Genomic DNA, 72,089 nt, shown 5'->3' with positions numbered 1-72,089 from the left:
CTTGATATAAAGCAAGTGGGCCATACGTGGGACCCACCTGATGTGAATGGATTGGCTATTGCACCTTACACAGCAGCAGTAGCTGCTGCTGAGACGTCATCAAGCTGCCACCATGATGTACGTGCTCCTCCAGCTATCCATGTATTTGAACGTGGTGCCACCACACGTGTGGGATGAACCCACCTTGGTATATATATTCTATATCCACCGACCGTCAATCTGATCTGGACGGTGGAACCTGCCTGATGAACGTGTGGCATTCACACCGTCCATCCACATGCACCCCAGCAGATACAGATGCTGCTGTATCGACGGCTGCAAGCTCTATGGGTCGCACTGCTCAATCACGTCAACAAGTGCAGCAGCCCACCGTGATGTGCGTGTGGATCCTCACCGTCCATTGCTTGGACGGTGGGCCACATTGGTGTATGTATTCTACCTAGTCCTCCGTCTATCTGGACGCTGGATCATATTATAATAATAATCATAATAATTATAATAATAAAAGTATTACAATAATATAATACATTATATATATGGTTGGTCCTACGTGGGACCCACCAGTTGTGGAAGCTGATTGGCTGACGTGTTTCACATCAGCCATATTGCTGGTGTAATGACGTCACCTAGTTCTGTGGGTAGCATGATATGTGTATTATTCATGCCGTCCATATGTTGAGAGGGTGGACCCACCCCACACGTGTGACACGTGTGGCAGGTGGGACCTACCTTGATTTATGTCTTATGTATTCACACGGTCCCTGGTGAGGGATGTGGATACCCACCATGATGTATTTATCCACACCGTCCAGATTGCGCCGGACGGTGTTGGACAGTGTTTGGACGGTGTTTTGGACCCCACCTCGATGTATGTTCCATATCCACACCGTCCACAATGTTTGGACTGTGTTGTACAATGTTTGGATGGTGCTGTTTTACATGGGAAATGTTTGAACAGTGTTGATCATCATTAGTGGGCCATGTGTCCCATGGAATGATAGTGTACAGTGATACACATGTTACACCTACAACCATTGAAATGAGTTTTGGTGTGATCGAAGCCCACTTGAGGCCCATTAGCGCGGCCCATTTGATGTGTATGAGGCCCATGTATAGGATCCACCTGTGATGTATATTAGGCCCATGTGTAGGGTTTACCTATTGTGTAATCGAAGCCCATGGGTTGTGGCCCATTGTGATGTATTCGAGGCCCATGGGCAAGGCCATAGTAGTGTGTTTATGGCCCATATGATGAGGCCCATTGAGATGTATTTCTAGCCCATATGATGTGGTCTATAGTGATGTGTATATAGCCCTTGTATGAGGCCCATTGCAATATATATTAGGCCTTTGTGCGAGGCCATGGGCCCACTTTATATTTGACTCTATGTGGGCCACTGCTTGGGAGCAATGTCGGTTAAATGATCACATTGACGGGCAATGATGGTTAGATGTCCTCATTGTGACCTTCCCGTGGGCCTTGTTAGGCCCATTCTCATCATTCTCTTAGTGGGTTAACCCAATTAGGTGGGCCCCATTCGCCATAAACCGATGGTTTCATGCTATTGGATTTGATGTAACCACGGCTGAGGGCCGATCTTTATATTATGGTTGATCGGTTGTTCACCTGTGGACCCCGCCTTATGTATATGATGATTGTCGTGACCGATTTGCCGATTCTGATTAGCGATCGAGACTGATTGTCATGACCGATTTGCCGACTCTGATTATTGACCGATCCGATTGTCATGACCGATTTGTTGATTCTGATTATCGATCGATCTGATTGTCGTGACCGATTTGCCGATTCTGATTAGCGATCGAGACTGATTATCGTGACCGATTTACCGATCCTGATTATCGATCGATCCCGATTGTCGCGACCGATTTACCGATTCTGATTATCGATTGATCCGATTGTCATGACCGATTTGTCGACTCTGATTGTCGATCGATCTGATTATCGTGACCGATTTACCGATTCTGATTAACGATCGATTCGATTGCCGTGACCGATTTGCCGACTCTGATTATCGGTCGATCCGATTGTCGTGACCGATTTGCCGACTCTGATTATCGATCGATCCGATTGTCGTGACCGATTTGCCGACTTTGATTATCGATTGATCTGATTGTCGTGACCGATTTGTCGATTCTGATTATCGATCGATCCGATTGTCGCGACCGATTTACCGATCCTGATTATCGATCGATCCGATTGTCGTGACCGATTTGCCGACTTTGATTATCGATTGATCTGATTGTCGTGACCGATTTGTCGATTCTGATTATCGATCGATCCGATTGTCGTGACCGATTTGCCGACTTTGATTATCGATTGATCTGATTGTCGTGACCGATTTGTCGATTCTGATTATCGATCGATCCGATTGTCGTGACCGATTTGCCGATTCTGATTAGCGATCGAGACTGATTATCGTGACCGATTTACCGATTCTGATTATTGATCGATCCGATTGTCGCGACCGATTTACCGACTCTGATTATCGATCGATCCGATTGTCGTGACCGATTTGCCGATTGTAATTATCGATCGATCCGATTGTCGTGACCGATTTGCCGATTCTAATTATCGATCGATCCGATTGTCATGACCGATTTGCCGACTCTGATTATCGACCGATCCGATTGTCATGACCGATTTGTTGATTCTGATTATCGATCGATCTGATTGTCGTGACCGATTTGCCGATTCTGATTAGCGATCGAGACTGATTATCGTGACCGATTTACCGATCCTGATTATCGATCGATCCCGATTGTCGAGGCCGAGTATCGAAGCTGATTCCGATTGTTGAGGCTGATTTCGATTATCGAGGCCGATTTCGATTGGCAAGGCCGATTGCTGAGACCTATATGATGTATATGCGACCCGTAGTTGAGGCCCATTGTGATGAATTTGAGGCCCATGGGCAAGGCCCATTGTGATGTATTCATGGCACATGGACAGGGCCCATTGTGATGTATTCGTGGCATATAGGCAAGGCCCATTGTGATATGTATTAGGCCCATGATGCATGGCTCATTTGATGTATTCGAGACCCATGTGTAGGGTCCACATGTATGTACTTGAGGCCTATGAGCAGGGCCTACCTGTTGTGTATATGTGACCCTTGAGTAAGGCGTATTGTGTTGTATATTAGGCCTTTGTGTGAGGCCGTGAGCCCATTATATGTTTGGCTCTATGTGGCCATTCCTTGGGGGCAATGTTGGTTAAATGTCTACATTGTTTGAGGTCGATTGTTGATGCCGGTTATTGAAACTGATTATGAGTATGTGACAGTATAGCATCATGATACATGCCCATACACATCATCTGCATGTTTGTTATGAGATGTGGTTGATCATTACATACGTCATTGAACATGTTGTTATGAGACTCCCTACTAGGCGGACGTTATCTCACATGAGTACACGATATGCGCAGGATTGATGCATGACTGGATTGTATAACTCAAGCATCTTGTATTGTGTGTTGTGATTATTATACCCCCTAGCGACATCAGGGTCGTAGCCTCCACAGGTATTTCGTAGATTGACAGATGGGACACTAAAAATCTGTTCTACATGGGGTGTTATAGATATCCTTGGGTGAAAATCCCTAAACCTCCGAGGCCAGGAGACGCCCCAATGTCGAGACCGAGTGGATACATGAGCGCCCGAGTGCCGAATACCAGGAGGCCGCGTCTCTCACTGTGCCGTGGTCGGTTGGGAGGGGGTGTGGCCTTACCCACCCGAGGGTAGGGGGCAATACTAGGTTGAGTTTGACCAGCTCGTGAATGGGTCCGCTATCGACGTGCCGGATAGGTATTGGCAGACTATTGGCCAGGCGGATAGTGAGGTTTCTTACGCTCACTTGGACTGTGCGGCTAGGAGAGCGACAGTGCCTTTTGGAGTGTACTAAACCCCGGTGATGATCCTAGAGATGAACTGTACTGATATGTGGATTTAGTCAGTAGGAGTTGTATACTCATTCATGCATTCATTCATTCATTCACTATCCACTCGGGTTGGTGGTGTGCAACTATTTGTTACGTGTGCTTTCGCAATGGTCAGGATTTCGGTTGGGGCGCGCGACTAACCTGAAATCAGGAGTTTACCACATTGAGTATGACTATCCAAATTTAGGTATGGGACTGGTTTGGATAGAAGCCCCTTGTGATAGACCCCATAGCCTGCGATACTACGTACTATCATCCCGACTTCACACTCCAGTATGGTCATTCCTTTCGCACCGCATATTGCATAACATTCGCGGCATACGACATTTTGGGCTATTGTGTCTCTGCATTTATATGGTTTAGATACGGCTGACGCTATTCGTGAACTCATTAGGAATTATATATTGTATTGCATCCTCGACATCTGATATTTAGCTCTTTATGACTCCTCATTTGCATAGTTGTTCTATATTGCGTATTCTGATATTGATTGACTCATGGACTTGTCTGTATTTCCGCTTACTCTGTTATCGTATGATTTATAATCTTGTTAATATTTCTGCTTACTTTGATAACTCATGATCGTATCAATATTTCTGCTTATTCCGATATTGTATGATTTATGGATTACCGGTATTTCCGGTATTGTATGATGATGTCATTAAGTCGAATCCTTAGCACTTACCTTGTGCACACACTTCCACCACTCTCTAAGCTTTCTATAAGCTTATACACGATAAATGCGTGCAGGTGGAGTTAGGTTGCAGTAGCGTGGAGCTTGGAGCGTGCAGCGGACTTCTGGAGCTTTGATTTTTGATATATGTATTTCCCTTTCAGCATTGTATTCAACTGTTTATATTAGTGGATATGTAATGATGATGTTGCCTTTATGATTTGGGTATACTTGGGGTTATACTTCATATGAGACAAATGTACGTTGAAAAATCCTCCTTGTAAGATCCCAGGATCGGAACCTGGTGTATGGACACTAGGAGCCGAGAATGGGGTACTACGGAGGCTGTCAACACCGGATTTGGCAATCGGGATTCTTGTGAGTCCGGTTTCTGAGTTTGGGGCGTGACAACTTTCCAAAACACTAAGGAACCCGGCTCGAGAACCTTAGGGCCAAATTGGGAGGGGCCCTACGTGGTAACCGGCATGAGCCGACCTAGGTCATATTGACTTGAAGACTTGGAAGGCTGACTCCTGCCACATCCATGGAATGCTGAGCACCTCAAGATCTACTACGCTTAAAAGGCTGACTTATCCCGAATATGAAATTGACTATGTACGGTCCGTTTTAGAACTAGTGCAATAAAACTTTCAAGTCTATTTTCTACCTTTGTGTCTACTAATGATCGTCTGCCGAATATCTACTAAAGGGTTTCCCATAATGTGTGGGAGGAACAACTCTTGTTAATGAGTCGACCCTCCAAGAAGAGGCTCGGCCACACGGTCGTGTCTAATCTACGGAGGACTACTTAGGGCTCCCCTTGGTACAAGGAGGAGAAAGGCACTAACTGATTGATCGATCCTTAATAAAAGGGACGAACCTTTGACGATCATAACAACTGAAGCATCGAACGATCGACCTTCCTACTTAGAAAATTTTGCATACAAACACCGTTCTAAAAGAAAACTTGGACTATATTAATGGAGCTCCAAGGATCGCATTACATTTGATCCTTGGTACAAAAAAGAGAGCAAAAAATAGAAAAAAGCCAACACTTAGGCCTCGAGGGGCTGCTCGCATCCTCGAGAGAAGCTTCAGAGTTAGAACTAGCTCTCTCGAAGGCTGAGAGGTCTAGCTTTGGATAAACTCTCTTGACCTCTTCAAGACACCTCTTGAACGCAACACGATATAAGGCATCCCTGTCTTTTAAGTACTCTTCAGAACTTAAACTCCTTGACAACAGCTACTCGAGCCGAGGAGATAGCCGCCTGGGCCTCTACTTAGGCCTCCTTAACCTTCACCTCCATACTGCGTAACAGCCCCACATTATCGGCCTTCCATCGAGCCACCCTCTCTGAAGCGTCAGTAAGCAACTTCTTCGTTGCCTCCAGCTTAGCTCTCGCCTCCAACACTTGGGCCTCCATGGCTGAGTGAAGTTGTTCGACCTTGGCTTGGGCTTGCTCGGCTTAGAAGCAGAATCGCTCAGCCTTGACTTCTTTCTGCAGCAACCCTGCCTTTGCCTCCTTTGCCTCCTCTCGCAAATGCTGGAATTTGCGATGTACGCTCAGCAGACAGGGGGTAAACTGCCAAGGAAAAAAGAAGAACATCAGAACAAGCCAAAACAGAAAACAACAAGCCTCTTGAAGACTAACCTACCCCAATGAAGGTCTTCGTAACGACCCGAGGATCACATCTGGTGGCCAGTTTAATGCGCAGGTGAACTTGGCATTAGATATATGCCGATCCACCAAAGGTAAGAGACCCTTCAGAGCCCTTCGTATCATTTTGGGTGGACGTTGGCCCTCCTCTACTTGAGGGGTGGAAGGTTCGGCAGAAGACCCGATTGTGTCCTAGGCTTCAACAGGATGAGCCTCCTCAGACGAGGTCATCCCAGTTGGACCAACCTCTTGAAGCGAGGTCATCTTAACCACCGCCTTGACAACAATGGAAACAATTTTCCAGGTTGCTACCTCATCCTCAACCTCCACGACAGAGGGAGCTGAGGAGATGACCTTCCCTTTGCTTTTGGAGGTCGTCTTCTTGTTCTTCTTCATCTTCTTCTTCTTCGGAGCTAACTCCTCAAGAAGGGGTGCCTTGCGCTTCACAATAGGCTTTGGGCCGGGTCAAGCTTCTGGCATATCTACATCGACAAGAATGGGGAAGAAGTCAGTGACAAATTTACCTGATTTTCTAAGTACTAAGGTTGTTTAGGATTTATACCTGTTAGCTCGGAATCAAGGCCCGACTTGAGCAGAAGTTTGGGCTGGAGGAGTTTTCTTCAAGATCTCTCATCAGGATCCACTGACCTTACTCCTTTGATCCAAGCAAGAGATTCAGCCCCAAGCGCTGAAGGAAACTTGGGGATGACTGCAAAAAAGAGGCACATGCAAGCAAGTTAGAATGCTAAAGCTGACTAAGTTAACAACAAAGAAAAGGAGCTACGTCCGGACAAAACTAACCTGGATCAGAGAAAGAAGTGGGGACCCAACTATGGTGCATGGTCATTCCCGACACTTCCCAACTCCTCGAATCCCAGAATCATCTGTCCATCCAATTTTTGTTGGAGGTCGGGACGTTCGTGACCATACCTCTCCTGGTCCCCCTCTAAGAAGAGAAGTAGTACCAGCCATCATGAAGAGGGCTGGACTTCACTTGGTATAAGTAGAGGAAGTCTCTTACGGTAAGGTCGGGCTGTTCAAGCTCGGACTACTATCTTTTGTAAAGGGAGCCTCAAGCCGCACTGAAGGGCAACCTGATAGATGGTAATTGCTCCCTTAAGAGGATTATTGGGAAGCTCGCCTAGTGAGGGAGCTTAGAGTACCACAAAGTCGGGTATGTGGTTTCCCGACCTAATCCTCACTAAGTCACCCTCCTTGAGGATGGATTCCACAGGACCTCTCTCCACATCCTCGCCCTCCTTGTCCAAGGATCCGACAAATCCTTCCTCCTTGGGCAGATCATCCTCTGCCCCAGACGATCGTTCTGCTGGGGACCTCTCTAGCACCTGCGACACTTGTGACACTAAGAATTCGTTGTCGCTCATCATCATCAACGGCGACGGTAGATTCGACATGGGGCAGAGATCACTCTCCCCACTATCAGCGTCGGAGGACCCCTCCCGAGAACTTAATGTTTCCGGCATGGTAAATAGCCCAAAACTGCCGAAAATTGATAAAACAGATGAAAGGAAAGAAGGGAGGGGGTGAGATGAAGAGCAGAGCTCACCGAAGGAGGAATGTTGTCGGTAGATTCAACAGAAGTGGAACGCCAGAATTCCGCTGGAAATCACCTTCGTGTTCAGGAAGCATAACAAAAATGAAAGGGAAGAGAAGCAAATGAACTGGCTCAAAGCGTTAGGGTTTCCTTATATAGGGAAGCCACATGGACGGACATTTAATGCTCCCATTAATGTGATGTCATTCGATGCCGCCCCCTCGACTACCCCGTTTGGACATGTGGTACATTCATGGTCATCGCCCGACTCCACTATCGAGGAATGACCACACATCACCTCGCCATTGGTCTGGCACTGAAACGATGGCCTAACAGGTCATGTGGCCTCAAGCCAAGCCACGACACGCCACCTCGACTATGTTGTACCATGATTGTGGATACGCCTTGATTCTCACGCTTGCCGCCTTACTCAACATTAATGATAGAACGGTCCGACCTGACTACATCCGACCTACTTTCCAGTTTTGTTATACTAACTTGAAAGTAGGGGGGCTTACTGTTATGGGGAAAAATGATTGACCTATAGATACAGGTTAGGTCACGACCTGACATGTCTCGATGGCTAAAAGAGGCAAGGAACCTGACGCCTGACTAAGGAGAAAGGTCAAGAAGACTAAGGTCGTCCCAAAGGTCAGCGCGACTAAGGTTGTCTTAAAAGTTGGCACGACTAAGGTCATTTTGAAGGTCGATACAAGCAAGGTCATCCCAAAGGTTGGCACGACCCGGAACGGATTCTCCAGGGAAGCAACGAAGAGGCTAAAGGCTACAGGAACTGGAGATCACAAGGACATTACAAGGACCTTTGGTCGGTTTAATCAGCGGATGATGTTGACTTCTTATAACTCAGTCGGCATTGTGACTTCCATTAGCTGATCTTAATTGAAGCTCGGACGACTACGCCTCGGTCTCTAGACAGCGACCGACCAATATGAAGGAATACCTATCCGATCTTTCCTCTAAGGATCACGGAAACTAACTCCCGATCAGTTCAAGATTCTAAGATCCCTGTCGAGGATCTAGAGATATCTCTTATACAATAGGAGTTCTAATCCAACACAATACGTACCTACTAAACAAGGAGGATCCCTTTACGATACATTCTCCCCTCTACTATAAATAGGGAGACCCCTAATGGTGAAAGGTACACATACAACATCTCTTCCCTTATATAATTTCTACAAAGACCCGGATTCCTGACTTTAGCATCGGAGGGTCCCCTACACTAGCCAGGGTCTTCCTTGTTTGTTCTCTCTGCATGTACTCAAGAGTCCTAGAAGGGTTAACCAGAAAACAACATCAACAATTATTATTATTATTATTATTATTATTATTATTATTATTAAATTTTCACGGGCGTTACACATATCACATGGCAACCCCGACCCTTAGCACATGACAACCTCAGCCCTTAGTACATGACAACCACGACACAGACCTTAGCAACCTTGACCCTTAACACATGACAACAACGACCCAGACCCTTAACACATGACAACCTCGACCCTTGCCACATGACAATCTAAACCCTTAACAAATGATATATATATTCATTGTCTTCCGAGGCAATATGTTATAAAATTTAAATTCTATCTCCTTCATTGTCTTCCACATGACAACCACAACCATCCATCTCCACCACAAATTCCTTCCGACAATCACTTCTCCCCACGAAAACAACCATGGCTATCGCTCTCTATTCATAACCAAAAGTGTCTTCCATCTCTAAGAAAATACTATTTTGTTAAAAAAAAAAAAAAAAATCCATTCAAAATGTTTTCCACATAAAGTTTTCCATCTCTAATAATTGCGTTTGTTAGAGTAAAAAAAAAATTCATTTTTAGGGTGGTAGAAGTTGTTAGTGGTGCTCATATGCGGAAGAAGTTGATGATGGTGATTGTACGCCAAAAAATGTAGTCGAAGGGGGTGATAGTGGGTCCTAGAAAGACATGCACCAAGAGGAAGAAGAAGAGTAGTAGGAAAACAACAAAGGACCGTATTACACTAGCCTCTAAGCAGGGGGTAATTTCATCCCTTTTAATTAATTAATTAATTATTTATTTATTTATTTTAAATAAAGGTGTTAGGAAGCTAGGTAAGGTATTTGTTTAAGCCTTCGGAATTTTGGGGCGTTTGATAATACTGCAAGGGTAGTACCGTCAAAATCCCTAATAACATTCCGGTTGAAACCTTCCTAGGGCCCACCGGGATATCTAATTGTCATCCAACCACATAGACCAGGATGAGGGGAAAACATAAATATTATCTTGATTTAAAATTTTTGGAGCAGCTAAATTTTTTTTAATAGTAGGTGTTTAATCCCCACTATGTGGTCCACTTGAATCTTGAAACTGACTCATTTTTGGGCTTGCACCCTAAAATGATATGAAAAAATAGACGGACAATATTGATAAAACCCATACATTACAATGGACCCTCGGAGCCTGTCCATTCCTAGCCAGCGACCAGAAAGGGTAATACCCAATCCGCATTGGTGTTGGTAACGTGAGGTTTGGACATGCCTCATGTTTGGCCTCACATCCTAACATGAGCCCAGGGACGTAGTGCATGTCACAAGAAAATCAAGGTGGGCCCTACAATCCTTTGGGTGCGGCATGCAGAAATTTGTTTTTTGGGAGCAATGATAAGTCAAGGGGCTTGGTTCGGGCTGAGTGAACCTCTGGCCCAACCTAACACATCTCAAAGTGGAGAGAAGGATGGAGTGTGCCTTGAAGCAGTAACGTGAGGAATGAATGAGGAGTTTTACATTCTGTATATTATAAAATTGTTCTTGTAAACCTTAATAGACTGGGCTAAGTTGACACGCTGTTGTACACAATCCAAACTTGGCCTGATTCAGAAATGGTACTGAATCTTAAGCTTGAACCTAGCCTTGGGATTTGATACCCCAGCACAAGCTCAGCCTGAAATCCCAACAAGCCAGCACGATACATTGACAACCCCCGTAAAGAGGTTCCTTATATTTTACTAACCAGTGTCCCTCCTCCCCTCATTTAGTTTGACCAAGGTCACCTGGGCAACAAAAGAAAATATCTGTGGGGCCCACCGTGAAAATCTAAATATTAGGACAGATCATAAAAAGGAGGTACATCTTAAAACTCGGGGTCGGAATGAAAAATGGATTTTGATTACAATGGCCTCGTGGTGTGGCCAAATGTAGTAAATGGCCTCCCTTTACAAAGCCTTATTTGTTTGGCTCTTTGACAGTAATTTAAAGATTTAAGGGACAAAAAGGCCTTGTGCCTTGAGCCTAGTGCCTGTCAAGCCATGATGCGGGTTGGATTTTGATTGCATATTGCATAGGCGTATGGGGTAAACTCTTTGGGTCTCACTATGGTGTTTGTGAGAATTCTACACTGTTGACATGTTTTGCCAAATCATTTTAGGACGTGCTAAAAAATGAAGTAGATTCAAAGTTCAAGTGGGCCACACAACATAAACATATCGGAGATCATACGTCCATGGCTGAAACATTCGTGGGGCTGCAGAAGCTTTGGATTAAGCCACTATTTTTATTCTTTCGGTTCATCCTAGTGTTAAGGACCTTATGAACATTTGGGCACTTTATAAATGATTTGGATTGCATATTAACATCACAGTAGAGCCCAGAAAGGTTTGAACAATAGACAACCCTTTTCCAGTATTTCTAGCCATGTGGCTCACTTGAGTTTTAAATCTGTCTAATTTTTTGTCTCATGTCTTAACATGATCTTCCAAAACATATGGACAGAGTGGATTATTTTACAAACATCATGGTGGGCCCAATGTAACTTCTAGTGGCAGGAACCTTATGTAAAAGGCTTTTTGCTTGAAATACGCATCCATGTGATGAGGCATGACACGTATTGGGTAGCAGGACCTAACTAGGGAAGGATGGTCCTGTCAAGTGCTTTGTGGGGCCCACTGTTATATATACATTTTTTTCTATGACGTCCATCCATTTTAAAAGATAATTTTTGGGCATGGGCCCAAAAAAAATGAGGCATATCAAAGGCTTAAGTGGACCACACCATTAAAAGCAATGAGATTGAAAACTTAGCATTGAAATTTCTTGGGGGCCACAACTTTTGGATCAAGCTAATATTTATGTTTTCCCTTCATTAGGTCTATGTGACCTTAAGAAGTGGTTAGATGGGAAATAGACATTACAGTGGCCCCTAGGGAGTTTTCAACAGTAGGAGTTCAATCCTCACTGTCTTGTGGTGTGGTCCACTTGAGCCTTCGGTCTACCTCCTTTTTGGGTTCACGCTCTAAATTGTTCTGTCAAGAAAGATAAATGACATGGATTCATTATATATATTACGATGACCCACAACAACCAATAACAATGGCAGCTCACTCATAACTATTTTCTTGTGGTGGCGTTCACCTTATTTGTGGATGTAACTCATTCTTTGGAAAATAACATTAGATTAAGTTCTAAATCCAATGGACGGAGTGGATTCAACACATATCCCATGGTGGGCCCCATAACCCCTAACACATGACAACCATCACCTAGACCCTTGACACATGACAACCATGACCCAAACTCTTAATAAATGACAACCTAGACTCTTAAAACATGACAACTAAGACTCAGACCCGTAATACATGACAACATCGACCCTTAACGTATAATAACCATAACCCAGACCCTTAACACATGACAACCCAAAACCTTAACACATGACAACCATAACTCAAACCCTTAATACATGAGAGCCTCGACCCATAACACACGATAACCTAGACTCAAATCCTTAACACATGACAACCTCGACCATTAACAGACAATAACCTAGACCATTAACACGTGATAACCATGACCCAAACTCTTAACACATGATAACCTTGACCTTAGTTGACATTTGTTAAAGGTCGAGGTTGACATAACTGCTTATCTAAGGCAATACATTATAAAATCTAGATTCTATATCTTTCATTGTCTTTCACATAACAACCACAACCATCCATTTTCACCTCACATCCTTTCCGACAATTACTTCTCCCCATGACAACAACCACGTTCATCCTTCCCTATCCATAACCAAAAGTGGCATCCACCTCTAAGAAAATACTATTCTTCAAAAAAAAAAAAAATCTATTCAAAATATCTTCAAAGTATTAGTGGCTTACATATCTAAGACATATGGTCATAAGAGAAAAAACAACACTCATTTTTAGGGTTGTAGAAGTTATTGGCGGTGCCCATACACTAGAGGAGTTGATGGCGATGACTGTACGCAGGAAAATGTAGTCGAAGGGGGTGGTGGTAGTTCCCTGGAAGACATGTTCGGAAAGGAAGAAGAGGAGTCATAGGCAAACAACAATGGGTCCTCTAATGGCTTCCGACCCTAACTAAAGGGTCTTCGGACCACGTCTTTGGGGCCCATCGTGGGGTACATCTTGAATTCATGCCATCCATTGAAGTCAAAATTCGACAAAAGGCCATAGTCTGAAGAATGACCCACATTTGCTGACCATGTGAACCACACCACAGGGAAACAGTTAGCAATGAATGAATACCACCATCATTTGTTGAGTCTTATGAGCTATAAAGAGCTTGTAAAAATAAGGTCATTGCCTTCCCAAACAAATGGTGGGCCACAAAACGATGAATGAATTGGATCGACCTTACAGGGGGCTTGATCATAAAGTGGTGGTCATAACAATATGGCTCGGGATTGAAGCTATAGAACTTTCACTACACCAAAATCGTGGATTTGGAACGACTAGAGCTTTGGTTTTAAAACGGTTCAGAGCCGTACCCAATTTGAAAATGGTTATAAACCGTACCTAAATTTATAACCCTATAGAATGTTTTAATGACCGACATTGTTGTTCTCACTGTTTTGTTGGTGTGTCCCACTTGTGTTTTGGATCTTCCTGAATTTTTGAATTGTGTTCTATTATTATATTTAAAAACAGATGGGTGGAGTGGATTTGATTAAGAACATCTCAGTGGACCCCACACATCCCTGCGGCACAAAGATATTTCTGCCTGAGGATCACTGACATTTTTCTCCCATTCTCTCTCGTTGCGCCCAAAGTTCCCCAAACAACTCCCGAAACCTACGTTTCTCTCTCTCTCTCTCTCTCTCTCTCTCTCTCTCTCTCTCTCGATCTTGATCTCGATCTCGATCTCCCTCTCTCTCTCTAGATCTCTCCCTCTCCCTCTCTTTGTCCGACTCTTGATAGACCGTTGAAACCCTGTCGCATCTCTGGTCACTGAAACCAGCTGTTGAAACCCTACCGCATCTCCGGTCATTGAAACTAGCCACTGAAACCCTGCTGCATCTCCGGTCATCAACAACAATAGACCGTTGTTGAGCTCCCACCATTGTTGAGCTCCTACTTGTTGCCAATTTGAAGAGGTGCTGGCCATCACTACAAGGTATTGAATTTGTTTTTTTTTTTTTTCCCCTTTATTTGAGCCCAGCTAGTATTAGTTTCCTGGCACAATATAAGTTTGTGTTCATGTTTTTGATTTGGAAAATGGCATTCGCAGGTGCTCCTAGGAGCATTCTCATACTAGGTCGGTGATTATGTGAAGAGGGTTGCAAATGCTATTTATTATCACGAATTATGCATGATTGGACAAATTTATGATTGAAATGATTGCCTGAAATATCAATCTAGATGTCGTATTTAAATCAATGCATGTACTAATTTAGAGGTATTATAAAAACAAGTAAGATGCCTGATTGAAAGTGTTGCCTGTATAACAGTCTAAGGTCCTGTTTGGCAGAGGCCTAAAAATGAGTTCATCTCATTTTAGTTGACAGTAATTGTGTATTAGAGATCTTGATTTCTAATATGCAATTATTGTTAATTAAAATGAGATGACTTATTTTTAGCGTCTACCAAACAGGGAATGACAGGTTGAAATCGTTGCCTAAATAACTATCTAGATGAGGAAATCACTGCCAATACCAATGTAGAGGTATCTATAAAAAGAGGAACAGATGGTTGACTGAAATCACAGCCTGAGATAATAATAATGTTTATTTATATCACCATTTATGTTTAATAATTTAGCTGGCTAAGAATCTTCTTCGGTTTCTCTTCTCTGCCACCAAAATCTTTGTTATCCAAGTGCCATTATGAGGCACCTAGACTAGCCAATTTCTCAAAAGAACATAGTATATTGGTACAGTTAATTCTACTTCTTTATTCTTTTCTCATGTGATTTATTGAATTAGTATTTACTTTTTAAAAGACTTAATATCAATAAGCTTAAGATGTTAAGATATTTAATTTTATAATATAATTTTGTTTGTCGTTGACTTGTATGTTTTTTTGCGAAATGCAGTGCTGGTTGAGGGTACTGTAGAAGGGTAAATGCCAAATTGGAAGCTTTGCAGCAAGGCTCTAGAGTCAAGAGATTTAAAAATTAGTAGAACCAAGATTGGGCTTTTGGAACTTGATTTTTAATCAACCTATGTAATGAACTATTACATAGCTCCTTTGGGAGTGTTGTGCACTCACTGCCAATCCTAAGCCTGGATAAAGGAGGGTTCTGTCAGGTTGGCAGCCAATGTGAAACTTTTGCCATAACTTTCATCATGAATCCTGACAATATGACATTCCAAACTCATGCTAGGGTTGGCTCCAAGCATATTTTCAAGATGATTAACTTCACTCCTATGCTCAGGTGGATTTTAGGCCATGTTGTTGGGCCATAATCAGTGTAAAGATGGATAATTTTACTTGCTAGAGTTTTGATGCATCTATATGACAACGCGAACAGTAGGGGATGTTTTTGCACTGGTTGGATTTCTTTTTTATTACACAGCTAATGGTATTATGTTTTCCTTGTTTCTGGAGTTTAGATTACTGAGTGCGATGAAGGGGCATTACTTATGAAGGTTCTTCATTGACATTGACTTTCCAATTTCATTGTACATTGGTTTTAACATGGAAAGAGGGTTAAATGCTTTAAGGGTAAGTTTAAATACTAGTTATTTATCAGTTTGATACATCCATTCTAACATTGTTCGTGCATGAAAGACATGGGCTAAGTACCCTGTTAAACTGCATGGATAGGCCTTTCACAGTGTGCTATGGTGCAGATACAACCAAGGTGGGCCCACATGATGATTGAACCAGAATTTCTTTATTGCAATTTTTTTTTTTGAAGATCAACAGAAATATTATTACTTCCAAAAGGGCTAAAGGGTGAAAGAACAAAACAAGCAAAGCTCAAAGAAAATAAAAGACCTACAGGTGGGCCACCTACAACTCAAGTTTAGAAACGAAAAAAACAAAAACAAACAAAACAAAACAAAAAACCCACATCTCTCACTAAAAAATAAAAATAAAAAAGATCCGCATCATAGGCTCTTTCTACTCTGAAGGGCTTCACCTACATGATTATGAGTCTTTAATTAACAAGATTTATTACTCATGCATATATTCTTAGAAATATATATTTATGATATAGCATTGTCTCCCATTGAAAATTTCAATGGGCCACCCTATAGAAAATTTAAGGCAATGGATCTATATATATTTACATATTGAATGTAGACACACTTGCACTTTCCCTGCTTTAATTTTTTTTTTTTTTTAAAAAAAAATTTCCCACCTTTTAGAGGCCCAAGAGCATCCAACTAAGGTAATTTTAATAGCACTAGTTAGAGTGCTTTTTGAAGGTGCACTTGCCTAACATGTATTAGATGGGACCTCACTATCTGGATTCCATGCATCTAAATTCAGGCAAATATGATTAATGGGTGTTGAGGAACAATTTCTCATTTGTCTTAGCCATTGATATATCTTGTCTTGTTGTCACTACCTGAGCATCATATTTCCAAATGCCAGATGCACTGATTCAGCATTCAGCATGCAAGTCAAACCAAATCAATGCAAATCATGTGCTCTCACGTAAATGCATCTTCAACTAAAATCTGCACTGATTCAGCTTTCCAACTAGAAGATTAGGGTACATTTAATGGAAAGTTGAAATGAGAATTAATCAAAGTTTCTCATCGATTAACTGATCTGATTTTTCTGTATGACCTATATCCTGGCTGTGTCAACTCTTTGGGTGGTTATATTTGTCTCAATGTATGTCCCATTCATAATATCTATTAATGCATGAGTGTCAACCATCACACTCTAGCAGAGTATCAAACTTGCCATCCCACGAGCAGATCTGATCTCACACACATGTGCCTCATTTCTATGTATGAGGTGAGGGCACTCCACTAATTGAAACCTTTCTTATAAGTGCACTTGAAACCCCAATCAAAGCACACTCTTTTTTCTTTTTCTTTCTATTTTTTTATTTATTTGTTTATAAATCAGGATAGCTCTTGTAAGTCACAATAGGCAGGTCCAATATTCAGAAAGAACTTTGGTGTGTACCTATTTTCATAGAGTTTTCTGATTTAGTTTTTTTTTTGTTTCATATTCAGAATTGTATTTGTTTTGTATTGTGAATCACATCATATGGCTTTCTTGCAGCTCTGCCAATGAAACACTAAGCACTTTGAATTTTGATAATTTATGAAATTTATGGTGAAATTTTCACGAAGTTTGAAGGATTTTTGAAACTTTGCTCTGATACCTATGTTTGCAGTTTCTCCAAAATTATGGCATTAATATCTGCACAAGGGAGCATAAATTTGAACTAACCTGATTAAGGCAAATCAAAGCTGAAATTTGAGATTAGGTCTTACCAAGAAATTGTTGTGAGATCAAAAGTCCAACATGAAGAAATCAAGGAAGAGGTAATATCAGAACCTTGTAAGCTAAGTAATGTCATTATGTTGTAACCAATGCTCAAGAACTTTGTGATTGATTCAGGAGATTGGTTTCCTTGGTTTGGCCAGCATATGATTGCCAAGTTGAGAATCCGGTCAAATTTCAGAGTACAAAAAAAAAAAAAAAAAAAAAGCTTTCCAGTGTACATTTTAAAAAATATCAGTGAAAAATGGTCTTTACCTTTAAAAAATATATACATACATACTTGTTTCTCCGAACTTTTTTATACTTTTATTTTTGTCAATTTTGATAACAATGGTTGTAACTGGTCTGGTCTGGGCTTGGCTTTCCATTTGATTTTATAATTTATGGGTCTCTAGTTATCTTAGATATCAAAGGCCATGATAGACTTGGGCCTCAGGTGCAAAAATTTGGGTGTTGGGTATGGGCTTCCACTAGTCCATAGTTGAAGTGGTCCAAAATGGCAATAAAGCACATTTTGAACAGCCTTAAATCCTTTTCTTTTTTCTAATTCTGAGCATGCCTGCAGTCTGATGACTGCTATGGCATATGTCTATTGAAATGTTTACCTGCATCCATATCTCGCATTCTTCTATTTCCATTTGTTGATCTGGGGCAATATAAGTCCTATAACTCAAAATCAGCTTTTCTTTAAATTATCAAGTTAGCTTTTATCTTGTTTATTTCATGCAGTACTGGAACTGAGCTTACACTAGGTGTCCTGCATTAGCTGATAGATGGTGTGTTTATGCTTCACAGGAATCCATATGGTCATGAGGAACTTGCTGTTTGTGAGGACATTGGTCAGGTAATTTTCTATAGAAATTGCATGAAATTTTGAGAGGCTTTTGAGATCTTATCATGGTTCCATGGTATCTGTTTATTCTAGAGGAATTTCAATCTTTGCTGAAATCATCTGCAAATTGTCGTGGTCTTGTATCAAGCTAGAGCAGAGAGGTCTTTTACTCGCTATTGCATTTATGCACATTCTGTTGGTTGCAATCTGTTTTTAATTTGCTTTAAAGGCAGAGAAGTTCAAGATACACTTTTGGATGCATCCACAACTTGTTACCAGTTTCCATTGAATAGATGTTGTAATGCTCGAAGGCTTCTTTTCTTTTTTTTTTTTTTTTTTTTTGTTATTTATTGTAGGTGCTTGACAAACATGGAGTGACTCTTTCATGCAAATGTTTTGCAACAGAAGATGGTGGAAAACTTGAGCTTCGTAAGGCAAGTATTACACCTTCCTCTAATCAATTTTGACCGTCTATTTTCATGCTAGTTGTCCGAAATGTGGGATATATTACAGGAGAAAAATGATGCCTGAATTCTGAACTTTGGCATGCATGCACCGGCCCTCTTGTGTCTTTGCCTGCTGTTGGAAGCCGTGTGGTTTATTTCCCACAAGGTCATAGCGCGTATTTCATGTATTGGATTGTGGGTAAGAATTACTGCCATGCATGTATTTCATGTTCAATTCATCAATTCTTCACCCTCAACTTCTCTTGAAAGAGTTTGCACTGAATTATAATCATTAATTTGATGTCTGGCTGTGTAGGTTCTCAAAGAAAGTGATTCTTGGCTGGAAGCAACTAATGAATATCTTTGTGGGGAGCTTCATGAATACCACATCAAATGTCCTCCGCTTGAGAAATGGGTGGAACCATCACTTGAGAAATCACAGGCTTAAATGTCCTCCGCTTGAGCATGCAAATCACACACATTCCAGCTCAAGTTGAAAGAAGCGATGTGGGTCCATATCTGTTCAGAGTCAGTGTGGCACAAACTGAGTACATGAATGAGAAAAGGCAGAGGATCATAGTCATGAGCCAGGCGCCCAGGCCCCAGTTGATTTATCTTATGTTAGAAATGATAGTGTATCAAATGGTTCATTTATCTTATGGGCCACAATGTTAGAAATGAATGATAGCAGAAACTTACCCATTAGATGAGTAGTCTAGCATGGTATGTGCACCATGGAACCTTCAGATGGACATTTGTGTAATATATCTTCTTCAAATGACCAAATGCATGAAGTCTTCTGTTCTTCTTACCTTTGTGGTTAAAAACTATATTTTTGAGGTTTTTAGATGAGGTTTTATGACTTGGTGACCAAGGAGGATGAGATGCTTAAGCAAGTTTCTTTCCCTTCTTCACGCTACCGTCTAGGAAACTATAGGAGTTTTGCCACATTGGAGAGCTACAATGGAATCATATTATGAGAAGATCCTGTAAGTTTCAACATTTCTCGATGTGTATTGGACTATTGATGTGCTTAACTTGTAAAGAGTGGGATCAATGATTTATGCTTCTTTTCTAGATCTAACTTTTTAGATTTTTGAGAAAAAATGGTTTTTCTTTCTTTGTTTGTTTCTGTGTAATACTAATAACAATTCAAGGGGATTGCATATTATGGCAATAATGGATTTCTCTCTCTTCCACAGGACTCTGGGGAAAAGGTTAATCTCTTTGATTGCTTTGGCTTTGAACTTGGATGAAAGCTTCTTTGAGCAAGTGGGTGCACCCATGGGATTTGTCCGTCTTCTACACTATCCAGGTCTGCTAGCATATTCAGACAACAAAAATATAGTAACTGTCATGTGAATTGCTGAATCTTATGCAATGTCAAAGAATTGGCAGTCTGTGTATAATCATTTTCACAAGAAGATACTAATAGGTTGGTGATAGGGTTGCATCTGATATTTTGGTTTTGTTATTCTACAGATCTGTAGGGAAAAGGATAAGGTACCTCATGCCAACGGGTAAGTTTGTTCATATACAAGTTAGTTATCTAAATAAAATTTATAATTTTAAATCTCAACCTCGTGTGTACATATTTTTTTTCTTCTATGCAATGATAAAACGTCCACAAATTGTAAGGAAATTTTCCATTGACTTTTCTATAGATGCCGATCAAGTTAGATCCACATTGTTTCATGGAGGTTAGATAAGCATGAATGTGAGTATAAGTTAGCCCATCTACACCACCTTCCTAGCTAGTGGGCATGAGATCCAAGATGTTGATCAGGTGGCATACAGTGTAGAGATATCTGGCATAAAAACCAGGCTTGTACAATTATCATGTGGACCATCCTTATTTTGACTCAAGGAACTTAGAAGATCAGACAATTGATGAACGTCTTGGATCTTGCACCCATATGCCATGTTGACAGATGCTCCGCAAGGCTGTCTTAGTCATACTAATTAACTCCATAAAAATTCATGCATTTCCATGATGATAGGCTTGGGGATTCAACTACTTTTGTTAATTCAGACCATTTATAAAATCCATGAAATGTAATGCATGATAAGATATGCAATAAACAGATAAATCCTATGGCTGGGATTACCTTTGACCAATGTTATTTATCTTCAATTTCAATTTCTTTTGTGTAAAACAGGCACAACAGCACTTTGATGAGTTTGATACTAATTACGAAGAAGAAGTGGAGGTTGTTGATGAGTTTGACAGCGACTTTGATGAAGATGTGAGTATTTTTTACATTTTTTTTTTCCTTCATTCATCCATGAGTAGTTCACATTTCAAGTACTGACTGGGCCTTCATGCTGGAACAAAAGAAGAAATCTATAGGACCCATCATGGGCTGGGCCATGCTCCAATATCCACCCTATCAAGTGATAGTGACATCCAATGAATATGGAGAATTATAACCAGCACAATTTGATGGTGCTAAATTGGCTCATCCGATGGGGAAGATTTTGGGTACATTCCATCCCCCATGGGAACTGGCATTTGAATGCTTTAGATCACCAAAAGATAGGCCTCACATGTATAGTTTGTTGGGCTGTGAAAATAACCAATTGAAAACTTTCTATTTCATCTTTGTTCTTTCATACTTCACAGTAGCTCTTGTTATGATCAGGAACCTGAGCCAGATGATGAGGAGGATGTTGATGAGAGGTTTGATTTCTTCCAACTGAAGTGGATTATTGAGAAATTCAACTTTATGCAGATAATGAGAGCTCGACTATTCCTGTAGGACACGGACTAAGAAGTGGCGAATATTTCCTAGATGCAAATCATGGACGGTCAACATTTATGGTAAAGCCTTTTCTAGTATAATCAATATGGACCAACTATTCTCCTAGCCATTCATCATGTGGTAAGGATAATCTGATAACTATGATTCTTGACAGAGATTTCCATCTAAGGTGGAACACATACTGGGAAATGGTACTATGAGGTCGACCTCACGGGAGCTTCCCATGAGGTTGAGCTGTGTGGGCTCCACCGTGATATGTATCGAACATCCAGACCATGCATTTAGTGGGCCCCTCTAGGTTAATGGATATCCCAAAAATCATCTGTATCCGGAACTCAAGTGGTCCACACCATCTGAAACAGTGTGAAATCATGCTTAAAACATCTAAAAGCACTTGTTGGGGCGCTCCTAATTTTTGGGCCAGGGAGCAGACAACATGAGGCCCCAACAAGTGAATGGCTGGGATTTGCACACATGGCATGTGGGAGAGATCACCATCAGGTAGGACCATCATCCATTCATGATTCATGTCTACCCATGGTCATGTAAAAACCACAATGGTCCACCAAACCCAAGGCAGGTGATGGTCATCAGATCCACATGATCGACTATTTAAGAGGGAGTTACAGTTTGTGTGATTCCTTTAAAGTCTTAAATGTAAGACCTCACATGGTCTGCTATTTAGGAGGCAGTTGCAGTTTGTGTTATTTCCTTTAAAGTCTGACTTGAAATGAATGTGTGATAACTGCAGTTACTGCTTGTGATTCAAACACAATCTCAATCCACATGTTTCTCGATTCAGCTGTTTGATGAAGGATACATTTAAGGAGCTTCAAAGGATCAATTTACATGAAGACACTTTTAGGGTTGAAACTGGTGCTCCTGTCTATTTGGCTGCTGTTCTTGAGTGGTAGCTGAGGTTTTGGAGCTGGCTGGGAATGCTGCTAGAGACAATAAGAAGTCCCGCATCATTATTGCTGTTTGTTGGTTTTGGTGTTGGGATGGTCTTTGCTGCTTTCTTTTCTTTTTTGATATTTTGTAAATAGTGTAATCCTACTGTTGAGGTGTAAATGTATGCGCTTCAACAAAAGAATGCAATAGATGTTATCATCAGATCTCCATCAATGAAGTTTCTTTAGGTTTTTAAAAATGAAATAAGGGTTTAAAATTGTTCCTAAAATTTCGTTTCTAAAATTTGACCGACATTAAGAAGGGTTTAAAACCATTTCTAAAATTTCGTTCCTAAAATCTGACCGTTGGCACTAGAATGGTTTAAAAACCGTTCCTAAAATTCCGTCCCCAAAATTTGGAACGGTACCCAAATCGGTTCCGAGCTGCAACTAATTTTTTGCGACGCCTCATTTAGGAACGGTTTAATAAACCGTTCCTAAATGACGATTTTGGTATACTAATCACCACTGTTCAAAGGTCTGTACAAGTACAAAGTTCAAGCAATTACATTTTCATCAAATAATGGTCATTTTCAGAAGGTCAAACAAGTATGGCTTTATAAAGGGAGGCCATTTTCGATGTTTAGCCATACCACAAGTCCATGTTGATCAAAATTCTCATGAAAAAAGGGGCACCCATCATTATAACCTTCCCAAGGCTGAGGCAATGCTTCCATGATATCTAAGGGGTTCATGAGGTGAGTACATATGGGATGGAGGTTAACAACAAATGTCGACCTGATCTAAGACTTTAGGGTGTCCTAGGAAGCTTCCAATGATGTGCATCGTATCCCCACTATAGATTGTTCTGTGGGCCTTTTGAGTTTTCGATGTGCCTGATTTGTGTGCTCAAATCCTAACATGATCGGGTGAAACTGATGGATGGTATGGATGTCACACGCGTCATGGTGGAGAGGTGTATGCTTCATGTGCCCCAAGGGCCTGTTGCATTACTTCCTTTTCCCAGGAATATTTGGAAGAGATTCCTCATTTCATCTGTGAAAAGGATATCCCTGGGCACACCATGGCCCAATCTCTGTGGAGCATAGGAAGTTTTCAATAGTGGGCGTTCAATCACTATTTTCTATGGTGTGGTATACGCAAGTTTTTCATCTGCATCATTTTTAAGCTCATGCTCTAAAATCAGTTGGCAAAATGGATACACGGCATAGATAAAACACATATCATGGTAGGGCTCACAACAATTTGGCAAAATGGATAGACGGCATAGATAAAACACATATCACGGTAGGGCCCACAGAGCTTGGGACATCGTGCCACATGGATATTCTTGTACAGGCAATTTGCTTCCAGAATATTCGGGTACAGTCACTCTGTCAAGGAAAGTTATTCGATACTCTGGCACGACATGACGCTTGATGCGCAGGGAATTAGAAATCCTACTTGCCGGTTACATTAGGTCAAATTAAAGAGACTAGAGTGTGAATCCACCCTCGCAAAGTTGCAAGCCCTAAACTACATTCTGATTCATGGACACTAGTGTGTTGAAATAGTAGTATCCTAAATTTAACTGTCCAGCAATCCGGTGATCAAATGAGCGTATTATTTATTTATGATCCATGGAAAGTGGGATCCATAACTTGGACAGTTTAACTTGAATGTCTTACAAAGGAATGAGCGGAAAATACAAATATCAACCTGATATAGAACTTCCTTGGCCCAAAAGAGGTTCAATAGTGGCCTTTCAATCTCCACCATTTTTCAGTATCGTGGCTCACTTAAGAGTTTTGAATTTGCTAGAGTTTTTTGAGGTATCCTAACCTCGGCTGGTCCAACTGATGAATGGAGTGGGTATAATGAAGACATCACGATGGATCCCATAGAGTTGTAGGTGTGTGGGTTATAGGGGATGTAGATTGCATAGTGACCTTGACACCATAGACCTTTGTGGTGACCCAACATGGGTGGATTTAACTGGGCCATGTAACCACGAACCTCTATATAACTGTGATGCAGGGAAGGATGTGTTGAGGTTGAGCACCCTCTTCCTTAGGGAGATAACTATTCTGAATTAACTTCTCTAGACTCCTCACAGAGATGCCTTGAATCCACAAGGAAAATAATAAAAATAGAATAATTTCTAAAAGTTCGTAATAAATTGATTGATGAAGAAAAATGAGCTTACAAACTTTTAAATAATAACATAAACCCTAAGAAAAAGTTTCAGACTCATATTATAACTAAAACTTTGAGAAATCATGACTTACTATAAATAGTAAATTTACTATTTATAAATGGTTGTGGTTTCCACTAGACCTCATGGTTTTCGGCCAAAATAAGTAAGTGTCCTATTTGGCTCAACCATGCTATCCTCATAATTATTCCAAGAACTTTTCATGTTAGATGCAACTTCTAAAGCCCCACGAATGAAGAGTTATACTAAAATTAAAACTTATTATAAATAGTAAAAACAAAATTAAAACAAGAATTCGGTCATCGATCTGATCATATTTCACAAATTCAGTATGTGTAACCCAACATAGTAGGATTGGATGACTAAAGTAGCTCGTCCTACCCCAAAATCATATAAGGTATGTCTGATAGCTCATTCTGATTTGTGATATACGTCCAATTTAAGTTTTCACGGTTCGGATCATTTGTCTCTGATCGGGCCTTTTCTGGTCCATCTTGGCCATGAAATTATCCGCAACCTACTCTACATCAAACTGGGCCATATACTATCATTGTAGATGGAGCCCAATGAGAACCACTCGGACATAACAATTGTCAAATACGCTTTGCATGGCCTATCCCATTTTTGACAGTCAGTCAAACCCCACCATGTTAAGTCACCATGGAGGTTCATGGTGGGTGGAAGGGTTGCATTCAATCCACATCCAGTTACAATGATTCTCATAAGAAGCTCTTGCAACCTTGTACGCTTGACAAAAGAGGTGGGTATAAGGGTTGTTCTTTAAGCCCCTTGCTAGGTTCCCACCCTTTCTATCTACTATTGGCCTTAAATCAAAACTATAAAAAGCATTAGGTGATACATCCGTCTCTAATAAATATAACATTGATTAATGGTCCTATCTTTTCTATCATTAGCCTTAAATCAAAACTAAAAAAAGTGTCAAGTGATTATCTCTCTCTAATGAATATAAAATTGATTCATGGTTGACATTTTTACCTAATAATTAATTCTTGAGAGACTTTAAAATGGAAAGAATGTCTGATGTGTTATCCCTTTTGTTATGGAAAAAATGGGCCGGTCCATAAGAAAAGGTCGGACCAGCAACCAGCATGACCCAATGGGCCGATGGCAAGAAAAAGAGCCAAACCATCCGACGCATAAGTACAACCACAGGTCGACACGACCACAGGTTGACACGACCCTCAACGGATTCTCTGGAGGAATAGCTTAGTAAGGCTATTAAGCCCTGTGAAGGCGGAGAACCTAAGGGCTACTGAAGTTTGTGATCACAAGGACATTATAAGCATGCCTTGTCAGTTTTATCATCGGAATAGCGCCTACCTTCTGATAGCTCGGCTAGAGTGTCTCTGAGGCACCCTTACCTCTATAGTTCGACATTACCCACTACGCCAAAATGCGAATTTATGACGGACCGTCGTAAAACCAAATAAACGACGGATTTCATCCGTCGCTGGTCATTTTTTTTCGACGGATAAAATCCGTCGTTTAATCTGCGATAGATAAGGTCCGTCGCATAGTAGCAACGGATAAGATCCATCACAAAAAATTAAAAAATCCGTCGCTAAAATTCGAAAAGTGCCGTCATTAAAAATATTAGCGACGGATAAGGTCCGTCGCTAATACGAGCGATGGACCAATTCGTAACGCCATTAACAATTTTAGCGACGGATTTGATCCGTCGCTAAAATATCTGTGAATTAAAAAATATATTGCTAGATTTATTTTTTTATTTCGAATCTTACTCCTGATGGTCATTCAAAAAAAATTCACACGTTTGTTTAATAAGAATCCTATTCAAAAAATTATGATGAATCTTGTTCCGCCATTTACTATAGCAAGGAAAATGATAATTACAAAATATGCTATAGAACAAAGTCCAAAGGAAGAGAATTACCTATTGGATGAAAAAAATGATTAGGAAGAGTCCCGTGACTTTAGTCAAGTCAATTTGTTGAGTTTATGGCCTGGTTTTAGGTAGACTCGATGAGTTGTAGAACTATGGATGATGATCTGCCTATTGGATGCACCCTCTTCGACACGAGATCAGTCCCTTAAAATATGAACTCACGTTGAGCGATTGTGAAAACAATTAATTAACCAACTGATTTTCTGAGTGCATGAAGAAATCAAAAAGGGAAATATGATCTCATAATGTCACAAAGAGTTGGAGATTAGCATGTATGTGCTATTTTTCTACATCCAACACCAAATTTATCCCTATTTGATTATGTGCTATTTCTCCCACCAAAAACTTATTCTAGCATTTTAACACCATTTTATCGCCATTTAAAACTCATTCAGATGCAAGTTATTATAGATCCCAATGGCATTAAACAATTTATTTAAAAAACATGAAGTAATAACATCAACAATTAAGTAACATGTAAGATATACTCACCATGGAAGAATTCAATTGTTCTTGTAACAAACCATTATGAGCCCTCAAGTTGCTTAGATTTCCACATTATGTTCTTTTCCTTCTGCAACTTGGAAATGTTCTCGGCAGCCAACACTGCATCCGATTGAAGATTGCTGCTATATTGCTGCAAACTCAATGTTATATTCTTGCGAATTCTTGCGACCACTTGTTAACATCCTGAAGAGATGCCATCTACAGAATCCAACAATACCCAGTTGGGGATTTCAATTGAGATTCATCCAAAATGAAAATTGAAATAAAATGAAATTAACAAATTAATTAAACTAAACATTCGCATGCCCTGTTGATTGGAGGTCAATGGCTCTTAATGGGCTTTAGCAAATTCCTGACAAAGAAGCATGCAACTTTTCATAAGCAACTCTTGCCTCAATCTCTTTCCTATGAGAATTCAATCACTACCTTTCTAAATGCATAAAAGGAAAGACACAAATATAAACAATACTTAATATAAAATATTTACGGAGAACTGTGGTTTTCTCAAATTCTCACCAATTTATGGGCTTTCCTTTTTGTAAGTTTCATCATGCAAAGAATCACATTTCCCCCGAAGTCCGTAATCATTTCAATTAAATCTTTTTTCCTTTTGCTTCATTTTTGCCTCTAAGAAGATACAGATTTCAGGTTGCTATCTACTTCATTGGCCGACTAAAGAAGAGTTGGCTAAAGGCCTTTTTAAGTTGTCTAAGTAACGTTATAGTTCACCTACTCTATAATGCAAAGCAAATCTTTTTCTAAATGCATAAAAGGAAAGACAAATTTCAATCACTTGTGAATCACGTTTCCCCCAAAGTCCGTAATCATTTCAATTAATTCTTTTTCCTTTTGCTTCATTTTTGCCTCTAAGAAAATACATGATTTCAGGTTGCTATCTACTACATTGGCCAATTAAAGAAGAATGGACTACTATTTGACTCTAATATTGGCTAAAGGCCTTTTTAAGTTGTCTAGGTAATGTTATGGTTCACCTACTCTATAATGCAAAGCAAATCTTTTTCTTTCTTTATTTGTTTCTTCTTCTTCTTTTCTTTTAGATGGTTACAGGTGCGACTGAAAGACATTGGAATTATTTGTTACAGGTATAGGTCAGGTCGTAAAGGGCTAGGATGTTGGCATTGCTGGTAGCTGCCTGGAAGATAGAGAATTTGCTGCCAAAGTTGTGGGGTGCAAGATTTCTTCTAGCTACATTGTTGAGCTCACACCCTAACATGAGTGAGCAAAATGGATTGATGCGTTGGATTTCTCAAAAACATCATGATAGGCTTTAGGTTGGTTTCAATAGGTCCTCACTTCTGTTGGTGTGGTCCACTTGAGCTTTGGATCAACCTCATTTTAGGCTCATGCCCTAAAATGAGTTGGCAAAATGGATGGATTGCATGGATAAATCATATACATTACATGGCCCCACGGAGTCGCAGCAAGGTTGGTAAATAGTTATCCAATAGCATCACCCATGCATGCATGCATGCATTACTACTACCTCTGTGTAAGTGTGGAGATTGAATGTCAGCCCTTGAAACACTTGGGCCCACCGTAATGTTTCTAATAATTCCACTCCATCCATCATTTGGGTGGCATCATTTTAGGTGTTTGGCCCAAAAATGAGGCAAATTCAATATTTAAGTGTGCCACACGGTTTGTATTGAACTCTAATTGTTCAACTTCAATCATTTGTGGGGCCCATCGCGATGTATCTAAGAAATTCACTATGTCTATCAGTTTTGCCAACTCATGTTATGGGATGAACCCAAAAATGAGACAGATCCAAAACTCAAGTGGGCCACACAGCAGGAAAAAGTGTAGATTAAGGGTCAAGGGTCACAGTCCAAACATTTGGCATCATCGTGATGTTTTTGAACAATCCATCATGTCCATCTATTTTGCCACCTTAGGTTGAGACATGATCTAAAAAATGAGGTAGATCCAAAACTAAAGTAGGCTACACAACTAGAAGCAATGGGAATTGAATGCCATAATTATCAAACAAGTTTTTTTACTTTAGATTTCAAATTCAGGCTTCAGATTTCAGATTCAGGCTTCAGATTTCAGATTCAGTCTTTTAGATTTCAGATTCAGGCTTCAGATTTCAGATTCGGTCTTTAGAATTCAGATTCAGGCTTCGGATATCAGATTCAGGCTTCGGATATCAGATTCAGTCTTTAGACTACAGCCATAATTATCAAACAAGTTTTTTTTTTTTTTTACTTCAGATTTTAGATTCAAGCTTCAGATTTCAAATTCGGTCTTTAGAATTCGGATTCAGGCTTCAGATTTCAAATTCGGTCTTTAGAATTCAGATTCAGGCTTCAGATTTCAAATTCGGTCTTTAGACTTTAGCAATAATTATCAAACAAGTTTTTTTACTTCAGATTTCAGATTCAGGCTTTAGATTTCAGATTCAGGCTTCAGATTTCAGATTTGGTATTTAGATGGTTGTTGATTGATCCATGAGAGTTTATACACACCATCCAGCCATTTGTACCAGCTCACTTCAGGGTACGGCCTCAAAATCAAGACTTTTAAATTTCAGGTGGATCATAACACAGAAAATGATGGGTTTTCCACAGTAAACCTTTTTGTGGGGCCCACTGTGACGTCTATCTGTCATCTCTGTCCACTAGGTCACTTGGACTTGGACGTAGGGTCAGGGTTTTAACGATCCTAATTTTTGTGACCCACTTAAGACTTCGACTAAATAAATTAATAATTTGATTTTACTCTTACTAATAAAACCAAACACTTAGCCTTTTTAGTAAGAGCATTCCTGAGGGATAGGTCTTAAGATTGACTCTTAACATTGCGTAAATTTTGTTTTGCCGAATGCACAAAAAAAATTGGTGAAATATTTTAGAATTAGTATTCTTTCTCTATTCAAATGGAAGATTTAAAGAGAATTCTACCCAAATATCCTTCAAAAAGCTAATTCCGGGACCCCGACCCACCAAAAATCCAACTACAGGTAATGGCTTGATTAGACTCTTGCCAATCCGCCTAATCGCCCTCCACATATAAGATCCAACCAGATAAAAAATTTAGCCATATACAAAAAATATCGGACCTAGTATTATCTACTACATACTAGTAACAGACAACCAATATTGGGGCACCATACCATAAGCTACAAAAATTTCATGTCTCCCTAAACAAGGTATCCTCCATTGATAACACACACACACACACACAGATATATATATATATTAGAAGTTCTTTATTTTCATTTACATCCGCAAATACATTCATCATCCATCCAACTATTAACAACATTTACAAAAAATAAAAGATATCCAACCAACTCTTAATAATAATTTGCAACTTAACCTACTGGGAACCGTCATGCACCGTAATGTCTTTAGGGCAGAGTGGGTTCTGAGGAGTTACAAGTTCACCCTGACGACAACATATAAATGAAGCGATAAAGATATAAATGATTCAAGATTAATTTAAGGTTTTGAGAACTTACATCCACCTCACTCTTATTGCCAAGTAGTCCTGATGAAAATGCATTCACACTACAAGAAGGGGGGGAAAAAAAAAGACTTTGTGGCTGCACCGATACGGTCTAGTATAAACAGCTGCCTACGTACCCAATGTTCAGAAGATTAGGATCAAGCCACTGCGTAGTTCTTAATATTTAAATCAGAACATTTTATGCATAAGCAGAGAAAAAATCAAAACAAATCATAGCATTATCAGTGTTTTAGCTGACCGAATTCAGTATATCGCCCTACATATCGCCTTTGAATCTTGAACCATCCACCCCAATCTTCATGGAGAGGTTGATGTAATTACTAAAATATCTATAATATGAAAAGAAAAAAAGGTAGACATGAATACGTATCATCTATCACAGATCATGTAATTTCTAGCAGCAGAAGTTAACTGAAACTGAAAACCAGAGAACACTGAGCACGAGCACATATCATCTGTCACAGATCATGTAATTTCTAGCAGCAGTAGTTAACTGAAACTGAAAACCAGAGAACACTGAGCACGAGCACGAGCACGAGCACGTATCATCTGTCACAGATCATGTGATTTCTACTAGCAGAAGTTAACTGAAACTGAAAATTATTGAATTCATGTCAGTACCTGCAACATTTGAACCCATAGAGGAAACCATTTAGCATCTAAGACTTCCATATGATGGATTGATAAAAACAAAATACATGTTCACAAATTTTAAAAGAAAATTGAAAAGAAATCTATGAAAATGACTTATGGTACCATACCCTCCAGACAAGGTACCACAACTTATGGTACCATACCCTCCATCCTGCCAACGCGCTACTAGTGTAGGCCATCAGCACCATCAAAGCAGTAGGCCTGACCATGTAGATAACCTAACACAAAAGTCAATCTACATAATTGGGCCTTTGATGTCATGCCCAAACCTGCCCCTTAACATAATATACAAGCCTACTCACGTCTCACACTGCAAAACCTAGGCCCAGGCCTGAGCCCAACCCAATGATTAAGCAGGCTCACAGCAACTTGCAAGTCTAACATGTATCAGTCCAAGATCTGAAACCCAACACACCAACCTAACCCATTGTCATCCCTAAATCCAATAGAACACAAAAACAAATTAAATAAATAATCACAATATGAACCCCTCACCTAAAGTATAACAGAGGTTGTGGTGTTCGGATGTATCGTCAAAAGGCAGATGCTATGCAATGTTCTCTTAAGGATCATCTCATACTCCCTTTCTGCTGCCTAAACAAAGGTTCCTGATTATCTTTATCAGCGAAACTATTTCAATGACAAGAAGCATAATCAAATCAAAGGATAATACATCAAACCTAAATTTGAAACAAAAGTGGTTCCTGATTGGATTTTTGAGACGCATGTAGAGTCAGCCTGTGTATCAAAAAGTATCAAGTGAACCCTGTGATATATTTATTATCAAGTACTCTATTTCAGTTCCTGTAGCAGAGATAAGCAATCCAGACTGTTCATCAATCAGGACCTTATCATTGGACTGCATCCCAAAAGTCATATCAGTTGATGATCCTAACCACCAATAAAGGATTATTTGTTTATGCTTACAAATATGCACCTAGAAAAAGGTCCAACCATGGTCGACGTAAGGTGGGAAAATATATTCCAACTAGCAGTTAGGATCATCCGGTTGGGCACATCCACAAGGGGGTCCAACAGGTGGACTGTCATATGTGTGCAACATGCAGAGAGATAGACACCTTGATAGCTTAGGTATGTTTGTTTGGAACTGGATTTTTTCACTGTATGTTTCACATTTTATAGGAAAAAATAATAACAAATACCCACTTACAAACCATCCCCTTGCCAAGACAATAAGATGCATGAATTCAACTATAATCCAACAACTAATGCTCTGTTGTTAAGTAATTACAGCAGGTGGTGTATCAAACCCCACTGATTTGAAGAGAAACTAAAGCCATGTAAAACCATAAATCTGCATGACTGAAGGATAATGAGAATGTAAAGTCTGAGCCGCAAACCTTTTGAACCTAATGATAAGAAAATAGTGATTAACACAAAGGCAATAAACTACGTACACGTCCTCAAAAGTAAAGGAACTTGATCGAGCTATTTTCTTGAAGCTAATAATCCTGAACACTTTTTTTTCTTTAAAATTTGTCATGAAAATGTGTTCTTGAACTTGGAACCAAAAACCATACAAATCCTTATTCCCACAGCTAATATAGATGAATATAATTAAATCTAGCATCTGGGTATTGAGCATTATAGAAGTTATCATTAAGCAAATTGAAAAACCTAGGCAGATTTATCACCTTTTTTTACCAATTAGCCGATGCATCATAGAGTTTGGAATGTGGTACTCACCAATCTGCCCCATTTTTGGCTTCCAAATAACCTCAATTGAAGCCTTCTCAGGGTTTTCATTTTTTCTTGTTCCAGCTTTAGGCCGATACACTGCCGCCAATACTATAGTATCCCCTAAATCATCAAGAAAAAGTTCAACCACATCTCAAAAAAAGTAAAAAATAAAAAAAAATTATAGGGCAGGTCCAGTAAGAACAAATTAAACTAAGTCCCACAACTGTTTCGAGAAGTGCCTCTTGGTTATGACTGGTGTAAAGAAGAGCAACATATATAAAAATCCACAAAATGAATAAACATACGAGTAACAAAAACCAATCAAAAGAAAGTGGAAAGTTAGCCTTTGGAGAATAAATTAAAACTGAATCCCATAAATTAGAAAATACTAAAGTAAAATGTGTGACAAAAGAAAGGGGAAAAAAAAGATCAACAAAAATAGTCAGAACCAAGTATGTGTTTAGCTGAGCAACAAAGCCTATTAAAATCAACCACATAAAGTGGTGATTATGGCAACCTTGATGGAGTTGGAGCCTGTCTCATTTGTAGAGAGTAGAGACTAAATGATGCATACACGAATTGAAGATCATGGACATCCATGTGCATAGTTGTTATGCTTTAAGATGGTCATTGGGTGTAGGGTTATCAACAAGCACCTGGATGTGTGGATACCCTATCTGATTTAAATGGATCTAAACCAAATGTTTAGACCCATTTAAAGAAGGAGATTAGGTTCAGGTCCACCATCCTGGGCCTGGTTAAAAGTTGGGTCAGGCTGGATGACTAAATGAGCACTCAGTTAGTTTTAACTAGGGCAGGGCACGTTGGAGCTCACTGGGTAGTGTTCCCAGTTGATCCAAATAGCAATATTATATATGTTAATATGCATTACTTCAACAATTGAATGAGGTCTGCTAAGTTCATATGTGTTTATAAGAGAGCCCATCCACACACACCCAAGTGTCAATGTGGCACATATGTCATCCACTCCATCCATCAGGTGGATCTAATCGTTTAGATGCCCTTATCTAATAGAACCTGATTGGGACAAACCCAAACCCTACTTGAACCCAAGGTCCTAAGACATGATGAGTACCTAAACCCGATTGGATACATGTTAGGAGTAGGACCTCAATATAGTACCAGGACTCACCCAACCTGTTTACAGCTGTAGTCGGGTGTACTAGATTGTGGCTAGTAGCATAGGGTATAGTCTATTTTAAAATAGGAAACCCAACACAGTAATCCTATTTCAGCATTCAGTAAAACCTGTTAACATCCTTTTCTATATATAACCCAAGAAGCTCTGCCACTCATGAGATTGAGAGCATTCCTAGTGGCCCATGTGCCAACTTGCCATGTTTGCATGCGATATCGAGGCCATTCATCCCGGTCAGATGCATCTTTGAATACATTAGATTCGACATTTAAAAACACGAAAAAAAGAAAACAAAGAAAAAAGAAAAAAAGAAATCCCCAACTAGTTAAGGATTAGACAAGACAAATCCCTAATGTGGAATTCGATAATACAAATCCCTAAAAAGGGATTCGACAATGCAAATCCCCAACTAGGGATTTGACAATACACATCCCTAATTAGGGATTTGTATAATAAATCCCTAATTAGGGATTCGACAATGCAAAAAGCAACAACGAGAAGGGAAAAACCATACATCATACCTGAGAATCCGGGATTTATGAGCAGCAGAAGGCCAAACTGCAGCAGAGGGCCGAGGAGAGAGAGAGAGAGAGAGAGAGAGAGAGAGAGAGAGAGAGAGAGAGAGGAGGGGCTATGATTTTGAGCGAGAGAAAGATAGGGAGAGGGAGAGGGAGAGGGAGAGGGAGAGCAAGGAAGAGAGAGAGGAGGGAGAGAGATTGACAGGAAGAGAGAAGAAGGAGAGATCCGTAGGAAGGGAGAGAGAGAGGAGAGCGTCTGAGAGGGGTTGCAACAGGGACTGGTTAGGGCCGGCGCCCTAACCAGTCCTCAAAATGCTTGCAAGAGGGACGTCACCAAGTTATGTGGGCCCCACTATGATGTATGTTTTGTATCCACACCATCCATACATTTTGAGAGATCATTTTAGGGCATGATACAAAGAATGAGGCGGAACCAAGGCTGGAGTGGACCCCACCACAGAAAACAGTGGAGAGAGTGACGCCCACCGTTTAAACCTTCCGAAGGCCCACCATCATGTTTATTTGAGATCCAACCTGTTCATGTGTTAAAGAAGACATGAAAGAAGGGAAAACACAAATATCAGCTTGATCAAAAACTTTCGTGGCCCTTAAAACTTTTTAATGGTGGGCGTCACTCTCCCCACTATTTTCTGTGGTGGGGTCCACTTGAGCTTTGGATCTGACTCATTCTTTGGATGATGCCCTAATATGATCTCTCCAAATGAATGGATGGTGTAGATACAAGACATACATCATGGTGGGGCCCACAGAAGTTAGTGACGTCACTTCAGTGGCGAGTCTCGCTGCTCAACCTGTCAGTATCTAATCTGCACCCTTGAGAGAGGGGCCTGGGTGACGTGTTCAAGTTCTGTGGGTCATATCATGAGGTATGTGTTATATCCAAACCGTCCATCCACATGGCGAGCTCGTTGTAAGGCTTGAGACAAAAAATAAGACAGATCTAACTATCAACTGGACCACACGATCAAAAGCATGTAGGGGATTGAGCGTCTACCATTGAAACCCTTTTGGGGGTCACAAAAGTTTTGGATCAATATGAAATTTGTTTTTCCTCTTCATCCAGGTCTTTGTGACCTTATGAACAGATTGGATGGAAAATATACCTTATGGTGGGCCCTGCGAATTTTTTAACGGTGAAAATCATCACCCATGCTGGTATTTGTGGTGTGGTCCATTTAATCTTTGGATATGATTCATTTTTTGGATAATTCTCTAAAATGATCTCGAAAAATGGATGAACGGTGTGGGTTGATCCCAAATTTTTGGTAAATCCAAAGCTCAAGTGGATGGTGCCACACGAAACAGTGTGGAATAATGATTTCCACCATTGATACCTTCCTTGGGCCCACAGTGATGTTTATTTGCCATCCAACCTGTTCATAACATCAAAAAGAAATGGATGAAAAGAAAACACAAACATCAGCTCGATCCAAAACTTTTGTGGCCTTCAAGAATTTTTTAATGATGGAGGTTCAATCACATTATTTCTTGTGGTGTGGTCCACTTAAGCTTTGGATATGCTTCCTTTTTGTTCTCTAGACCTAAAATTATCTGTTAACATGGATGAAATGAGTGTATAAATTAAATAAATAATAGTGGACCCCACAAAGTTTACTCGGTATGCTAAGGGTACTAAGTAACTCACCTAAACGTAGTGGAGAGGGATTTCCTTAAAATATTCATAATCATATATTGAGTCTGCCTAAATGTGATTCACATTTCCAACCCACTCATTATGTGTGTCCTACTTGGATGAGGGGTCAGACCAAGTTTTAACGGCATCCAAAACTGATGTGGGCCCCACCAAGTGCTTTTATATTTTTTAGGATGTCTTCACAAGGTTTTAGATGGTATGGCCCACTTGAGTTTCGTATACGGATGATTTTTGAGATATCTCATAACTTAAAGGGGACACATCAAATGCACGGTGTTGATGTTCGACACACATCATGATGGGGCCCATAAAACTTACTAACAACAATTCTTAAGTTCTTGCGAGGTCAATAAGTTGGGTCACAATTTTGACCAAAATATATGGCCCATTTTATATGTCTGGTCTATTCACTATATTTTACTAATCAATACTCCCAATTTGACTAGTTACTCGCCCAGATCAAGCTACAAATGATAAAGATATGGGGCATACAAGATTGATCATCAATTTGAGTGAAATTTGATTTAAACAATTGAAGTTATTTACTCTTCAGTCTGAACTAATTAGATTGTCCGAAAATGGTTAAAGGTTCAATTAGTGGATGTGCCTAATAATTTATTAAAAATATTTATAATTTATTAAAAAATATTTTTTTTTCACAGATAAATTTCAATTTCCATTTAAAAATAACATTTTTTTTTCAAAATGTATATTTTTTTACTCTTAATTTTTCTTTGAAAACTTTTAACAAAATATCATTTTTATTATAAAATATTTCAAAAAAAATTAAAATACAAATTCTGAATTTTATTTTTAAAATCTCAAAAAATTTCTCAAATTTTAATTTTTTTTTCCCAAAAATTCCAAAATGCCGATTTTTTTTTTCTTCAAAAGCATCATTTTATTTTCAACATTTCAATTTTCTTTTTTCAAATGATATATATTTTTTTTCAAAATCTCATAGTTTTTATAAATAACTTTTTCTTTTAATTTCAAATTTTGAACATTTTCATTTATTTTTCAAAATCACAAAAATTTTCAAGTTCTTTATTTTTCATTTCAAAATGTTTGTTTTTGTTGAAGTATCAATTTTTAAATATCATTTTATTTTAAAATTTTCAATTCTTTCTAACTTCTCTAATTTTTTTTTTTAAAGCAATTTTTTCGAACTTGTCACTTTTTATAGAACTTGTCAATTTTATTTTATTTTTCAAAATACATTCTCATTTTCTTTTTCAAAATATTTTCATTTTCAACATTGTGAAAATTTTCTCAATTTTAAAAATCTTTTTAATTTTCTTTTTCAGGATATTATTTTTTATTCGAAATCAAAATCTTTTTTTTTCTTCAAAATTATCAACTTTATTCAATATTCTTTTTTGTTCCCACAAAATAGATTTTTATTAAATCACGATTTTTATTTTTTCAAAATCTATTTTTTTCTCAAACATTGTTAAATTTCCACCATATTCTAAAAAAAATGAAAAAAAATTAATGTTTTTAGCAAAAGTCCTTTTACAACGGATCATGATCCGCTACAAAAGCAACTGAAAAGCGTCGCCAATTAGTATTTTGGGTGGGAATTTGCAACTGATCATATTCCGTCGCAAAATCAAAATTTGTGAAGGATTTAGTTCGTTGCCAATGTATGACGGGCCAAAATCCGTCGTAAATCAGATTTTAACGACAGATTTTGGTCTGTCGCGAAATTCCGCAACGTTTGGACTACGGATTTTTGAAAAAGACGGGCCTTGCGACGGACTTTTTCCATTAGAGACAGATTAAATCCGTCGTTAAACCAAGATATTTTTGGTCCGTCGCAAAAATACGTCGCAAATTTGTGATTTTGGCGTAGTGACCTATATGTCGAACAAGGTTATCGGCTCCCTATTGACGCCCGACCTTATATAGGGAAACTACCTAAAGTTCTCTCCGAGAATCCTGGGAACCAAGGATCTTGGGAAGATCTCCGACACATTAGGAGTTCTAATCCAATTACAACACATACCTTTTAAACAGAAAAGATCATTAAACGGTGTGATCTTCCCTCTACTATAAATAGAGAGTCCTCTAATGGTGAAAAGGTACACACTGATAATCTTTTCTACTTAGATTGTTTCTGTAAGATCCGTATCCTAGCCTGTACCGTTCCGTAGGCTTCCGCGGTCCTCCCGGTCGAATTTCGACGACACGCGATTTGTTATCAGCGTTTGTGAGCGATCATGAGTTGTGTCCCATATATCAGAGTCGGCTCAACTCAAAACTTATACCCTTGCGACCGCGTCGTCACCGCGGTTCTAATGCCACGTCTCGTGCGTCAAAGCGACACTTAGATCAGAAGCTGTGGTCTGCGCATTATAATGGCTGTGGACCTCACATTGTGGGACTACCTACCCCTATGACACCATTCTCTAGGTGTCATGTCCTTAAACAAGTAATAATGGCTCATCCTCTTAATCAACACCACCCCTTACCTGGAATTTATGATGGCCTTACATCATTATGACAAGCCATAACTTCTCTCTCTCTCTCTTATCTCTCTCTCCCTCTCTCTTTCTTCCTCATTCTCCATTTGCAAGAACCATGGACGTCCAACCCATCCCAAAGTTCCAACCATCTTCCACCTTAGATCCTCACCAATCCAACCTTTATATCATCATCTCCACCGTTGAGGAAGCTTCGTAAGGGCGTTAGAGCATAATGGTAGAAGTTGAAGGGGAAGATCTTGAGGTGGGTGTTTCTCTCTCTCCTTCCTTTATTTGTGGCCCATTTAATGATTGTATGTGGTATCCAAACCGTCCATCAAATGAACCCCATGGCCGTGCAAGCCATGTGGGCCCTACCGTATGGTGAGAAGAAAACACAAATATTGGATTGATCCAAATCAAGTGGGCCGTCCATGTGGGACCCACGTTGATGAGATAATTCAAGTCGTCCAGTAAAGCTTGAACAGACAGGCGTTTGCATGTGAGAAATAAAACAAAAAAAATATCAACTTTATTTGAGATTTTTAGGTGGGCCACTCATGCAGGCCCCACCTTGATGTATGGATTTAATCCACATCGTCTATTCCATTCCTCGAATTATTTTAGGGGTTGAGCCGAAAGATGAAGACAATCTGACTATCTGGCGGGCCATAGCATAGAAAATAACGTTGTTACCGTTGGAATCTACCCTGATGTTTCTATACATCGAAATATGCTCAATATTTGGCTTGTTTGATCTGTTATGGGCTGTAAAATCTAATGGGTGGGGTGGATTCTTCTGATGCGGGCCCCACCTAAGAAAAACTCAGAAAAACCAAAATTTATAAAAATATGTTAGTGTGGGGCTTCCTTCTGCTGACGTCCCGCGTCCAGAGGACGCTGAAGTGTCCGTTGCTAGACGTAGGTGGGATGGTGGTCCCCACTATAGACCCCACCGTGATGTGTGTTGAACATCCACACCGTGCACCTGATGGGTCCCCTTTAATTAGTGGGTCACCCCAAAAATCAGCCATGAATGGGACTCAGGTGGTCCACATTTCAAAACAGTAGGGGTTGAACGCCTACCCTTGAAACCTTTTTTTTTGGGTCCCAAAAGTTTTAGATGCTTATGATATTTGTTTTTTCACCTTTATCAAGGTCTGTGTGACCCTATCAACGGATGGGATGGAAACTAAACGTTATGGTGGGACCCACACCATAACGTATATGTTATGTACAGACCGTTCATCTGATGGACGAGCAGCAGCAAGGTGCTGCTGTGCTTGGACGTCAACATGTGGGCCTCACCACAAGGTATTGTTATATCATAACCGTCCATCCACTAGACGTGGCCCCACCTGACGCAGGTGTATTATCCAAACCGTCCCTCAGGATGGTGGACCCTGATGAAGCATGTGTTATATCCTTCACCGTCAAGACATATCTGGACGGTGTTGAACTGATTAGGATGGGGCTATAATGGGCCACCCAATAAATGTATATATTTTATATCTAAATCGCCCACCCATTAGACGTGGACCCCACCATGGTAGCGTCCGTCCATCTTAGTTTGAATAGCTGAAAACCAATCTTCGCGATCTTTTACAATTCTGCCACCTAGGCATGGGTTGCTGCAGCCCCATGGGACACCTTGGACGGTCCAGATCATGAAAAGTGATGATGGGTGGGGCCCACTGTCAAAACCCAGTAGTAAGCACGTCCATCACTGGACGTTTTGCGCTAGAAAGGAATTGTTTGGATGCTTTGTTCAAAAAAATAGGTGGGGCCCACTTCTGATGATATTCTCGGGGATCTACTCCGTTCATCATTTTCTCAGTAACGTGTCAGCCCATGAGTCAAAGTATGAAGTAAATCCGAACTCTATGTGGGCCACACAATCCACCTGTGATGAGGTACTACCCACCATTGAAGCAACCCTCTATTATCCTTTACGTGCATGCATATGAAATTTTGCTTATTTATAAATTTGCCACTCTCCCTTCTAGAATAGTCTGTCGTTCGTTCCTCCCTACTACACCGTCCAAAAGAAGTGAAATTTGGCAAATATCCACCGTTTTTCGTGCTCTTTCCATCGGTTCAGTTTGTGTCCTGATCGCCCAAGGATGTCTAAGATACTTTCTTAATGGTTATTGTCTGATCTTGCCCATCGGGTCACTTATACACTGATCCAAGAGATGAATTTTGACGTGTATGGCTAATTTGTGGTCATCTAGCCATATATAAAGTTTCAAGCTGAACGGATGGTGGAAACCCTATGATCAAGCATTCTGGCTGACTTTTAGGCCACTTGAGCTTTAATTTCTCGAAATTTTCGGATCACTGGCATATAAATCTGTCGATCTTGGTCCCCTGGGGTCCGTCCCTTGCCTTGGTGAATTATGAGCGTTAAATCCATGCTTTTAGCACCCTTTTGTAGTCCATGCTCCAAATACACCTTGCATCACAAACATGATTAAAGCAAGGCGTTAAACGGTATCATGTACGTAAAATCAGGTAATAATTGGGATCTAATATGCAATATTCGACCCTCATCAGTAGCGTGTGGGGCCCACCTTGTATTGATGTAGGTGCACACCTAGCCGTCCATCTATTGTGCTACTGTGCAATGACCACCATGATGTATTTATTCATCAACACCGTCTAGATGATCTAGACGGTGCTGGACGTGTTTGGACGGTGATGAGGACTCCACCATGATGTATGTATTTTATGTTCACGTCGTCCTTCTACCGGTCCCACCTTGATGGATGTGATTCATCCACACTGCCCGACCATGTGATAGGACCCACCTGTAATGTATATTTGAGGCCCACTTATTGTATATTTGAGGCCCACTTATTGTTTTATGAGACCCATTGGTGCGGCCCATTGATGCAGCCCAACTTGATATGATGAGGCCCATGTACAGAGCTCACCTGTTATGTATATTAGGCCTATGTGTAGGGTCCGTCTGCTATGTATTTGTGGCCCTTTTTGGCATGACCCATTGAGTTATATTCTAGGTCCATATGATGCGGCACACTTGATGTATATTGGCCCATTGGTGCGGACCATGTGATGCAGCCCATTTGATGTATATGAGGCCCATATAGTGTGGCCCATTTGATGTATATGAGACCCATGTGTTGTGGCCCACTGAGATATATTTTCGGCCCATATGTCGTGGGTCATTGTGATGTATTCGAGACCCATGCGATACGGCCATCATGATGTGTATTAAGCCCATGAGATGCGACCCACCGTGACATGTATTAGGCCCAGGAGATGCGGCCCACCGTGGCGTGTAATAGGACCATGTGATGTGGCCCATAGTGATGTATATGTAACCCTTATATGAGGCCCAAAGTGATATATGTTGGCCCATATGACGAGGCCGATGTGATGTAAATGGGGCCCATCGTGATTGTATGTGAGGCCATGGGCCCACAAAATGTTTGGCCTTATGTAGGTCACTCCTTAGGAGCAATGTTGGTTAGATGTCCACATTGATGGACAATGACGGTTAGATGTCCTCATTGTGACCTTCCCTTAGGCCTTCTTAGGCCATTCTCTTCGTGGGTTAACCCAAATAAGTGGGCCCCATTCGCCTTATACGGATGGCTCCGTGCTATCGGATTTGATATAACCACGGTTGAGAGCCGATCTTTACATTATGGTTGATTGGTTGTCCATTTATATACCCCGCCTTGCTTATATATGCTGGTTGTCGGTGCCGATTATCGATGCTAATCGTCGGTGCTGATCATCGATGTTGATTATTTGTACCAAGTATCGAGGTCGATTCTGAGTGTCGATTCCGATGGTTGAGGCCGATTTCAATTGTCAAGGCTGATTGTCGAGACCTATATGATGTATATATGACCCGTAGTTAAGGCTCATTGTGATATGCATTCGGCCTGTATTTGAGGCTCGTTGTAATGCATATTCAGCACTTGAGTGAGGCCATGGTGTTGTATATTTAGCCCTTGTGTGAGGCCATGAGTCCACTATATGTTAGACTCTATGTGGACTATTCCTTGGGAGCAATGTTGTTTAAATGTCCACATTGTCGAGACTAATTGTCGATATCAGTTATTGATACTGATTATGAGTATGTGACAGCATAGCATCATGATGCATGTCCATACGCATCATCTGCATGTTTGTTATGAGATATAGTTGACCATTGCATACGTCATTAGGTAGGTTGTTATGAGACTCCTTGGTAGGTGGGGGTTATCTCACATGAGCGCACGACATGCACAGGATTGATGCATGACTGTATTGTATGACTCATGCATCTTACATTGTGTTGTGATTACTGTACGCCCTAGCGACATTAGGGCCGTAGCCTCCACAGGCATGTCGTGGATGGCCAGATGAGACATTGGAAATTTGTTCTAGCATCGGGTTGCCATAGATGACCCTGGGTGAAAATTTTTAAATCCTCTTGGTACCAGAAGACGCCCCAACGTCGAGATCGAGTGGATGTATATGAGCGCATGAGGGCCGAATACCAGGAGGCCACGTCTCCCACTGTATCGTGGTCAGTTGGGAGGGAGTGTGACCTTACTCGCCCGAGTGAGGGGGCAATATTTAGGTTGAGTTTAACCAGCTTGAGGAATGGGTCCGTGTTGAGGGTCAAATATTGCATATCAGACCTCGGTTATTACCTAGATTACGAACATGATACTATTTAATGGCCCATTTTAATCGTGTTTTCGATGCAGGATGTATTTACGTGCTTGAACTGAAAATGGGTATTAAAAACATGGTTTTAGCACTCAAGATTCACTAAGGCAAGGGACGGACTCCAGGGGACCAAGATCGACGGATTTACATGTTAGAGATCCGAGAAAATCGAGAAACTGAAGCTCAAGTGGCCCGAAATTGGTCTAAAATGAGAGATCATAGGGTTCCCACTATCTGCTCGGCTCGAAACTTCATATATGGCCTGAAGACCCTAAATAAACCGTACACGTCAAATTTCAGTAGTTGGATCCCTATGGAAGTGGTCCAACGGTCAGATCAGCCCATGATATGAGGCCCACCTGATATTCAGATATGCTTCAAACTCGAGACCTATCCATTAAATGAGATAAGAAAAGGGACGAACGGATTAGATTTCCCACAAACATCAAGGTAGACCCCACGTCACGTGGCGTGTGTACACATCGGGTGTACACCCGCTGTGCACCAGACCAACCAAATGGGTCAAAGTCGGTTTGACCGACCTTATTTCTTAAAACGAAAATTTCTGTTTGCTCTGTTCGCAACAGGGAAATCCGGGCGAAGCTCGGTGGGCCACTACTATCATACCATTCAATGATCCAATCCGTTCATTGAAACTAGGGGGTCAAACCAACCGTACAGTGATCGACGGCCTGAGTATCTCGAATGTTGCACGTGCATGAAGTAGCAAACGCTGATCGGATGGCAGAAGCATGGATTCCCTGGGCCACTTCAACGGACAACCAAAACCATCCCTTCCCAGCTTAATTTTCGAGACAAAAAAATGATCGGACTGGATTTCCAATCCAGCAACGATCAGGGATCCCATGTCTAACACAAATTAGGTCGGTTGCATGTGTTGCGCAGAAGGCCTCGCGTCTGCTGAAACTGGACGTTTCGTGTCCGTTCTACGACCATGGCTAGGATCGGCCTAATGATCCTGGCCGTCCAAACCCTTCATATGGGGCAACCGATCACCCTTAAGGAGACTGAACGGGGCAGATCACGCGATCAGTTCCCCGTTCCTACTTCCACTGGTTGCTGCGCAAGAAAGCTTTCAGATTTGTTGTTGTGCACGCCATCTCCATCGCCTCTTTATGCGGACTCTCACTGACCGACCGGTTGCTGCTATAAAGATAAAAAGAGTGGAGAGCAGGGGGGATATCTTGGTTTGGGCTTGAACGTGAATACAAGAGGAGATGAGACAGAGGGAGTAGAGTTTGTAATTTTCCTGTTTTCCTTATGCTTTTAGAGATTGCTAGCCTCATCATGTCGGGCTAAACCTCTTAGTTAGGACTAAGAGGTGAAGCTTGTGGCGTGATGGGAGATCTCTGTGGTTAGATTCATATTATGAACTGATGTTTGATTCTAGTTTGATATTAAAGAAATACCTTTAGTTTTTAATGGTTTGTTGTGACTGAAATTATAATAGATCTGCGATGGCTTGAGTATTTCCTTTTCCTTTTGATGAGTATGATGTCAGGAAGCCCAGTTGTTCACCATCGTCTCTTGGGCATGGTCGGATGACGGTACCCTTCCTAACCTTCATACATCTTATGATTGGTTGTTAATTAGTTTAATTCTGTTGTTTGCTTTATCTCTTGGGCATGGTTTGGTGATGGAATCCATTCTAATTCATACGCCTTTCATCTCTTGAAAACTAGATCAAAGGAAGTTCAGTTTGATTTTCATGGTTACACCCTCCAACTGGATAAGGATGGGACTCTAAGTCCAGTTGAGTTATTAAAGCAGGCATAAGATCTCCCTGATCTCTACAAGTGGATCCTTTGAATCCCTAGTTTTCTTTCTCTGAATTTATCTAAATTTTAGATAAATATTTCACCATTACTCCTCAAATTTATTTGATTTAGATTTCATCTTAGTCTAGTTCTAGTTCTACTTAGTTTCAGATAACGTACAAGTTTTCGTCCCTTGGGATTCGACCTCGGTCTCACCGAGTTTATTACTACATCACAACCCTATACTTGGGGAGTAAACATTAAGTAGGACCTAAATTTGTCCAAATCGAACACTACAGTTAAGAGGTCTCTTCCACTTATCCAGTTGTGCGCTCGGATAGGGACGGCAAGCTGGCGCAGAGTGTAATAGACCCCGGTGATGATCCCAGAGAGGAATTGTACTGATATATGGACTTATTGAGTAGGAGTTGCATACTCATTCATTCATTCATTCACTATCCACTCGGGCTGGTGGTGCGCAACTATTTGTTACGTGTACCTTCGCAATGGCCAGGATTTCGGTTGGGGCGCGCAACTAACCTGAGATCAGGAGTTTACCACATTGAGTCTAACTATCCAAATTTAGGTACGAGACTGGTTTGGATAGAAGTCTCTTGTGATGGACCCCATAGTCTGCGATACTACGTACTATCATCCCGACTTCACACTCTGGCATGTTCATTCCATTCACATCGCATATGGCATTTTGGATTACTGCGTTTCTGCATTTATATGGTCTAGATATGGCTGACGCTATTCGTGAACTCATCGGGAATTGTATATTGCATTGCATCCTCGGCATATGATATTTGGCTTTTTATGACTCCTTATTTGCATAACTATTATATATTGCTTACTCTGTTATCTTATGATTTATGATCTTGTCAGTATTTCTGTTTACTCTGATAATTTCTGCTTTTGTCAGTATTTCTGCTTACTCTAATAATTCATGATCTTGTCAGTCTTTCTGCTTATTCCGATAATGTACGATTTATGGATTACCAATATTTTCGGTATTGTACGATGATGACATTATATTGAATACTTAATACTTACCTTGTGCACACACTTACACCACACTCTAAGCTTTTTATAAGCTTATGCACGATAGATGCATGCAGATGATGATAGGTTGCAGCAGTGTTGAGCTTGTAGCGTGCAGCGGTCTTCTGGAGCTTGACTTTCGATTTATGTATTTCCTTTTCAGTATTGTATTCAAATATTTATATTAGTGGATATGTGATGATGATGTTGTCTTTGTAATTTGGGTATACTTGTGATTATGCTTATTACGAGTTAAATGTACATTAAAAAAAAAAATCCTCCTTGTATGATCCTAGGATCGGAATCTGGCGTATGGACGCTAGGAACCGAGAATGAAGTACTACGGAAGCTGTCGGCATTGGATTTAGCGATCGAGATTCCTCTAAATCCGATTTCCGAGTTTGGGGCGTGACAGTTTCTACAAAGACCCGGATCCTAACTTTGGCATTGGAGGGTCCCTATTTTAGCCTGGGTCTTTCTTGTTTGTTTCCTATGCAGGTACGCAGCGGTTTAGGAGAGGTCGGTTAGAAAACTGCATCAACACCTTTAATTGATAGCATTTCCATAATTTGCTTCTGGGCAAGAGTAGTCTACATCATTTACCCTCATTGTGTATAGCCAAGCTGTCAAAAAAACAATATGTGGAGACTGCTGTGGGTATTTTGTATAACATCCACACCGTCTAATACATGTTTGCATGTATGTTAGAAAACGAAGCACCTAAAGCATAACTGGGCTACAGTACCAGAAGAAATAAGGATGGGATTCTAATCTCTTAAACTATTCTCACGCACTTCTCTCTCATTGCATGTAGCCAGCAATGTATCCTTGCGCATGAAGTTCCTACGTAAGGATGCTAGGTGGGGCCCACTGCAATGTATGTGGGAAATCCATTCCGTCTATCAGGTTTGCGAGCTCATTTTAGGATGTGGGACTAAAAATTAGGTGGTTAAAAAACTCAAGTGAGTCACATGAGAGGAAAAATTGGGAAAAGAAATTTCCAATGTTGAAACTTTCCTGACCTCCACCTTGATTTTTATATGATATCCAAATGGTTGGCAAGGTCATTCCCAGTGGGATGAAGTGAAAAAACAAAAAAAAAAAATTAAAAAAATTAAAATTAAAAATAAAAAAAATAAAAAATCACTTGATACAAAACATTTATGGCTATGAAATGTTTCAATGGTGCTCACCAATGTCCACTGTTTCCTCTAGTGTGGCCCATTTGAGTGTTTGATATGCCTCACTTTCAGCCCCACGTCCTAAAATGATTTTGAAAAACAGATGGACCGGATGAATTTCTCACAAGTATCGTGGTGGGCTTCACCCAACATCTTACGCGAATTCCGTGTCCCCTATTGGACGGAAGCGGATTGGCTAGTGTACCTCACACCGGCTATATAGCTACTGTATTAAAGTCAGCAAGTTCTGAAAGTCTGATCATAAGGTATGTGTTATATCAAAACTGTCCATCCATTTTGTGAGCTTATCTTAACGCTTGAGATGAAAAATAAGATAGACATAACTATCCAGTGGACCACACTGCAAAAACCAGTGGGGGATTGAAGGTCTACCATTGAAACCCTTTTTGGGGCCACAGTTTTGGATCAATATGAAAAAAATTTCCCCACTTCATTTACATAATTTTGACCTTATAAATAAATTGGATGTAAAATAAACGCTATGGTAGACCTAAAAAAATTTTAACAATGAAGATCATTATCTATGCCGCTATTTATAGTGTGGCTCAAATGATCCTTTCATATGATTCATTTTTTAGATACTAATCTAAAATGATCTCTAAAAAATGGATGAACGGTGAAGAAATAATAAATACATCACCGTGGAGCCCATGTAGCTTTGATCTCCTTTGAACTGTTAGCACAACCTGGGGCTCGAGGAGCGTCAGCGCTCATCTTTGCACGACATATACATATAGACATATACATATAGCAGGTATAAGGTACACCAGCCAATCCGCTTCCCTACTGCACTTATCATACCCAGGTGCATTTAATGGCACGGATTAACTATTAAGTACTGACAGGTTAACTAGGGAGACTAGCTACTGAAATGATGTCACCAAGTTCCATAGCCCCACCATGATGTATGTTTTGTATCCATACCTTTCATTCATTTGGAGAGATCATTTTAGGGCAATATCCAAAGAACAAGTTAATTCCAAAGCCCGTGAACCCTAACATAAAAAATAGCAAGGGCAGTTACACTCACCATTAAAAACTTTTAAAGGCCACAAAAGTTTTAGACCAAGCTGATATTTGTGTTTTCTCTTATTTCATGTCTTTTCTACCTTTTGAACCGGTTGGATTTTAAATAAACATTATGATGCGGCTTAGGATAGTTTTAAATGGGAATCACTCTCCCTACTGTTTTCTTTGGTGGGATCCAATATAGGTTTTTATTTGCCACATTCTCTGGTTCATACTCTAAAATGATATTTAAAAATAGATAGATGGTGTAAGTATAACACATACATCATAGTGGGGCCCACAAAACCAGGTGACGTCACTTCAGTAGCCGGCTCGCTACTCAACCTGACAGTATCTAATCCGCGTCCAAAAATGAAGGCCGGGGTCGCCATCGTTTTGGGCAACACAACATTTAACATAGGTCCACCAAATGAATCGCATCTCCTCACCTCCCTTTGGAAACGTGACAACCACCGTAAAAGATTCAATTGCTCTTTTGTTGGATGTTTCGAATTGTGTACCATTTGGTAGCACTTTATTGTGCACGTGGCTAGCGGACACTTCTTTTTGACTTTTATGCGTCAAGTTGCCAGATTTTTAAAGAAAACTCAAGACTATATCTACAGAGAAGACAAACAACCATATACTACCGATGCATAGTTACCATCATCAATATGTACGGTATAAAAACCCTTTACTAAGATGCTTTCTGACGGTGATTCCTCAGACACTACATCCTCATCTCAATCTAATATATAATACAGTTGTACGAAGTCCATATCTTTTGTTTGGTTGAAATTATATAGCTTTACAAGACATACAATTAGTTTCCTAGTTGTATATGATAAATAAAATAGATTTCAACACTACAAATATTGAAGAAACTGATCATTATTCAAAATACAGTGAATTTTTTCTATTTCAACAATATTCCCTGTCATCTTCTTATGATACGAGAGCTTCTTTAAAGAGACTCACGTCGACTAACTTTTCACCCCCTACAACCCCTTTCATAATGACAACTTCATCCATTAGTAATCTTTCACCCCTTACGACTCCTTTATCAACCAATAATCTTCCTCCACCCTTCAAACTACTCACATTCATCACCTTATTTTTGTTAACCTTGACTGCCATAACTATCTCTTATAATGCACCTAGTTTGTCCCTTTACTTAAAAAGGGTAATCTTGAAGGATTAGTTGATAGTTACTCTCTTGCTCCCTCGCATCCTCCCGGTAAGAAGGATGATGAAGGATCAAGCACTCTTAACCATGCGTATGTTGCTGGGAAAAATAGACTAAGTTTTGCTTAGTTGGCCTTTTTCTTTCCTTTTCTAAAATGACTTTGGCCCAAGTAGTCGCCTCGACTCTTCACACTCCATTTATCTTATGCTTGAGAAGTAATATGCATCTCGTTCTCATGCACAAATATGCAAATCAGATTTACAAACAATATTGCAAATGAAACTTATTGTTAAGACTCAAATATTGCAATATTTATCCTTTCATATGCATTGCTTTCCCGTGCATTCAAGTGTTAAAATGATCTAATTATAAATATTTTCTACATGGAGGACTATTTTGAATCCAAAGTTGAATTCATGTTTAAAAGTGATAATTTGAAGCCCCAAAGAAGTCAAGACAAAGAATTGAAGAAATTGAGATAAAAGATGAAGACTTTGTAAGTGCTAATGTTTTAAACACACAAGAAGTTATCAAATTTTGTAAACAAAATGTATAGGGTATGAAATTTCAGCATACTTCAGCTCTCTTCAATATTTCAATACTAGAGTGCGACTCAACATCTCAAGATTAGAAGGCTCGGAAGGATTTGAGGAGAAGAATCATTTGTATACTAACCTATAGATAAAGAAGACCTTATGAAAGACCCTAGGTTAAAATGCATCTTAGTGTTTTTCTAAACTTTAACTTATGACAATTTTTCTTGATAAATCACGGGTGTTCGGCCAGCCGAACCATCTCAGGCCAGCCCAAGATCAGCCTAAGTCATGTTTCCAGCAACAAAAGTCTTTTTTTCTTATGAAACTTCGGCTAGCCCAACCTTGCCATCGACCAACCGAACCAGCTCGAGTTAGCTTGAAAGTGACCCAAGTCAAGTTTACACAATGCAAAATTTCTAATTTCTCAGATTTTTGGACCAACTGAACCCTATCTCCAGCTAGCTGAAGGTATCACTGGCCAACCGAAGTTTAACTCAGGTCAGCATAAGTTTGGATCAAATCAAATTCTATGAAATCTAATAGCCATTGGAACAATATCGAGGAACTTCAGCCAGCCGAAGAGATTCTTAGGCTGACCAAAGATCCGTATCTGTGGCTATAAATAGAAATCATTTCCCACTATTTCAAAGCACGAAAAAGAGAGAAAACTTCTAAAAATAAAAGAGAAATGTTCACAACCCCATGTGTAGGGTTGCGATGTAGTAATAATCTTGGTAAGACCGAGGTCGAATCCATAAGGACTAATCTCGTATGTTTCTGAAAGTAACTAGAAATAGAACTAGAAAAAGATCTAAAACTAAATTTGAATATTAGGACAGAGTAATTGTGAAGGATGTAATTAAAATTTATAAATTTAAAGGTGGGAACTAGGGTGCCAAGGATCCACTTATAGCTATTGGGAAGCTACCTTACTTGATTCAAGAGATCCAATTGGAATCAGAGTCCTATCATATCCAATTAGAAAGAGAGATGATCAAAGCTCTGAACTTCTCATTGATCTTGCCTCACTGGAAGAGAATTGTGGAAATTAGAAGCGATTCCATCAGCCAACCATGCCTAAGAGATTATGAAAAACAACAGGATTTACCAATCCGACAATCTCAAATAGGAAAAGAAGATATTTGAAGCTATCGTTGACTCTACTATAATTTGAGTCACAATAAACCATTAAAAACTGAAAATATTTCTTAAAATCAACTAGAAATCAATGAAGTTCAATATAAACATGAATAAAGTAAAGTAAACATCCCGATCACATTACAAGCTTCACCTCTTAGCCCTAGCTAAGAGGTTTAGCCAACCATAGAAATGATTAAACTAAAAACTCATAAATAAAACATAAAAACAACTAAGGAATAAGAAGAAAGACTCTTGGTGGTAGATCTCCACCCTTTTGTTCTACTCCTTAAACCCTAGAAGATGCCTAAAAAAGTCATAGAGACTCCTATTTATAGTTATAAAGCTCTACCTTACGCACCGACTTGGAATTTTCATAAACTGACTTGAATTACGCAATTCACAGCTTTTCTGCGTTACGCTTTGGTCGGACCGAAGTCGAATCTGAAGTCGAGTCCGAATTTGGAAAGGATTTTGTTTTAGGAGTTGACCAATTTCGGTCAGACTGAGCTGGGTTTGGTCGGACCGAACTTAAGTCGTTGGTCAGACCAAATTAATCTTTGGTCAAACTGAATTAACTTCAAAATTCATCATTCTTCGTTGGAACTTTTTGTGCACTTTCGGTCGCACCAAACTGGGTATTGGTCAGACCGAATTGTCCATCAGTTGAACCAAATTAGCTTCTGAATTCTATCGTTTGTCGTTGGACTATTTTGTGTAAGTTCGGTCGGACCGAACATGGGTTCGGTTGGACCGAACCTATCTGTTTTCTGCTACGGATTCTGCAATCTTTCAAGTCCTTTATTTAGCTTTTGTACTTGGTTTTCTTGAATGTTTGACATGTGAATTCTTCATTATTGGTCTTTTAAGATCTAACCTTTAACTTGGTGATTCTTGAACATTAAATCCATGCTTTTAGCATTCTTTTCAAACTAAGCTCTCAAATTCACCTTGCAACACAATCATGCATAAAATATACTATTAAGCATTATCATGATCATAAAACCAAGATATAAATAGAGGAGAATATGCAATATTTGACACTCAACACACTCCCTAACCAACATTTTTCTAGTACCAAGCAAAAACATGCGTAAAGTGAACCTCAATTCTCAATGTTTAAACCTTTTTTTTAAAAAAATCTTTTGTGCAATCGAGTATGAATGGGTAGAATTAAGATGAGAAAGTGAGATTTTGAAAACTTAGAGTTGAATCAAATAAGCAGTCAATCAAATCACTTCTTTATCAATTTCTTGAGAGCATAAGTTCCTATAACATGTTTTTCAATGTGCTCAGTGAAAATCAAGTTACTTCCCATGAGAATACTATCATTTCATCATGTTATTTATGTTCATCATATCAAGAGTAGTTAAAAACTCGTGTACTAATTCCGAACTTATCCCCTTCTCTTTCTTTTTCCAGTTTTTAATTTTATATCGATGGTCTCATTTCATTCAATCTTTTTTTTATATCAGATTGTACATTGTTTCCATTCTTTTCCATTCTTTTTCAGTATTCATGACCTTTTTATCTATCTCAATGTTTTTTAACTGGTTCTTTTCATTTTTTATGGTGGATAAAATTCTATAGACTGAATTCTCAAGATCTATCAATGATTCACATGCTAACAAATAAAAATTCTATCATAATTCACAGAAAGCAAACTGAATGTGTCTTGTGATTTAGCTCCACATGATATTAAAAAATTCCTCTTAATCAATTGAGTACAAGAACTTAGGTCATAATATACTTAGTTGATCAAACTCTAACAATTCAAAGTTCAATCTCAATCTTATCACTACCAAAAAATAGGGCAAAGGCTACGAATAAAAGCCATAGCTAAAGACCTATGGCTACGATTTTAGTCCGTAGCACAACCATCGCCATTGATAACGTAGCCATAGGTCTAAAACCTATAGCTACGGATTTAATCCGTAGCCATAGAAGTAATGGCTACGGATTAAATCCGTAGCCATATCTTCCGTAACTCTAAAGTATATACAACTACGGATTATATCTGTAGCGAAAAGTCGAGCGAGAACCGTAGCAATAGCTGAAATTAGCAATAGCTACGGTTTCCAGATAAAGGGCTACGGTTAATAGCCGCTGCTACTACCTATTTTTTAAGAACTAATAATAATATTAATAATAATGGCATCTCTTACCATTGCAATACATGCCCTGATAGATCAACTCATATAAGCTAATACATATAAATACATCATGGTTAAATCATTCATTCATTCATTCAATCAATCAAATACAATCATTCATTCATTTAATCAAATACAATCATTCATTTCAATCCATTCACAAAAGTACAATGACAACATAATAGTTACATGTCTATTTAAAGTTCTCATTGACAGTAAGATCCAATGCCTTCTCGCAGCTAAATAGCTTCTCAACAATCGCAAGCGAGAACTCCATGGATGTGCCTTTACTGGTTATCAAATTTCCATCAACTAACACATATTCTCAGCTTTGCTTTGATCCGAAAGCTTACTACACATGGTTGAAAATTAATTTCATCATACAAACAATGTAGTCATATGAAAAAGTTATGCTTCTTCACCTTCATCCTGCTAAAAAGATATGCGATGATCAGTTGGCAGATGCAAACACTTGTGCTGCAGAGATACTTCAGTTGCGGACCTGCAGATACATGCTGAATGTTAATTATATGTGAATATTTTCCACAGAGCCTATAGTTCAAGGAGAGTTTTTCAGGAGAAGCTTTGTTGTGCATGTGTCCTAAAGCATGTTCAGAAATATATATATATATATATATCACATTCATTTTTTTCAGCACCCTTTCATAGCAACATTTCCATATCTCATATGTCAGGTTTCATCAAATGGTATTTCCCATGACCTTCATCAGATGCTAAACCAAAAGAGAGAATACAAGCAAGAGATTACTACCTGGCTAGGAATAACTTCTCCATTGATCCCACTAATGTTAATTCCAGCATAAAGGCATGCTTTGTAGTGAGAATCAACAATGTCCCGTCCAAATGCCTTGTTAGTTCCTGCACCACAATAGTATGGCCCCTGCACAAACTGACACACACAACCTCAGCTCTGGTAACATGAGAGATATATAGATAGCAAAGATACACATTGGATGAGATCCTCTTTTTTTTTTTATTTTTTAAACTATGGTTTGTGAAGTCAGTGACATTTGGGACCATTTATGCAGATCGTGTTTCTCAGAAAACAAGAGACATGATGCTATTAAAGAACAAAAAATGAACCACATCTGATTGAAATGCATTCTCCTATCTCCAATAAAATCCAATTAACAGAATAAGATGTAACTGTGTAGCCAAACCAACAGATAAGACAAACATACCACCCCAGGCTAGAAAAGCATGAGCCTGTAAAAAGTAAAATGACAAATACACCTGCCTGTACCTATTTTCCATGCAAAGTAGCTAATTGCTCTAGTACCTTATCATGGCATCTTCCACTAATTATTGCCATTGGGAAATAGTTTGTAACATCCTGCACGACTTCACACATCTGTCAATAAGTTGCAACTAATTATGATGTGAAGAAAGCCTTTCAGCCCAACTTCAGCATAGAAAACTACCAAATGTAAGCTTTCTGAAAATGGCAGTCACATATGTGTTAAAAGAAGAACAATAGCAAAATGTAGTTTGAGCAATATCCAAGTGTGGAATTCTTGTTGCACTGTGAAGTGCACCATATTTAGAATGCCTAATTGCACATGAAAATTTGCAGCCAAGTTCCCAAGGGGACACATGGCAGACAAGCACACGATTTGGACTGCCCATCATGTGCACTCCACTATTTGTGTACAATAGCATTCCTCTATAATAAGATGTTTGCAAAGAGACCCGGCTACAATTTCAACAATTTATTCTAACAAGCTGAAGGCATGGTGCTTGTGTCAAAGCACAAAAAGGAAAAGTACATACAGTTAAAGGATTAGGGTCCAAAATCCTTTTGATTAGGTTTGTTACTAAAGGTGAATTTTAGTACATACAATTTTACCACCTTCTATATACAACTTTGTAACCTCTCCACTCAACGAAATTACAAAGCTTTGGGCCTCGGTTAAGAATCACTCCATTGAGTTCCCGGATTACCTTCGGAATACAATTAGTTCAGAAAGCAGGCAGTTATGTGAAGCTGGATGAAAAGCAGTGAAACAAACATTGAACTTTAGTTCCTGAAAATTTAAGTTCTTGTTCCCATCAAGCAAGCTTTACAAAAGGTGAATTTTCAATTTTCTAGACACTTGCTCTCCCTGCTGCTGCTTGGAATGAAGATTGATTTATTTTTTTCTTCACAAAGAAGGCTAGACAGATGCTTAATGCATGAACAAAACAGCAACCACAACCACAACCACAAAATTTTAAAACAATTCCCAGACAAGATGTAGCAGTTCAGATGAAGATGGGAAGATTTATAAAAGGCAGATTCCAAATTTCTAAAGAATTATTAGAAGAACCTTAAACACATCCCTAAATCTCTAAAATAACAGCAGTGTATTGTTCTATTTTTTTAAGCACAATTCGTTCTTCACAGAGAAGGCCCAATAGATCCTTAATGCATGAATGCAACCGCAACCGCAACCGCAACGTTTTAAGATGATTCCAAGATAAGAAGTACAGTTCTAAAGGAGATGAGAAGGAAATTATTAGTCAAATGTATTTGAACTTAGGAAGATAGAAAAAAAAAAAAAAAAACTCTGTTGTTTCAACAAAAGCCAAGTCATCACCATCATCGTCATCATATCCTTGCCCAAGCTATTCAAGTCAACTTAACAAATCCTGTTTCACCAATCATTCCTAGCTAAGGCCATTTCTCAGTAACTAAACAAGCCTTCACATCCCTTCCCACCACCTCAAAATCCGCGTTGTTAGGTCTTCCTCTCATCCTCTTTTTAGACCCTTCAAAAATTAGGGTTCTTTTCCTTATTGTGCTCATCATTGGACTTTGTTGTACATGATGAACCATCTGACTGCATCCTCCATTTTATCTCCTAAGCAAAAACTTTCAGGATACATCAGATTACCTCTTCCTTAATTCTATTCTATCCTTCATATTCTTCCCACACTTCCACCTGGTACATGCTTGCCTTTTGACAGCCCAAAACTCAGTTAATAAAGTATTGTTGGTAACATAGTTTGCTCATAACATCTTTCCTCAAGTTCCAAAGGCATGTGACAAAAAAAATAAATAAATCTAATATCATAGAAGGGCAATGTGTATAAAATCAGACTAAAAAACAAGTATCATGTTGAAGTTCGAAAAGGACCTTTGCTCACCAGATGTTTGATTAACTCTGTTAGAAGCTTCTGACATTTTGGACAATAAACAAACCGTACTTTAATGGTTTTGCTTGCCATGTTTCTTAAAACACACTCCAAGTATGAAGCTCCTCCAGAGTGAAGTCATCCTAGTGCATTTAAAAATGGGGGCAGAATTATTAGTTTTGTAATCCAAACCCAATGCCATAAAGTTCTTATGGAGGCTTACATTTTCATCAAAATAAGACCAAGTTAATAAAACAAAAAGGAGAAACTAGAATGTAATCAGAGCTTCTTAAAGGGTTTCATCTTAAGAAATTTGAAACAGGCCTATTATGAAAAGAGAGATTGCATTTCTCCATTTCAAATGGATGGAATTCCTCAAAGGCCCATTTACGAAAAGAACAGTTATCTATGGATGTTACCATATTTTCTTGGCATAGCTTTTGCAAGTTTCCTTGTTTTGTTGTAGTAAGGAATATATATTCTCCTTTGAGCCCTAACAATAACAACACAAGCCCCATGAAAATTCTAGAAAGAAAATAGAAATCAAAGAAATAATGCTCATAATAGAGCTCCAAACTTTTCACCTGCATCTGTCAATGCATATATAGGATAAAGGTCTACAACCTGATTGCTATCAACACTGCTAGGCATCTAGGCAGCATTATTTTTCTACAAAAAAGAAAATCAATGAAAAACATATATACCCAAGAGCATGGCATCCACTATTAAAACCAGTATGAGAAAGTAGACCCATTAGCTTGATTTTTCTCTCAACCAGGAAAAACTGGCATATACATAACAGGATGAAGCCAGACAATAAAAAATACCAATTTAAAATGCTACTAGCAAAGCAGAATGTAAAATGTACCGATCACTTTCATAGAGAATGACAACATTTGCAGTGGCAAGGTTGATATCCAGAGCCTATGAATCAGCCTGATCCAAATCTTAAATGGGCCACAAGACCGTGCATTGAGATGAACATCCACCGTTGATTAGGTGGGGGGGACCCACTGTGCTGTTTATATAAAACACCACCAAACTTGTGAAATTCAAAGTGTTGAAGATTCAAGTATAATTTTGCATGTTTAGTTATGTAAAGTAGCTTGAACCATTCACTTTGTTGTGATGGTTTTAACAACTTTCATCATTATGAAGTTTTTAATTTGAAGTTCTCGGATTTTAAAATGATTGAATTGCACTCTAGGCTGTCAAATTCCTCTCAGGAATTTCATCAAACACCCCACGTTCATACCCAATCTCTTCAAATTTTGCATAGAAATTCAACAGCCTGGTCTGCACGAATGGGCTTGAGTCGAGCCTGTTGAGGAAAACATGCGAATGGATTTGTAGGCCTTCTTCGAGTTTTTTAAAGACCCATGTTATTTGCCTGATCTAGTTTCTTAGTTAAAAAAAAAAAAGGGAGAAGCCTAAATACTCCATAGAAACCACCACTAGAAATGTGAAATATCCATAGAAACCTCCTCTAAAAGCAGAAAATGTGAAACCTAAGCAAAAAATATAAACAACACACCCAAATCTACTGATTTAAAAAGAACCTCCAATAAATAGGCTCAGAACTCCCAAGCAAGAAGCAAAATCGTAAGAAAATAAACAAAACTCATGTTAGATTTCCCAAAACAGAATGAAATCCTCTCCTCAAATCATCACAAACAAAGATCAAAGAAATTAGGGCTCAAAAAGATAAAATAACAAAAGAGAGTGAAAATTACTTTTTGAGATCTGCTACAAAGATACAGATAGAGAGAGAGAGAGAGAGATGCTTCACTTCTCAGTGCAGATGCCGCACCAGATCCAGCATTTTAGAGGAAAATGGATGGACAATGGCAACCACAAAACCAAACAAAATCGAGGATAGAGAAACTTTCAAGCTCGGGAATGGGGTTTTTTTTCCAAGGAGTGGAGGGAAATGAATCGTTTCGTAAGAGGGGGAAAGGAAGAGGCAGTACGGTTTTCACATTTTTACCTGTTACGGTCTTGCTACGGTTTTAGATCATAGGTAAAAGCCCTCTGGACCGTAGATATTGCACTATCCTTTATAGCCCCTCCACGTACACACGTTTGACGGCTTTTGGACGGACGGTCTTGTCAAGGGCTTTGTGGGGTCCATCGTGATGCATTTGATATATCCACTCCATCCATTAATTTTGTAATTTTTTTTATAGGGAATGACCCTAAAATCTAGGCAAATCGAAAGTCCAATTGAACCACACCATCAATCAATGGTAGGTATTAATCTCCACTATTTCCTGCAGTGTGGTCCACTTGAGCGTTCGATCTACTTCCTTTTTTGGGCTCTTGCCCTATCATTCTCTTTCAAAATGAATAGGCATATTAGATGAAGCACATACATTTTAATGAGCCTCGTAGGGTTGTATAAATGTGTGGAGGGATTACCTTTTAGCTACGGTTTGGGCAGTTTTAGCTACGGATTTAAACCGTAGCAATATAGCTATGGTCTATATCCGTAGCTAAAAACCAGCATAGTCCGTAGCCTTTGATCATTTTTTTGGTGGTGTATCATACTTAAAGCATTCTTAAGTGCACAAACTATCGCCTTTCAACTAGTTTTTTAATTTGAGAGATTGAAAATTACTCAAAATTTTGGCTCAAAGACTAAGAAAATACTAATTATTTTACCTAATCCACACCTCCCAATCTAAAATCTACATTGTCCTCAATGTAAAAGATGTAAGCATTCAAAATAAATGAGACAACAAAAAGAATGGAGAAGTGTAGGAAAGGTAGTACCTAAAGAAGGTGAATTGTAACTCTTCCAAAGTTCTCAATGTGAAGATGGGTTAGTGTTGAGAGTCAACTATTACATATTATCCTCTATTTATATCTTGGTTTTATGTACATGATAATGCTTAATGTTCTATTTTACTCATGTTTGTGTTGCAAGGTGAATTTAAGAGCTTGGATTGAAAATGGTGCTAAAAGCATGGATTTGATGCTTAAGAATCACCAAGGTAAGGGATGGATCTTAGGAGATTAAGATTGAAGAATTCACGTGCTAAAGATCTAAGAAAACCAAGTGAGGAATGAAGAGAATCAAAGATTTGAAGTGAAGAAAATGAATCCTGAAATTGTTTTAAAAAATTATATTCTGAAACTCTGGGTCATTCTGTGAAATTGCGCAGAGTGAAGTCTATTTTGGAAAACTGTGCAAAGTGAAGTCTATTTTAGCAAACTGCATAAATTTGAGGCGGTTTCTAGAGTTTTTCAATTAGGTGCGAAAGTTGGAGTTCCACAACTATAAATATGACTCTCTATGATGTTCTTAGGCATCTTCTAGGGTTTAAGGAGTGGAGCAAAAGGGTGGAGAAGTCGTCGCCAAGAGTTTTTCTTCTTCTTCCTTAGTTGTTTTCATGTTTTTCTTAAGAGACTTTGGTCCAATCATGTCTATGGTTGGCTAAACATCTTAGCTAGGGTTAAGAGCTTGTAGCGTGATGGGATGTTTTTATTGCTTTCATTCATGTTTATGTTGAACTTACTTTGATTCTAGTTTGATATTTAAGGAATACTTTCTGTTTTTAATGATTTATTGTAACTTAAATTACAGTATATCTGTAATAGCTTTGAGTATCTTCTTTTCTTATTTTAAGATTATGGGATTGGTAAATCTTGTTGTTTATCATCGTCTCATGGGCATGGTTTGGCGATGGAATCCCTGCTAATTATCATAATTCTCCTCTTTTGAGAATTAGGTCAAAGGAAGTTTAAATTTGATCTTAATTGTTATATCCTCTATTTAGATAGGATAGGACTCTAATTCCAATTGTGTTATTTGAATCAAGTAAGGAATCACCCTAATTGCTACAAGTGGATCCTTGGAAACCCTAATTCCCACCTTTGAATTCTTAAGTTTCTAATTACACACTTCACTATTACTCCCTTTAATTCTAGATTTAAATTCATATCTTTTTTTAGTTCTAATTCTAGTTGCTTTCAGAATACACACAAGATTAGTCCATGTGGATTCGACCTTGGTCTCATCGAGATTATTACTGCATCACGACCCTACACTTGGGGTTGTGAACAAGTTTTTGGGGCCATTGCCGAGGACTAATGGTTACGTTTTTCTGAGATTAACTAGTTTTAGAATTAGTTTAAGATTATGGTTTTTTTACTTTCTATTTTTAGCTTAGGGTTTTTCCTGAATTATTTTAGAAATTAACTTAGCTTTCTATTCGTAGGTTTAGAAACTTTCCTTTTCTATTTTTAGAAACTATTTTACTTTCTAATTTTATGATAAAAACTTTCCTAATTTGTTTTTAGAAACTATTTTTTTAAGAAACTTTCTTAATCTGTTTTTAAAAACTAAATTCACTTTCCATTTTCTTTTTTAGACACTCACTTATCTTTTTATTTTTAGAAACTTTCTATTTCTCTTTTTAGAAACTAATTCACTTTCCTTTTTCTTTTGCAGGATCCTAATATAGAAACTTTTAATTTGGTAGCTTTTTTCTAATTCTCTCTCTTTCTATTTCTAGATTTCTATTTTCCTTTTTCTTTTTAGGTTTAGGTTAAATTCTGAAATTAAGGGCTGAGAGTGTTTCATGCCCAAGTGGGTCCGTGACAATACTCGATGTCTCTTGAGTGAAGGAGGATTGGTTGAGGGGTTATCTATCCAACACAGGATTAGACGCCAGTTGAGATCCATAGAGTTAACCAAAGTTACGACTGCAAATCAACTGGCCAATCAACCTCCAAATCCACCCTAACCTAAGGTGGAGGAAATCCAGGATGAGAATGAGGTGCATCGAGCACCCTTGCCTCGTACTTTATGAGACTATTTACAATCAATGGGGGTGAGCACTCCTTCTTATATGATTTTTTTAGAAAATATAGGAAACATAAACATCAAGTGAAGAGTGATTCAACTCCTTCCAAAGTTCCTTGGGCTTAAATCTGAAAATTTATATTTACACTTGAAAGAGTTTGATGAGATCGTAGCCACTTTATACTTTCCTAACATGTCTGAGGACATAATCCGGCTGAAACTCTTCCCTTTCTCCCTGAAAGAAAAGGCTAAGACATGGTTACATTCACTACGTCCATGATCTATTAGCAGATGGAATGACATGACAAGGGAATTCAAAAAGAAATTCTTCCCATATCATAAAACAAACACCATTAGAAGGTCGATCATGAACTTCGCCCAAAGGGAAGATGAAATATTCTTTCAATGTTGGGAGTTGTTCAAGGATCTTGTTAATTTATGCCCACAACACGGTTTTGAAATGTGGCACATAACAAATTTCTTCCATGAAGGACTGACATCTTCCATGCGCTAATTTGTCGAGACAATGTCTAATGGGGAATTCCTAAACAAAGATGTTAATGAAGTGTGGGATTACTTTGATAAACTTGCTGAAACCGCATAATCATGGGACATCTCCCCAAGAACAAGCATCACGTCTAAGCCTACTTAATCAAAGGAGAGAGGTGGAATATATTTTTTAAAAGAGGAAGATGATATCAATGCTAAAGTGGCCAGTCTTACAAGGAAACTCGAGGCCATGGAACTTGGGAAGGATAAAGATAAGGAAGTTGTCTACAGGTATTTGTGCTTGTAACATTCATACAACTGAAAATTGCCCAACGATACTTGCGTTTCAAGAAATATTGAATGAGTAATCAAATACCGTAAACAACTACCAAAGGCCTTTCAAGGGACTCACTTCGAACACATACAACTCTAGCTAGAGAAATCATCCGAATTTCAGTTGGAGGAATGGACAATCTGTTACACCTCAAGGAATCCCTAATCAATTGTTAAATCAATGAAAACCTCAAGAGGAATTGGTTCAAAATCCTCAAGAGCTCATCCAGTGAAGTACTCTTCAAGCCTTACAAGAACTCACAAAGGCTATACAAAAGATAGACTCACATGTTACGATTGTGGAGAAAGGGATGCTTCTAGCCTAACCTATCCCCAATCCTAAACTGCAATACGGAGTTAGTGAACCAAGCTCTTTAAATCCAATGGAACAAGCTAAGTCTATTACCACTCTTAGGAGTGGGAAGATAATTGACAAATCTATTCTGATAAGGGCTGAGAAGCCTAAGGACTCAGATGTAGATGACACTGATAGACCTAGCAAGGCTCCACATGAGGTAAAACCCGAACTTCAAAGTAAATTGATTGCTCCATTTCCCCAACAATTGATATCACTAAAATCTCTCTCTAACTCTCAGGATATTCTAAAGGTGCTTAAGTGAAGGTCAACATTCCTTTACTGGATGCCGTAAAATAGATACCTTCATTGCCAAATTTCTAAAAGATTTATGTATGACCAAAAGATGGCAAAACATTCAAAAGAAAATCTTTTTAATAGAAAAAGTGAGTGCCATCCTAAAGCAAGATGTGCCACAGAAGTACAAAAATCCTGGTAACCCAACCATCGCCTGTGTAATTGGGAATTACTGGATTGAGCATGCACTTCTTGACGTAGGAGTGAGCGTAAATCTGATCCCATACTCGGTCTACGAACAACTGGGTCTAGGTGAATTAAAACCCACCCGGACCACATTACAACTGGCTGATCGCTTAATTCGTGTGCCCAGAGGGATAATTGAGGATGTGTTTATCTAGGTTGATAAATTCTATTATCCAGTAAATTTTATTGTCCTAAATATTCAACCCATCGTGGATATGAGCACTCAAATTCCTGTCATCCTTGGTCACCTATTCCTTGCTACATCAAATGTAATCATCAATTGTAGGAATGGAGTCATGAATTTGTCTTTTGGGAAAATAACATTGGAGCTCAATATCTTTTGCAATACGAGTAAACAAGCAGAGGCTGATGATGATGCCCATGATGTTAACTTGACTGATTCTTTCGTGGAAGATAGAACTCTGATGACCTTATCCTCTGACCTTCTAGAGATGTGCTTGACCCACTCCCATGATTTAGATGATGATATGATTAGGGAGACGGGTGTCATGCTTGATACTATGTCGGTACTTGAAGTTAATTGGTGGAGGCCACAATTTGAAAAATTACCCCAAATAGATATATTACTTTTACCGTCAAACCTCAAGGCACCGAAGTTTGACTTAAAACCTTTGCCCTCTTATTTGAAATATGTCTATTTAGGTCAAGATGAGACATACCCAGTGGTGATTTCTTCTCACCTTGAGCAAGAACAAGAGAGTGTGCTTATTTCTACTCTCCTTGAGCACAAAGGAGCCCTTGGATGGTCGATTGCGGACCTCAAGGGAATTAACCCTTTAATTTGTACTCACCACATATATCTAAAGATAATGCAAAGACCTCCTGGTAACCACAACATAAATTAAATCCAAACATGAAGGAAGTGGTTAAGGCCGAGGTTCTTAAGCTATTGAATGTGGGTATCATATACCCTATATGCCATGCCCCAAACTCGGAAACCAGACTCACAAAATTCTCGATTACCGAATCCGGCCCTGACAGTCTCCGTAGTATCCCATCATCGGCTCCCGACATGCATATGCCAAATTTTGATCCTGGGATCCTACAAGGAGGATTTTCAATACGATTTTTTTTTTTGCAAGGGAGCATAACCAAGTCACAGAAACATCATCACCACATATCCACTAATAAAATCATTCAAGTACAATGCTGAAAGGGAAATACACATGAAACAAAAACTCTAAAGCTCTAGCACACGCTCCTGTCTCAATGCTGCTGCGACCTAATGTCACCTACATGTAACGATTGTGCATAAGCTTACAAGAAGCTTAAAGGGTGGTGTGTGTGTGTGTGAAATGCACGTGCCAAGCATATAAATATCAAAGTAAGTGAAAATACTGGCAAGTCCATAAACACCATCAGCCTTATCCAGGCTATGATATGCAAAGACATAATAAGCCAATGTCATATACTGAGGAAGTAATGTAGATCGGTTATGCAATGTGGAGACATAGTAAGCCAAATGTTATACACTGAGGATGCAATGCAATATGAAAATCCTGACGAGTTCATGAATATGTAGGACAAAGTTCTGCCATCAATGTGTGCACAGTAGCCTGCTAACCACTGGTAGCTCGCCCAGGCCCGCTAGGCCCCACCCACATCAGCCTTCTCCCACGTGTGCCCGCCCACATGTGACAAAAGTGACGGGGCATCACAATATGTCAAATGCAGAGGATGCAATGCAGTATGCAATGCAAAAGAAATGACAAAGGTGGAGTGTGTAATTCGGATGATAGTACGTGGTATCGCAAGCTGTGGGGTTCATCACAAGGGACTTCTATCCAAACCAGTCCCACACCTAGATTTGGATAGCTAGACTCAATGTGGTAAAGTCCTGATCTCAGGTTAGTCGCGCGCCCAACCAAAATCCTAGCCATTGCAAAGGTACACATAATGATTTGGTTGCGCACCACCAGCCGGATTGGATAATGAATAAATGAATGAATGAGTCAAATGCTGAGTACGCAACTCTTGCTCCACGTATAACCACCACAACGCTTCTAATGTGGGACAAGGTTCCACCCCACTATATGCACAATAGCCTACCAGCACAATAGCCTACCAACCACTAGTAGCTCGCCCAAGCTCTTAGACCCCGTCCACATTAGCATCCACCCACGTGCGCCCATCCAAGTGTGCAACAGTGACGGTGCATCACAATATCAGTATCGTACATCTCTTGGATATCACCGGGGTCTACTACACTTCACACCAGATTTTCCCCCCATCGCATACAACCAAGTGAGTGGAAGAGACTTCATTATCCGCCTGGCAAGTAGTTTGCCAATATTTACTTGGCTTGTCGATAGCGGACCCATTTCTGAGCTTGTCAAATTCAACCTGTCATGCCTCAAATCCAGGGATGGATAGCTCCGTGATGCCCCGAATCCGGCACTCGACTTCCATACACCAAGTCCCGAGTTCGGCGCACCACAAGGAAGATTTTTTATTGAATTTTTTTTGTTGTATATACATATAATAATACCTGAGCATGAAGATCCATTATCAAAATATCAAGAAACACTCTCCATTATAAATCCTGATGGTTACAAGTACAATGCTTTCCAAAAGGTACATGACGTCAACATTGCCAAATCGAAAAATAGATACAATGCATTAAGAAAGCTAAGTCTTCCAAGCTACTCCTGCCCTGAAAAAAATGGGAAATAGGAAGCTTAGGCAAAAAGCCTAGTGAGTACACATGTGTGTGCAGTGTGTCCTACATGCAAGCAAGACAAATATGCCACAAGGAAATCATGTATGGTGAAAGGCCTGTAGCACATAAGGTATGATGCCAATGCCAATGCAATGCATATGCATCATAGTAATACTCCGAGTTAATACTACCAGCATCACCAAGTCATATTTTCATTTCTCCTATACCACAGCCATAACCGTATTACACACATCCGTAATTATATCATCATCATCATATTATCATGCCATATCATAACTGTATATCTCGGGAAGCACCATGGTCAACACCCATGCACCAAACACTAGTAATCGACCTCGCATACCCGCCCTGTGGTGGACTTCCACCAACTGTATATCATGGGAAACATCGTGGTCGACACCTATGCACCAGACACCAGCAATCGACCTTGCATACCCACTGTTCCCTGTTACACTAACTCTTAAACTGTAATCGCTCAATACTTCATATGGAGAATAACTCAGATTCGATGTTAAATGATCAAGAGGCCAAGAACTAGCTTCCATCACATCAGATATAGTCTAGTGGTCCCGCATCTGCCTCACCTATGAGGATAATGTAAGGGTTGTATTTATGTCGCATGACACCGAATTGAGGGCCACTCCATTATCAAGTTGTATAATTCAACCCAAATCATGATTCTCATGACTAAGAAAATCTGCCCGTACCACTCGATTGTTCATGGTTTAGGTGACTATGGCTATGCCCATAAGCGCATGGTCATGTCATTGGGTGGTCACTAATGCCACCTGATTTCATGTAGTTGGTTGGCCTTGTGTGAATTTCGGGATCATACGGTTAGCGACTACATATACTCCACAATTGCATATGATTAGGTGGCCATATATACGTCACATGCCCACATGATTAAGGGGCCAAACATGTATATCACATCCTCACACCACTAAAGTCTACATATTTGTTATAATTGAACACGTTTATGGGTTTAAACACATGTTATACGATACTACTACTTAGGGCCGCACTGTAACCAAAGTTTCAACTGGTGAAGGGTTGTGCACTCATTATAAAATTAGGCAATCTTAGGCAACAACATAATATAACCTATATCACATACCAAGTGGTGAAGGGCTATACACACAACACAATTTCACATGATTCAAAATAGCATACATTTAACACATGGGGATCACAAACTCTTGCCGAAGAGGGCCAATAGTTGGCCCAAATAAGGCTACTACTGATGGGCCCACATGACATTCACTCAAAATGGACCTTAACATTCTTGGGCCCACACATTAATGGAATTCACATGGGTTCTATGCGGTGGAGCTCATGGGGTTATGCATTCATCATAGTTATATCAATTGTAGGTTGTCCACGCATTACATGGTCACATGATTGTACACCATCAATATATAGAAATTTTAACAAAGATCCGGACCATTCACATGTCAATCCAATTTGCGTAATTAATGGGCCACCAATCCATGGTGGGCCTGGGGCTTAAAATCAAGTCAATATGTGGCACATGTGGGCCACACCATACTCAAAAATTGAGAGGGTTACCCTCCATTAAACATTCATAATCATTTGTTGGGCCACCAAAGCGTGGTTCACAAATCCAGCCCATCCATTATGTGTGTCCCACTTTGGTTAAGGGGTCAGGCCAAGTTTCAGATGCATCCAAATTTCAGGTGGACCGCAGCAAGTAATTCTATATACTCGAGCTTCGAGTTGTATGAAAGGTTCAAGGAGATCAAAGTTACATGGGTCCCAAAGTGATATATTTATTATATATACACAGTTCATTTATTTTTAGAGATCATTTGAGAGCATTAAAATGAATCATATCTAAAGATTATTTGGACCTCACCACAATTAGTAGTGGAGATAATGATTTCACCGTTAAACAATTTACAGGGCCCACCTTAATGTTTATTTTCCATCAAATCTGTTCATAAGGTCACAAAGACCTGAATTAAGGGGAAAGCCAAATTTCATATTGGTCCAAAACTTCTGACCCAAAAAGGGTTCCAATGGTAAATATTCAATCCTTGCTGCTTTTGTAGTGTGGCCCACTTGATAGTTAGATCTATCTTATTTTTCTTCTCAAGCCTTGAGACAAGCTCACCAAATGGATGGATGGTTTGGATAGAACAATACCTCACGATCAGATTAATCCAACTTCCTTTTTTTAATTTTAATTTTATTTATTTATATATATTTTTTTATGGTGTGCGCCACCTGAATTCCATGTACAACTGAATTTTGGGGGTGACCCACTTTTAAAGGGGACCCATCAAATGCACGGTGTAGATGCTCGACATGCATCAAGGTGGGGCCTGTGGTGGGACCCACTGTCCCTCCAGCGTCTAGCAGCAGGACGCTGCTTGCTACAGCGTCATTTGGATGCTGACAACAACAACGTTTAATGTTGTTTGCATTTTTTATTATTTTTTTGTTTTCTTAAGGTTTTTCATAGGTGGGGCCCACATAAGCACGATCTAGTCCATCTGTTGGGTTTTGTGGCTTGTGACAGGTCCAATGAGCCCAATATTCGATATATTTCGGCGTATACAAACATCACAGTGGGCCCTAATATCAGTAATACCACTGTTTTCTACAATGTGGCCCGCCAAAAATTCGAATTAGCTTCATTTTTGGCTCAACGCCTAAAATGAGCTGGAAAATTGGATGGACGGCGTGTATCAAACATATACGTCAAGGAGGGGGAGCATTGTGGGCCCACAGCCCCTTCCCTTAAGCAAGCTGGGGCACTGCTTACTCCAGCAGTCCTCTAGACGCTGGCAACAGCGTCCTCTCTTCCTTCTCTCTCTTTTTTAAAAAAAAATAGATATGTGCACGTGTGTGCATGGGTGTGCGTGTGTGGCCAGCTCAATGAGCCACACTTTGACGGTTTGGATGGCATACAAAATTCTTGTGGGGCCCACTATTGCTGGGTCCCACATGAAGCCTATGACAATTTAAGTTTTGTATATTTTCTCTTATACGTCTACACCATTAATCACATCATTATCATAATATTATCACCACTATTAACCATCTTTTTGCATGTATTCTCCTTTACATCCACACCATTAATCACATCATTATCATTAACATCATCTCCACCATACATAAACACAACAAAAACAAAATAAGAATGAGTAGGGTGGGTGTACTCACCTTAATGTACTAAATGGATGGTTGAGATGGATGGAAGGGATGGGATTAATGGAGTTGATGGCTCACCAAGATCACTCTCTCTCTCTCTCTCTGTAGAAAAATGGTGAAATGCTAAGGGATGAAGGACTATTTGTAGAGAAATTGTTAAAATGTGGTTAGATTCAATTAATGCGATCTTGGTTAGCTTAGACTAGGATTATGACAATTAATTCATGATTTGTAATTAATGGTGGATTAAAGGAGCATGGGATGGCATGGTATGATGATGTCATACATAGGGTATGGAATGGAGAGAAGTTGACTTTGGGGAGTAAATGAGAGAGGGGAGGTATGGGTGTGTGACATCACACAGATGGGTAGAGATTCTCTCACCTATGTGTGGCATGTGCATGTGTTGTGCACATGTGTGGAATGGAGTACATGGTGCCTTGCGCACATGATACACTAATGATTCTTCACAGCGTATCGCACTAACGGAGTATCGTACATACGCACGGGTGGTACCTACGCGATCGCAGTGACGAGTCGGTCGATATGAAATAGGTTTCGAGGTTTTGAGGTTCCAGTCAGTCGGGTGTGCACTATGAACGGTCAATCTAGGTCTAGCTAAGGGCGTCGATCATCATGCACATATGCATAGAAAATGGTACGGAATGGATGGGGTCTTACAATCTACCCTCCTAATAAAGATTTCATCCTCAAAATTTTTAATTCCAAGCACACTATCAAACTCATAACATGGAACCCAAACATACACATCACCACATACAATATAATCATCAATCAAACCAGTGAGGGTATTGCTCGCGGCTATCGCCCTCATGCCTGGGTGCTAAGTATAATCTCTATGTTCTTAACTAGGGAATCCTGCTTTAACTAGGTTCTCAAACTGGGAATCTTAGATTTATGTCTCTAGATTCATACAAAGCAGGGGTACTAATAACATCTAGGTTCTCGATCAACGACGGTGGGAGACCTAGTTTAAGTTCTTCTATGTTTTCTATCTGCTGACTTTGCTTGTAACTGATCCCAAATCTTATGCTCTAATACCATCTTCTGCCACGCCCCAAATCCAGGGACGGACAGCTTCCGTGATGTCCCGAATCCGGCACTCGACTTCCATACACCAAGTCCCGAGTTCGGCGCACCACAAGGAAGATTTTTTATTGAATTTTTTTGTGTATATACATATAATAATACCTGAGCATGAAGATCCATGATCAAAATACCAAGCAACACTCCATTATAAATCCTGATGGTTACAAGTACAATGCTTTCTAAAAGGTACACGACATCAACATTGCCAAATCGAAAAATGGATACAATGCATCGAGAAAGCTAAGTCTTCCAAGCTACTCCTACCCTGAAAAAAATGGGAAATAGGAAGCTTAGGTAAAAAGCCTGGTGAGTACACACATGTGTGCAGTGTGTCCTACATGCAAGCAAGACAAATATGCCACAAGGAAATCATGTATGGTGAAAGGCCTGTAGCACGTAAGGTATGATGCCAATGCCAATGCAATGTATATGCATCATAGTAATACTCCGAGTCAATACTACCAGCATCACCAAGTCATATTTTTATTTCTTCTATACCACAACCATAACTGTATTACATACATCCGTAATCATATCATCATCATCATATTATCATGCCATATCATAACTGTATATCTCGGGAAGCACCATGGTCGACACCCATGCACCAGACACTAGTAATCGAACTCGCATACCCGTTCTGTGGTAGACTTCCACCAACTATATATCATGGGAAACACTGTGGTCAACACCCATGCACCAGACACTAGCAATCGACCTCGCATACCCACTGTTCCCGGTTACACTAACGCTTAAACTGTAACTGCTGAATACTTCATATGGAGAATAACTCAGATTCGGTGTTACATGATTGAGATACCACTGGTCATTTATTACCCTAATCTGTTTGTTTTGCTAATGTGTAATGTAACGGCTTGTTCGAGAGCTTGGATTTGAAATGCATTGCAATCAAAGCATAATTATATTGGAATCAACTTGATTTCGAATTCTCATTTGTGTTTGGTTGAAATGCACTGGAATCCAAATCTTCCATTTAGGATCTAGTATTTGGAGGGCATTTGAATTTTTTAACATATTCACAAGACTTAGATTTGATTAACTATAATAGCTTTTATATTTCAAATTATTATATAATATGATATTTGATGGAATGATTGTAATAATCTCATAAAAATATATACGTTGACCAAAAAAGAGAAAATTTTGAGCCTTGGGCGGGCCATTAATGCAAGGATCACAAATAAGTGACTCATTGATGTTTTTAATCGTTCATTTAGCTGTCTAACATTTAGATGATTTAGATCATTTAATTGATGTGATTTTAGTATTGTAGCCGATTATTTGATTGTTTTGGGGTATCATTAGTGTGCATTGTGTCTGTTGGGAATCCGTAGAAGTAAATCCCGAATTTAGATTACAAAAGATAAAGCAAACGTAAACAAAGTAATCACAAGCACACATAAATTTTATATGCAAAAACCCTTACAGGAAAAAAACTACGGCATAAAGTGACAACGAATCACTAAGAAAAAGTAAAAAAAAAAACCCTCATTTTCATCTTCTCAAAATCTAGAAATGATTAGCCCTCAATTAGCTTTTATCAGGGTGTAATAATCAATCCTCACAATTCCACAAAATATAGGTTGAGTTTGACCAGCTCGCAAATGAGTCTGCTATCAACGAGCCGGGTAGGTATTGGCAGACTACTGGTCAGGCGGATAGTGTGGTCTCTTCCACTCGCTGGGCTGTGTGGCTAGGGAGGCGGCAGTCAGTGTGGAGTGTACTAGACCCTGGTGATGATCCTAGATATGTACAGTACTGATACGTGGACTTATTGAGTAGGAGTTGCATACTTATTCATTTATCTATTCATTATCCACTCGGGCTGGTGGTGTGCAACTATTTGATACGTGTACCTTCGTAATGGCTAGGATTTTGATTGGGGTGCGCGACTAACCTGAGATCAGGAGTTTACCATATTGTGTTTGACTATCCAA

At 39.5% G+C, this 72,089-nt stretch overlaps 4 long non-coding RNA genes across 4 annotated transcripts; 1 reads left to right on the top strand and 3 right to left on the bottom strand.

Moving 5' to 3' along the window:
• Positions 1 to 15,721: 15,721 nt before the first annotated feature.
• LOC131243075 (uncharacterized) lies at positions 15,722 to 21,506 on the top strand. The gene is made up of 7 exons (XR_009169846.1): positions 15,722 to 17,603; positions 18,292 to 18,406; positions 19,689 to 19,829; positions 20,043 to 20,155; positions 20,323 to 20,360; positions 21,000 to 21,086; positions 21,483 to 21,506. It is a non-coding gene; the product is annotated as an uncharacterized LOC131243075 (long non-coding RNA).
• A 5,127-nt stretch (positions 21,507 to 26,633) lies between these two features.
• LOC131243074 (uncharacterized) lies at positions 26,634 to 31,133 on the bottom strand. Its single transcript, XR_009169845.1, has 3 exons — positions 30,626 to 31,133; positions 27,127 to 27,271; positions 26,634 to 26,778 (listed from the first exon to the last, which is right to left on the bottom strand). It is a non-coding gene; the product is annotated as an uncharacterized LOC131243074 (long non-coding RNA).
• Positions 31,134 to 32,992: 1,859 nt separating this feature from the next.
• Positions 32,993 to 34,912, bottom strand: LOC131244485 (uncharacterized). The gene is made up of 2 exons (XR_009170320.1): positions 34,669 to 34,912; positions 32,993 to 33,108 (listed from the first exon to the last, which is right to left on the bottom strand). It is a non-coding gene; the product is annotated as an uncharacterized LOC131244485 (long non-coding RNA).
• An 18,746-nt stretch (positions 34,913 to 53,658) lies between these two features.
• On the bottom strand, positions 53,659 to 55,362 carry LOC131244484 (uncharacterized). The gene is made up of 3 exons (XR_009170319.1): positions 54,842 to 55,362; positions 54,314 to 54,442; positions 53,659 to 54,043 (listed from the first exon to the last, which is right to left on the bottom strand). It is a non-coding gene; the product is annotated as an uncharacterized LOC131244484 (long non-coding RNA).
• Between the last annotated feature and the right edge of the window lie 16,727 nt (positions 55,363 to 72,089).

Source organism: Magnolia sinica, chromosome 4 (assembly GCF_029962835.1).
Source record: "Magnolia sinica isolate HGM2019 chromosome 4, MsV1, whole genome shotgun sequence".
NCBI classification, from domain to species: Eukaryota; Viridiplantae; Streptophyta; class Magnoliopsida; order Magnoliales; family Magnoliaceae; genus Magnolia; species Magnolia sinica.
This window is presented reverse-complemented; position numbering and strand designations above follow the sequence as displayed.